The sequence below is a fragment of the Bubalus bubalis genome, chromosome 5 (genome assembly GCF_019923935.1).
Source record: "Bubalus bubalis isolate 160015118507 breed Murrah chromosome 5, NDDB_SH_1, whole genome shotgun sequence".
In the NCBI taxonomy this organism is placed as follows: domain Eukaryota; kingdom Metazoa; phylum Chordata; class Mammalia; order Artiodactyla; family Bovidae; genus Bubalus; species Bubalus bubalis.
The window spans coordinates 26,609,600-26,679,266 of record NC_059161.1 but is presented as its reverse complement, the minus strand read 5'-3'; the positions used below and the strand labels follow the sequence as shown (position 1 = coordinate 26,679,266).

General features: G+C 44.4%; 5 protein-coding genes and 4 long non-coding RNA genes across 9 annotated transcripts in view; 4 read left to right on the top strand and 5 right to left on the bottom strand.

Annotated features, from left to right (window-relative positions):
* Positions 1–2,707, bottom strand: part of LOC102397384 (PRAME family member 8-like) — a 3,915-nt gene extending 1,208 nt beyond the window's left edge. The window contains exons 1-3 of the mRNA XM_025287151.2: positions 2,622–2,707; positions 1,580–1,899; positions 585–1,160 (exon numbers count right to left, since the gene is read on the bottom strand). Of these exons, the coding sequence (XP_025142936.1) occupies positions 585–1,160; positions 1,580–1,866 (863 nt within the window). The 5' untranslated portion in view covers positions 1,867–1,899; positions 2,622–2,707. The remainder of the gene's footprint in view (positions 1–584; positions 1,161–1,579; positions 1,900–2,621) is intronic.
* A 15,327-nt stretch (positions 2,708–18,034) lies between these two features.
* On the bottom strand, positions 18,035–22,278 carry LOC123333667 (PRAME family member 12-like). The gene is made up of 4 exons (XM_044942830.2): positions 22,153–22,278; positions 21,336–21,655; positions 20,293–20,865; positions 18,035–19,449 (listed from the first exon to the last, which is right to left on the bottom strand). Exons 2-4 carry the CDS (start codon positions 21,620–21,622, stop codon positions 18,876–18,878), a joined length of 1,434 nt encoding a protein of 477 aa, XP_044798765.1. The 5' UTR covers positions 21,623–21,655; positions 22,153–22,278; the 3' UTR covers positions 18,035–18,875.
* LOC123333670 lies at positions 19,442–20,309 on the top strand. The gene is made up of 2 exons (XR_006551110.1): positions 19,442–19,820; positions 20,266–20,309. It is a non-coding gene; the product is annotated as an uncharacterized LOC123333670 (long non-coding RNA).
* A 691-nt stretch (positions 22,279–22,969) lies between the features above and the next one.
* Positions 22,970–27,293, bottom strand: LOC123333666 (PRAME family member 12-like). Its single transcript, XM_044942829.1, has 4 exons — positions 27,168–27,293; positions 26,351–26,670; positions 25,308–25,880; positions 22,970–24,464 (listed from the first exon to the last, which is right to left on the bottom strand). Exons 2-4 carry the CDS (start codon positions 26,635–26,637, stop codon positions 23,891–23,893), a joined length of 1,434 nt encoding a protein of 477 aa, XP_044798764.1. The 5' UTR covers positions 26,638–26,670; positions 27,168–27,293; the 3' UTR covers positions 22,970–23,890.
* Positions 24,707–25,324, top strand: LOC123333671. Its single transcript, XR_006551111.1, has 2 exons — positions 24,707–24,835; positions 25,281–25,324. It is a non-coding gene; the product is annotated as an uncharacterized LOC123333671 (long non-coding RNA).
* A 691-nt stretch (positions 27,294–27,984) lies between the features above and the next one.
* LOC123333665 (PRAME family member 12-like) lies at positions 27,985–32,309 on the bottom strand. Its single transcript, XM_044942828.1, has 4 exons — positions 32,184–32,309; positions 31,367–31,686; positions 30,323–30,895; positions 27,985–29,479 (listed from the first exon to the last, which is right to left on the bottom strand). The coding sequence occupies exons 2-4, from the start codon at positions 31,651–31,653 to the stop codon at positions 28,906–28,908; spliced, it is 1,434 nt and encodes a 477-aa protein (XP_044798763.1). The 5' UTR covers positions 31,654–31,686; positions 32,184–32,309; the 3' UTR covers positions 27,985–28,905.
* Positions 29,472–30,339, top strand: LOC123333669. The gene is made up of 2 exons (XR_006551109.1): positions 29,472–29,850; positions 30,296–30,339. It is a non-coding gene; the product is annotated as an uncharacterized LOC123333669 (long non-coding RNA).
* A 160-nt stretch (positions 32,310–32,469) lies between the features above and the next one.
* LOC123333668 lies at positions 32,470–34,439 on the top strand. The gene is made up of 2 exons (XR_006551108.1): positions 32,470–32,563; positions 33,818–34,439. It is a non-coding gene; the product is annotated as an uncharacterized LOC123333668 (long non-coding RNA).
* A 17,609-nt stretch (positions 34,440–52,048) lies between these two features.
* LOC102396745 (melanoma antigen preferentially expressed in tumors-like) lies at positions 52,049–58,916 on the bottom strand. The gene is made up of 4 exons (XM_006074462.3): positions 58,841–58,916; positions 57,779–58,098; positions 56,232–56,804; positions 52,049–52,955 (listed from the first exon to the last, which is right to left on the bottom strand). The coding sequence occupies exons 2-4, from the start codon at positions 58,063–58,065 to the stop codon at positions 52,382–52,384; spliced, it is 1,434 nt and encodes a 477-aa protein (XP_006074524.3). The 5' UTR covers positions 58,066–58,098; positions 58,841–58,916; the 3' UTR covers positions 52,049–52,381.
* Positions 58,917–69,667: the final 10,751 nt, after the last annotated feature.

Sequence of the window (69,667 nt, the reverse complement as noted above, 5' to 3'; positions counted from 1 at the left end):
AGGTTTTCTTTTTTTTTTTTAATTTAAATTTATTTATTTTAAATAGAGGCTAATTACTTTACAATATTGTATTGGTTTTGCCATACATCAACCTGAATCCGCCTGTGAGAGCACAAAGTTTTTCTTTCTGTCTCTGTCTCTCTCTGTCCTTCACGTTCTTTTCCTTTTTTTCCTGGTCATATCACATGTGCGGCTTGTGCAATCTTACTTTTCCCACCAGGGATCAAACCTGGACATTCAGCCCTGAAAGAGCAGAATTCTAACCATTGGACTGGCAGGTAATTCCCCAGACCATCTCTTTAAAATGGCTCTGATTATAGGTGGCTTCCCTTCTCTGATCTCCTTCCACTTACCTATTTTCCTAAATCATGTTACATAGATTTCCCTTCTTAAGAAAGAATCTACCCTCACTAGGTCCAAGCCACACCATACACAGCTTTCTAGTACGGTGTCTGTGTTTGTTTTTCTCCCTTGATTTCAGTGGTGAAGTGATACCACAGCTCAGGATAGAGCAGCTAGGGGCCCTGTGTGCTTCACATGCCAGTGATGTGTTCACTGTTATCCAGCCAATGTTCCACACTCACCTGAGCATCTGGTCCAGGCAGCCTTCAAGGAAGGAGGGAGAGTCTAGATAGAGATCCTGGAGATGGTGCAGCTTGAGAAACTGAGAGGTAAATTGGACAACTTGCTCCTGCTGCTCCTGCTTCTCAAGAGCAGACACGTGACTGCGGGAGAGAAGGAGTCTCTGCATGTTGCTCATCTGACCCAGGAGAGGAGCAAACTTGGCCAGGGTGGACAGATGCCAAATCCAATTCACTTGCACCTCCTGGATGCAGTCCAGCTGCACCATATTCAGGACCTTCATGATATTTTCCACAGGCATTGCAAAGATGGTCAGCTTCTTACAGCAGAGGTGAATGGAAGTTTTTCTCTGCTCCATCCACCTGAGGAGGTAGGTAAGGAAGTTATCCAGGGTCATTTTCTTCAGGCAAAGCTCTATGTATATCTTCAGGGGAGGCAAGGGCTGATGGGTCCTTGAGCTCTGCTCAGCCACTGGTGCCATTCTGAAGCTTGAGAACCCATGGGTGCTGGCTCCAGACCACATACTCCAGAAGCTCTGGCCAGTATTCCGCAAATCTAGCACCCGCAGTTTGCACCTCCTATAAGGACAGGAGATTAACAGGGATGCGTTAAAATCCACATAGAATGCAACCACAGTCTCAGAATTTGACAAATGACTGCCCACCGGTGCTTTTATTTCACATATCTCATCACCTGCTGCCTTGCCCTCTTCTGCCTCTCTTTCATCCAGCTCCCTTTCTCCTCTTTTCTAGTTCTCCACTTCTAGTGGGATTAAGCATCATAGGAAGGAGATAGGGCATGCCCTTTCAATCCCCCTTGCATTGTAGGCACATTTACACATCAGTAAAATATTTTCCATAGTGAGCCAAGGCCTCTGAGCTTCTTCACTGCCATCCTCAGAACCCTCTGGCCCATCCATTGGCCATCTACTTAGCCCACCCCAGATGTCTCTTCCAGGATGCCCAGAACCCTATCAAGCTATCTGGATCTGACTCACCTGGAACGAACCTTCTGGGAAAGCAGGACATCAAGTGCTTCCAGCACTGCTTGTAGGGGCCCCACATGAGGCAGGTCAATGAGGCCCCCCAGAGGCAGGCAGACAAAGGGCCAGGCTTGCACCATGGCCTTTAGGGTCTTGATGTGTCTCCCATGGAAGGCGTCCATGAAGAGGGGTGGGAAGAGCTCTGTAGGCAAAAACTCCAGAGCAGAACAGACCAAGGCATCTTCCCTGATCAGGTGCATTCCAGCCAGGTCCAAGAGTCTGGGTGGGGTTGGGACACTCATCCTGGCTCTGCTTCAAAAAGAATCCTGTGGAAACTGCCAACAAATAAAGTATCCGTGTCAAGCCAAAGAGGAACACATCTAAGACAACCCCTCAACCCTTCAGAGAAATCTACTCAGGACTGAGGTCTCAGCTCTGGCAGGGGTGGGAGTGCCTCAGTTAGACCATAAGACATTCAGGCCTCAACGGGCACCAAGTTATAACTCTTTCTCTATTCGATTCAGAACAAGCTTCTCACAAGACCAATAAGGAGGAAAGGCAACCACTAGCCATTTCAATTCAATCCAGTGTTTTGCTTAATTCATGTCCCAGCTAGAAGTGTGAAGCCAGGAGCCTGAAAGCTCACTCCAGTCTTTATGAGTGGAATATGTCAGACCATCACTTGTAGCCCTAAGTCTATGGGAAGAGGAAGGTCATGTGTACCCACACAGCCTCCGTCCTCAGTTACCCTTAACACAAATGCCATTTGTGTAAAAAATATGTATTTGAAATTTCATGAAACAAAACTCCAAACAGATAGTTTAAATATCTGCTGGGTAAAGACATTTAAAAATGATACCAGCTAAAGTACTAATCAAAATGTTTTGAGATTCAGGCAAAACTACACTGAGAGGCAAAACTAAAACCTGAAATGGGTTCATCATAAAGAAATGATTTTTTGAAAACTCTCCCTGCCACCCAGAACTACAAGTCACTCTTCAAGATTAGCTAACCATGGGGAAGGAATGGTTATTCTTATATGACGGAGGTAACTTACTGGTCTGATGTCACTGGCAGGGTGCTCAGACCTCAGACGCTGTGAAGAACTCAGCTGGTGTTTCCAGAGCCGGAAGATTCTGCCTCTCTTTTCCAGTGCTTCAGATATTTATACACATTTCTTGTCCCATAATTCCTCTGTCCCACTGCTAATCCAATCAGAAAGGGACATCTGATTTAACTATAGAAGACCTGTTGGATTGATCCTGATTGGATTATCATATTTCTCTAGAGTAGTTGATCGAAATATATACACAGTCAGGAAACAAAAAGAATGATAGTGTGGCTGGGTGATAAAGAACCTATTCACAGAGTCACTTCCCTAAAACTGACTGAATTCTACCAATATGGACAGTTATATTTTTGAGGGTCAGACAGGAAAAGGATTATTGGTCCCCACCACTGGACAAGAAAAAAGTTTACAGAATCATTTTTTGGGGGGAACTTCGGTCAAATCAACATTAGCAATATGTCCATGATTAAAGCAGTCTCATGAAAACAGTAGTGTGTTATGAAAGAAAACAAAATACACTCATCCCTATATCAGCTTTTCACTGAGGAGTTATGTAGGAAACACAGGAGGTTGTGTGCCCATTCAGGAAGCCAGGGAGGAGCTTTGGGGATGTGGTGGTTTTTTCAGCCTTAAGTCAAGCCTTCTCTGAAGGTGGACAGGCTGGAATTTCAGTGAGAATATGAGGGGTTCTGGACAGTTTGGAGCTGGGCATTCCTAAAGGGAAAACGTGAATGATACCAGCAATGTAAAATAGAGGTTTATTTTTTATTTCTTTGTGGTTTGTTTGTTTGTTTGTTTGTTTTAACAGGGAAATTTAAAAACATTGTTCTGGGTGATATTAAGATAGCAAAATAGGGCTTCCCTGTGGCTCAGTGGTGAAGAATCTGACCGCCAATGCAGGAGACACAGGTTTGATCCCTGGTTGGGGAAGATATCATATGACACAGGGCAACAAAGTCCACGCGCCACAACTGTTAAGCCTGTGCTCCACAAAAGAGAAGCTACTGCAATGAGAAGCCCATGCACAGCAACTAGAAAATAGCCCCCTTTCGATACAGGTAGAGAAAAGCCCCCACAGCAGTGATGACCCAGGGCAATAAAAATAAATAAATAAATAAAATATACTGAAGAAATACAGTAAGAGAGTGGCTCAGAGGAGACACTGTCATCATAGACGGCATTTTTTCCCAAAAAGTTGAGATCAGAACAACCAACTGCAAGAAAAGATTAAATCTAAGATGTGAGAAGAGGAAGGGGTGTGAATACTGGAATCAGATATTTCCCAGACTCAGAGGCAGTGAAGGTGGGCACTCTGGGTTCTTTGGGAACTTGGAGCCAGAGAAGAAATAAACCTTGTTCAGCTCCAAATAACCCTGTCATCCAGGGGCAAGTGCTACCAGCTGAGGTTTGTTTACTTATTTATTTATTTATTTTTCTCACTGAGGACAATTTTCAGATGGCAAATTCCCCAGCCATTTTTCAGGAGTGCATGCGTTTGTGTGCTAAGTCACTTCAGTCATGATCAACTCTTTGCAACCCCACAGACTATAGCCCACCAGGCTCTTCTATCCATGGATTTCTCCAGGCAAGAATACTGGATGGAGAAGGAAATGGCAGCCCACTCCTGTGTTCTTGCCTTGGAGAATCCCAGGGATGGGGGAGCCTGGTGGGCTGCCGTCTATGGGGTTGCACAGAGTCGGACACGACTGAAGTGACTTAGCAGCAAATACACAGATAGGTACTCACATGAATGCATGTAAAACTGATGAAATCTGAATTCGTTCTGTAAATTATGTCAATGTCAGTTTCCTGACTGTGATATTGTACTATTGTTATGCAACAGTTATGTTATGCTTTTGGGGAAAACTGAGTGAAAGAACCATGGAATCACTGTATTTTGCACAACTGCATGTGAATCTATAGTTGTCTCAAAAAGGTTTAAAAAATAAAAAATGCTAAGGGAAAAAAAAAAAAAGAATACTGGAGTAGAAGCCAAACAAACCATAATTTCATTAGCATTTTTCCTAGTGCATTTAGATCATTACCATTTTACTCATAACTAGCCATGTTCAGCACAGATTCTGATCAAAGTGACACCATTACGCACAGAAATACTGCTTTTCTTGTCATAAATGCCAACACCTTTTCTGCACTAAATATGGAAACACTTATTGGTGTTTAATGTTCTACCACATTCATGTATGATTCCCACTTTGGGCTGCATCATACAAGGATTTCTTTGAAGTCTATGGCCACACACAAAGGGAGCCCCTTTGTCCACCTTTAAAAATTTTCCATGCCTCTCACTCACCTAGTTATTTGATGCCAAAATTATTCTTATACACCTGTGGCCACCAAGGTGAAGACACTCTACAGGTAGTTCTCAGTCTTAGTCACTTTCGGGAAGATGGCTTCCACCATATTTCTCTCATGTATATAAATGGCCTTTACATAAAATAAGATTAAACTGGATTCTACTCAAGTGACATTTAAATCCCAGGCCATCAATCCCTTTTATTAATAACTTGCAATTAGATTGAGATTAGTAACAACAATAAGCAAGAACATCTCTGTTATTGAACAGAAACTGGGTGAACAATCATGCAGGCACTTTTTATTCATTCCTTCAGATAACCTTAAGAGGAAATCTGAACTTCACTCATATTTTCCCTATGTGTAAGCTGTTGATTCAAGGTCACTGCCAAGTAGAAGAAACTGCCCATTTCTGTGAAGAGAATAAGTAGTTGACAGGATCGGAAGAACATTCCCCCACTACCCTCCACCACCAAGTTGCCAGGAAACCTAAATGTTGGGAATGATAATCAGAGAGATTTCATGTGATGTTCATGGAAATTTGGAAATCGAGAAGTCTAAGCTGGGAATGTTTCTATGGGATCACCGCTTCTGTGAGATCCAAAAGGAGCACTGTTCTAAAGGCTCACCTTTCATCCCCTTGTAGTCAGTATCTCCAGTCAAGTAATAAATCAAAAGAAATTTAAATCTGCTTAATAATGCTAGTGAGTATGTGATGAAAAAGATAGCCTCTTACGCTGTTGGTGGGATGTAAATTGGTACAGCCATTATGGAAAACAATATGTAGGTTCCTCCAAAACTAAAAATGAAGTTGCTATATGATCTAGCATCCCACTTCTACACAAATATCCAGAAAAAATCTATTATTCAAAAAGATACACACACCCTTATGTTCATAGTATTATTTACAATAGCCAAGAATGGAAACAGACTAGATATTTATCTACAGAAGAATGAAAATAAAGATGAGTTTTATATACATATATAGGTAAAGAATATGTAACTCATTGGTAAAGAATCTGCCTGCAAGCAGGAGACCCTGGTTGGATTCCTGGGTCAGGAAGATTCGCTGGAGAAGTGATAGGCTACATGCTCCCAGTATTCTTGGGCTTCTCTTCTGGCTCAACGGGTAAAGAATCCGCCTGCAATGCTGGAGCCTGGGTTCGATCGTGGTTTGAGAAGATCACCTGGAGAAGGGAAAGGCTACCCACTCCAGTATTCTGGCCTAGAGAATTCCATGGACATAGCCCATGGGATCCCAAAGAGTCAGACACGACTGAGTGATTTTCACTTTCACTGGAGCACACCAGGCTTCCTGTCCATCACCAACTCCCGGAGCTTGCTCAAACTCATGTCCATTGAGTCGGTGATGCCATCCAACCATCTCATCCTCTATTGTCCCCTTTTCCTCCTGCCTTCAATCTTTCCCAGCATCAGGGTCTTTTCCAAGGAAGTCAGTTCTTCAAGTCAGATGGTCAAAGTATTGGAGCTTCAGCTTCAGCAGCAGTCTTTCCAATGAATACTCAGGACTGATTGCCTTTAGGATTGACTTGTTGGATCTGCTTGCAGTCCAAGGGACTCTCAAGAGTCTTCTCCAATACCACAGTTCAAAAGCATCAGTTCTTCGGTGCTCAGCTTTCTTTATAGTCCAACTTTCACATCATACACAGCTAGTGGAAAAGCCATAGCTTTGACTAAACAGACCTTTGTTGGCAAAGTAATGTCTCTGCTTTTTAATATGCTGTATAGGTTGGTCACAGCTTTTCTTCCATGGAGCAAGCGTCTTTTCACTTCATGGCTGCAGTCACCATCTGCAGTGATTTTGGAGCCCAAGAAAATAAAGTCTTTCACTGTTGCCATTGTTTCCCCATCTATTTGCCAAGCAGTGGTGGAACCGGATGCCATGATCTTCGTTTTTTGAATGCTGAGTTTTAAGCCAGCTTTTTCACTCTCCTCTTTCACTTTCATCAAGAGATCTTTAGTTTTTATTTACTTTCTACCATAAGGGTGGTGTAATCTGAGTATCAGAGGTTATTGATATTTCTCCTGGCAATCTTGATTCCAGCTTGTGCTTCATCCAGCCCGGTATTTCTCATGACGTACTCTGCATAGAAACAAAATGAGCAGGGTGACAATATACATCCTTGATGTACTCTTTCCTGATTTGGAACCAGTCTATTGTTCCATGTCCAGTTCTAACTGTTGCTTCTTAACCTGCATGCAGATTTCTCAGGAGGCAGGTCAGGTAGTCTGCTATTCCCATCTCTTTCAGAATTTTCCACAGTTTGTTGTGATTCACACAGTCAAAGGCTTTGGCATAGTCAATAAAGCAGAAGTAGTTTTTCTGGGACTCTCTCACTTTTTCTATGATCCAACAGATGTTGGCAATTTGAGTTTAGGTTCCTCTGCCTTTTCTAAATCCAGCTTGAACATCCGGAAGTTCACGGTTCACATACTGTTGAAGCCCGGCTTGGAGAATTTTGAGAATTACTTTGCTAGTGTGTGAGATGAATGAATTGTGCAGCAGTTTGAACATTCTTTGGCATTGCCTTTCTTTGGGATTGGAATGAAAACTGACCTTTTTGAAAGGTTGTTGTTGAATCACGTGAATACACCGGGATTCTTGGCCCCCGGAGGAGAAGAATTCAATCCGGGGCCAGAGACGAGGCTTGATCGCTCAGAGCTTTTATGTAATAAAGTTTTATTAAAGTATAAAGGAGATAGAGAAAGCTTCTGACATAGGCATCAGAAGGGGGCAGAAAGAGTACCCCCCTGCTAGTCTTCAACTGGATGTTATATAGTCACTAGCAGTCTGTTAATGAAAGAAAGGAATGTCTTAAAATTCAGAATGGCACCAAATGGTTTATCCTGGGCCATAAAATGATTAACTTGAATCTTAAAGAAGGGCAGACCACCATACAAATAGTTTCACTTACATAGATTAGGGGAACAATATCTGAGTATAACATACTGGTTTGTCAAGTAGGTTCTGGGCCAAGAGGCGGAACCGACTTGGAGACAGAGTTTGGGGTAAAGGCGTAGTACATTAGCATGGCTTAAGACAAACATTTCCATAAGAAAAAGGCATTGGTTATCTCTAGGCTCAAGAATAGCTAACTTCAGGCAAAACCAGGTGTCATTATGGCAACACAGTATTTTAAGAGAAACCTCCCTTTAAATTTGTATAGAGAAAGAAAAAAATATTGCTAGTTTGTTTCCTCCTGCCGCTTAAGAGAGATAAAAATGTCTGACACTTGCAGGCTATTTCCTCCATTTGGAGACCCCTCTCTCCTTGGGGACCCCTAGATTTCCTATCAACCTGCCTAGGAAATGACTCTATCATTTTCCAGTCCTGTGGCCACTGCTGAGTTTTCCAAATTTGCTGGCATATTGAATGCAGCACTTCACAGCATCATCTTTTAGGATTTGAAATAGGTCAACTGGAATTCCATCACCTCCACTAGCTTTGTTCATCGTGATGCTTCCTAAGGCCCACTTGAGTTTCATTCAAGGGTATCTGTTTCTAGGTGAGTGATCATACCATTGTGGTTATCTGCGTCCTGAAGATATTTTTTGTATAGTTCTTCTGTGTATTCTTGCCACCTCTTCTTAATATCTTCTGCTTCTGTTAGTTCCAAACCATTTCTGTCCTTTATTGTGCCCATATTTACATGAAATGTTTCCTTAGTATCTCTAATTTTCTTGAAGAGATCTCTAGTTTTTTCCATTCTATTGTTTTCCTCTATTTCTTTGCTCTGATCAGAGGAAGACTTTCTTATCTCTCCTTGATATTCTTTGTGAACTCTGAATTCAGATGCTTATATCTTTCCTTTTTTCCTTTGTCTTTCACTTCTCTTCTTTTCTCAGCTATTTTTAAGGCCACCTCAGACAACCATTTTGCTTTTTTGCATTTCTTTTTCTTGGGGGTGGTCTTGATCCCTGCCTCCTGTCACAAGACTCCATCCATAGTTCTTCAGGGACTCTATCAGATCTAATCCCTTGAATCTATTTGTCACTTCCACTGTATAATCATAAGGGATTTGATTTAGGTCATACCTGAATGGTCTAGTGGTTTTCCCTACTTTCTTCAATTTAAGTCTGAATTTGGCAATAAGAAGTTCATGATCTGAGCCATAATCAGCTCCCAGTCTTGTTTCCACTGACTGTATAGAGCTTCTCCATCTTCAGCCACAAAGAATATAATCAATCTGATTTCAGTATTGACCATCTGGTGATGTCCATGTGTAGAGTCGTCTCTTGTATGGTTGGAAGAGGGTGTTTGCTATGACCAGTGTGTTCTCTTGGCAAAACCATATTAACCTTTCCCTTGCTTCATTTTGTACTCCAAGGCCAAACTTGCTGTTACTCCAGGTATCTCTGGACTTCCTACTTTTGCATTCTAGTCCTTATGATGAAAAGGACATCTTTTTTTGGTGTTAGCTCTAGAAGGTTGTAGGTCTTCATATAACTTTTCAACTTCAACTTCTTTGACATTAGTGGTTGGGGCATAGACTTTAATTACTGTGATGTTAGATGGTTTGCCTTGGAAACTAATAGAGATTATTCCGTCATTTTTGAGATTGCACTCAAGTACTGGATTTCAGACCCTTTTGTGGACTATGAGGACTACTCCATTTCTTGTAAGGGATTCTTGCCCACAGTAGTAGCTGTAATGGTCATCTGCATTAAATTCCCCCATTCCAGTACATTTTAGTTCACTGATTCCTAAAATGTCGATGTCCACTCTTGTCATCTCCTGTTCCAATTTACCTTGATTCATGGACCTAACATTCCATGTTCCTATGCAATATTGTTCTTTACAGCATTGAACTTTACTCCCATCACCAGTCACATCGACAACTGGGCATTGTTTTTGCTTTGGCTCTGTCTTCCTTTCTGGAGTTATTTCTCCACTCTTCTCCAGTAGCATTTTGGGCACCTACTGACCTGGAGAGTTCATCTTTCAGTGTCATTTCTTTTTGTCTTTTCATACTGTTAATGGGGTTCTCAATGCAGGAATACTGAACTGGTTTGCCATTCCCTTTTCCAGTGGACCTCATTTTATCAAAACTCTCCACTATGACCCATCTGCCTTGGGTGGCCCCACACAGCATGGCTCATAATTTCATTGGGTTAGAGAAGGCTGGGGTCCTTGTGATCAATTTGACTAGTTTTCTGTGATTGTGGTTTTCATTCTGTCTGCCCTCTGATGGATAAAGATAAGAGGCTTATGGAAGCTTTCTGATGGGAGAGACAGACAGGAGTCTGTTAGGTCATATTAGACTTGATATGGTTACAACATTAAGTAAAAAGAAATATCAAGTACCAAATAGCACTTGCAACAACATCCTATTGATGTAAAATTATATACATAATCATTCAAGAGCTAGTGGTAAATTCCTATACCTGGCATAGCAGGATTGTGGAGGTGCAAAGGCAATTTCAACCCCAACATCATCAAAACCAGGCACACAAACCAATGTAGGTCTCAGGTCTAGAACAACAAAGACATGCATTTTCCCTTCTGATTTTGTGAGGGTCATTGTGGGTCATATTAGAGTTCTTTGCTGAACACTTTTGTCATATCAGAGGCTATAGGGTTCCCAAATATATCCCACACACAATGTTTTAACAAAGAAAGTTTGTTGTCAGAGACAAAGAAAAAAAAAGTTTTATACTACAATTTCCTCTGCACTGTCCCTTGGTGGAAAAATATTTAAAGAAAAATTTAGCAACACTGGTCCCAATTTCCTAAATGGCATCACTTGGCATTAATTAAAAAGCAGCTCGCTGATGTGGGGTCCCATGCCCTCCAGATCTCCCTGCTTTGCTGTCATCCTTTACTCACCCAACCTGATCCTGGGGAATGTGGGGTTCCTTTCTCATGGAGGAAAATGCCAGACAATTTGACCTGAGGCTGGGGTGTTGTAACAGGAAGAGAATAATACTGTTCTACCCATAACTTCAGTGGGCAATGGAGGGGACGACCCTCTGGTGTGAGTTGGGATCTTGGGTTTCACAAACCACATTTACCCAAGATTCTTTTCCAGTAGCTATGGGAGTTCAAATCAAGGATTTTTTAAAACAACAACAACAACAACAACAACAAGGCAGATTCAGGAGCCACCCAGGGCACCTACAGTATCACAAGAACCTCAAAAACAATTTATTCTTCCAATAAAGAACCAGAGACCCAGGGTATGAAATGAGCTGCCATAAAGTTACTGGAAACTCCCAGGGAGCTCCAAAGTGTTTGTAAGTCAACAGAGTTTACCCTTCTCTGAGCATCCCTATGTCTATGATCAACTAAAGGTCCCAGAAATTTTTCAGGAAAAAAAAAAAAAAGTCATTGGATGGGGAAATCTGATCTGGATTTTCTTTCTCCTCTGCTCCATGGAGTTAGTGCCAATCAAAGAAGTCCCAAGTATGAAGCCATAGCCAATGGAAAGAATCGTCAAATTGACCACCAGAGGACAGGCTTGTCCCAGCCAATAGGCTGAACTCCAGGCAGAGACACCCAAGGTGACCTTTAAAGTGCTGGCTTCTGTAATCAAAGCATCACACCTTGGCAGAGGGAATGACTGACCTGTGAGATTCTGCCTCAGGTTCTGATAGTCACTGTGGCCTTGGTTATGGTCTTGATTATGTCTGCAGCCTTTAGGTCAAAAACAACAGCCCTGCCATCTATGGAGAATTTATTCTGCACCATGCACTTGGCTCAGTGCTTTTTTATGAGTTAGGGATTATATGGTACTCATTCAATACAGTGAGAGATAGACTCAGTGGAGAGCAGTAACTTCTTCCAAGGCACACAGCCTACTGATGGTGGAACTTGAAGTTCCGTTTGTCGGTGCTTCTGAATATCAAACAGTTCTGTCCCAGCGCCCTCCAGTGTGTTGACTGACCACTGTGAGCTTTGTAATAAAATACTGGAGTCATAATTTCCTCTCTTATAAAAGGGAGAAGGAACAAGCAGGAAGTTCAGGTATTTACCATGTTGCTTTCTCTTCAGAATCTGTTATTCCAAAAACTAGGCAGAGAAAATAAAAGTATAGTAGCTCTACTTACTGCAGTGGTTCCCAATGACTGGTCCCCTGAGCAGCAGTATCAGCATCACTTGAGAACTTTAAAAAAAGTGATTGTCAGCTTCTCCCCAGATCTACTCATTCAGAAACTCAGAAGGACCAACATCAGAGTTTAATGAAAACCTTCCCCATCCCCTACCACATCTGGGGGATGTGCAGACAGTCATAGGCTCTGACAACCACGTATCTCACCTCCACCCCCAACCACTGTCCCTCCACCTTGTTAACTGCCTTGAAAGGAATATATGGATTTAAAGCTAAGCAATAGAATGTGTACTGAGTCCAGAGAACCCCTTCATTCAGTGTTTCTAACATTGACCAGGAGGCAGTGATCAAAACCATCCCCAAGGAAAAGAAATGCAAAAAGGCAAAATAGTTGTCTGAGGAAGCTGAGAAAAGAAAAAAAGCAAAAGGCAAAGAGGAAAGGAAAAGATAAACCCATCTGAATGCAGAGTTCCAACGAATAGCAAGGAGAGAAAAGAAAGCCTTCTTAAGTGAACAATGCAAAGAAATAGAGGAAAACAAGAGAATGGGAAAGACTAGAAATCTCTATAAGAAAATTAGAGAAACATTTCATACAAAGATGGGCACAGTGAAGGAAAGAAATGGTATGACTCTAACAGAAGCAGAAAATATTAAGAGGTGGCAAGAATACACAGAGGAACAAAAAGGTCTTAGTGACCCATAACCATGATGGCGCGATGGCTCACCTAGAGCCAGACATCCTGGAGTGTGAATTCAAGTGGCCTTTAGGAAGCGTTACTAAAGCAAAGCTACTGGAAGTGATGGAATTCAAGCTGAGCTATTTAAAATCCAAAAAGATGATGCTATTAAAGTGCTGCACTCAATATGCCAGAAAATTTGGAAAACCCAGCAGCAGCCACAGGATTGGAAAATGTCAGTTTTTTCCAATCCCAAAGAAAGGCAATGCCAAAGAATGTTCAAACTATTGCACAATCACACTCATTTCACATGTTAGCAAGCTAGTTATCAAAATCCTTCAAGCTAGGCTTCAACAGTACATACACCAAGAACTTGCAGTTGTACAAGCTGGATTTAGAAAAGGCAGAGGAACCAGACATAAAATTGCCAACAAATGGTGGATCATAGGAAAATCGAGGGAATTAAAAAAAAAAAAATCTCCTTATGCTTCATTGACTTTGATTGTGTGGATCACAGCAAACTGTGTGGAAAATTCTTAAAGAAATGGGAATACCGGACCACCTACCCTGCCTTCTCAGATATCTGAATGCAGGTCAAGAAGCAACATTTAGAACTGGACATGAAACAACAGAGTGGTTCAAAATTGGGAAAGGAGTACGTCAAGGCTATATATTGACATCCTATTTATTTAATCTACACACAGAGTACGTCATGGGAAATTTCAGGCTTGTTGAAGGTCAAGATGGAATCAAGATTGCTAGGAGAAATAACAATAACTTCAGATATGCAGATCATACCACCTTAATGGCAGAAAGTGTATAGGAACTGAAGAGCCTCTAGATGAAGGTGAAAGAAGAGAGTGGCAAGGCTGGCATAAAACACACTTAAAAAACTGCGATTGTGGCATTATGTCCCATCACTTCATGGCAAATAGATGGGGGAAAAATGGAACTAGTGACATATTTTATTTTCTTGGGCTCCAAAATCATTGTGAATGGTGACTGCAGTCATGAAATTAAAAGAGGCTTGTTCCTTGGAAGAAAAGCTATGAAGAACCTAGACAGCATATCAAAAAGCACACCTTGCTGACAAAGTTCCATATAGTCAAGCTATGGTTTTCCAGTAGTTATGTACAGATGTGAGAGTTGGACCATAAAAGAAGGCTGAGTGCCAAAGAATTGATGCTTTGGAACTGTAGTGTTGGAGAAGACCCTTGAGAGTCCCTTTGATGGCAAGGAGATCAAATCAGTCAATCCAAAGGAAATCAGTCCTGAATATTCATTGGAATGACTGATGCTGAAATGGAAGCTCCAATATTTTGACCACCTGATGGGAAGAGCTAACTCATGGGAAAAGACCCTGATGTTGGGAAGGATCGAGGGCAGGAGGAGAAGGGGGTGACAGAGGATGAGATGGTTGGATGGCATCACCAACTCAATGGACATGAGTTTGAGCACACTCTGGGAAATAGTGAAGGACAGGGAAGGCTGGTGTGCTGCAGTCCATGGGGTCACAAGAGTCAGTCACAACTGATTGATTGAACAACTCAGTTCCACTTCCAATCTTCTCTTAAGCTTTTCCTTGGGGACAAGTATTTCACTTGCCATTTCAGTAAACAAAGGGTGTTGCAGCCAAAAGGCCATTATCCACTGCAGTTCCCCTTCCCTCAAGATAGTCTGCCCTGAGGGTAATTCAAGAAGGAGAAAACAGGCTGGTTTCCTGAAGTAGTTAAGATGCATATCATATGGATGACTTCAATAAATCCAGACTCTTTCCATACATAAAAAAGCATGAGAAGGAACTTCCCTGGAAGTTCAGTGGCTAAAAATCTCACTGTTAGTGCAAGGGATACAGGTTGGATCCTTGGTGCAGGAAGATCCCACATGCTGTGTAGCAACTAAACCCATGCCCCACAAACATTGAGCACTCCACTAGAGACTGGGACCCGTGATTACTGAAGCCCACATGCACTGGAGCCCGTGCTCTGCAATGAGAGAAGCCACCAAAATGAGAAACCAATGCACTTCAACTAGAGAGTAACCCTGCTCACCAGAATAAGAGAAAGGCTGTGATCAGCAAGGAAGACACAGCAGAGCCAAAAAAAAAAAAAAGGTAAAATAAAATTATAAGAATAAATAACAATTTTAAAAAGCATGAAAATCATTAATTTGAAATGTATCATTTTTATAATATGCAGTAATCTTTTGATATTTTCTGAATTTTTTTTTCAGCAAATGACCTTATGTACTCTGGCTCCCCTTATAACTTTTGAATAGTTCTTCAGATCTGTCTGAGAAGCCACCTTTCTGGCTAAAATCTTCTGTAAATTCACCAAATAAAATATTTGTCTTGTTTTAGGTTGTGTATTTCTTATCATTTTACATGCTCTTCCAAGACATTTTCCCAATCCACAGTGTCCTGTTCCCACTCACCTGAGTTCCAGGGGTTACATGGAAACTGTCAGCTAAAACATTAGTCACCACCTGAAAGCAAAGAGTTATTTTATTTGGTGGAAATGTTTAGGACCCAAGCCAGGGAGACAGCATCTCAGAAACTCTGAGAAAACTGCTCCAAGGGGGCAGGAAGGACAGTCAGGCTATATACAAGTTTGTAACAAAGGGAGCAGGCAGTCTGAACATCAAAGATTACTGTGAGGTAAGAAAAGTCAGGTATCAAGTTAAATTTAGTTTTGTATGTATGGGAAGATGCAAGCCTCTGGGCTCACTAAATTCATTCCTTTCATGTGCACCTCAGCTCTCTGGGGCCAAATCCTGTCTCCTTGTTCACCTTAGACGGTGGCAGACATGACAGATGGCTGCTTCTTTCATTCTCAGCTCCTCAGCAATCACCGCAGGGAATGGCGACATCTGCTGGATTGGAGGATTACATCACTGTGCAAGTATTTGTACTCAAGTGGCATTTAGGGGACAGCATAATTTTTTTTTTAATATTTATTATTTTGATTATTTGACTGCACTGGGTCTTAATCATGCACGTAGGATCTTTGATCTCCCTTGTGCCCCTGAGGGATCATTTAGTTGTGGCAGGTAAACGCTTAGTTGCAGGATATGGGATATAGTTCCTTGACCAGTGATTGAACTTGGGCCTCCTGCATTGGGAGCATGAAGTTGTACCCACTGGCCCACCAGGGAAGCTCCAGGATAGCAAGAGTTATTAAAAATTCTAAAGTATACAGTCCTGATTAGGAAATTGATTTCTATCCTCTGGCCTGATCTACCAGCGTGTGACCTAGGAGATCTAAGGCTCAGAATGTCTATCACTGAAGATGAATCCAGTCTCTCTTATTTCCTCCCACACCCAGTCTCCCTGCACTGGCTACTGGAACAGCCTAGGTGAACCCTGATTCATTGGTGACCCCCTGAAATATGTGAGTCTAATTTCTGTCCCTGGGTTTTGCTTTCCTCCCTGTTGTGAGCAATAGAGGGATAAAGACATATGCTATTCACGAGGAAGGAGAAGATGGGTTGGGGAGGGGAAAGCGTCATGGAGTTCTTTCATGATAAGGAGATCTTTCTAAATAACTCTAGAGCCAATCCCTCAACAAGCAATATCTCACTGGATCCTACTAAAAATCTCATAAACTGTGTGTGCATCGTTCTATTCACTGTGGGGGAAACAAAGATCTGCCTAAGAGCTATATTTCATCCCTATATCCCCTTCCTCCACAGAATAAACAATTGCAGCCTCTGAATGCTTCTCAGTGAAACTTTATTTGGCTTCATTCTGTTTAGATGCACTGCGAGGATTAAATTTCACAGTCAACTTCACTGTGAGATGAGATGCCCAGATCTCAGGTCAAACATTCATTCTGAGGGAATCTGCAAGGGAATTCCAAGAGAAGATTAGCATTGGAATCAGTAGACTGAGTTAAGAGATCGGCCCTCACCAGTGTGGGAGGGTATTGTCTTATCCTCTGGAGGCCTGAATGGAACAAGGGCAATTGCTCTCCCTCTCTTTCTTCTTGGCCATGAATACTGGAGTTTCTGGTTCCTGAACCTTGAAACTCCAGGACATATACAAGTGGTGCCCTAAATCTCTGGCCTTTAGCCTTAACTTAGAGCTACACCATCATTTCCCCTGATTTTCAACCTTAATGTCTGAATTATACCATAATCTATCCTAGTTCTCTAAGCAACAGACAGCAGACAGTGAGACTGTTCAGCCTCTGTAATCAGAGGCTGTAATCAGCCTCTCTTCACCTGTCTATATAACTGGTGAATCTTGAACAACCCATGGTTCAACTGCTAATGGTCATTTAGACAAGGATATTTTTAACAGTGAATTTAGTCTGCATCATATGTAGTTGATTGAATCTGAGGACGATAAGCTGAGGATAGGGAGAGCTGACTGCGAGATATATGTAATACATAACATATATTTGTTGTATATTTGAACATTCTGATATCCAGACAAGCTATCTTTGACCTTTCTGTTATGGAAGGACTGGAATTGTAATGGGAATTATCAATTTATTCCAATATGACCAATCACCCAAAATGATATATATATATGGAATGTGGTATGGAAATAATAAATGCACGTTAAATGTTTTTGCTCTTTTAGCAATTTACTAAAAGGAATTTGGATGCCTGGCCACAACTAGATTATATCCATGAGGACCACTACTCACCCATGACAAGCATGGAATGGTGGGAACCAGATTCAACCTTATTGGCAGTGTGGAAAACATCTTGCAGAACTGAGGAGTTTGCCTTTGGCAGTGAAACATACAGAAACGCAAGCGACTGCAATGTATACATCCACTGGTACAAGCATGAAGAATACCCATGCCCCAGGTTATAGCCTGAGTCATCAGTGAGAGCCCTGCCAAGAGCTCTTCATTCCAGTAGGTCATTGGATACACTTTGTGTTCCCCTTTGTGTTATTAATGCGCTGAACAGCCAAAGAAATAAGCACAGAAGTGAGAATTGCCCCACAAGGCTTACATGGTGGCTCAGACAGTACAAAATCTGCCCACAGTGCAGGAGTCCAAGGTTTGATCCCTGAGTCAGGAAGATACCCTGGAGAAGGGAATGGCTACCCACTGCAGTATTCTTGCCTGGAGAATCCCATGCATAGAAGAGCCTGGCGGGCTACAGTCCATGGGATTCCAGAGAGTCAAACATGGCTAGGTGACTAACCACACACATATACAAACACACACACAAACACAGGAGATGCCCCAGACAGAATAAAGAAATTATAGGAATGGTAAGGTTTTGAATCATGGACAACAATGTGCCTAATTTTATCAGTAGCTGAAGATAACGGAGTCATAAATTGAACACAGAATAATACATCATGGAGGACAACAGTTGATTTTCCATGATTGTCTCTTTATTTATTTCTGTTAATTATTTTTTATTGGACAATGTCACATTATGTTCTTCTTTTACAACAAAATAAATGTCACATCTATACATTTATCCAGTCTCATTTTAAATTTCTTTCCTGTTTAACTCACCAAGAGGATTTATTTATTCCTGACAATTTCTTTTTTTTTTTTAATTTTTTTGAATTGTATTTTTATGTTTTTAGCACCAAAAACATTTTGTATTGGGGTATAGCCTATTAACAATGTTGTGATAGTTTCAGATGAACAGTGAAAGGACTCAGCCATATACATACATGTATCCCTCAAACCCCCTTCAATCCAGGCTGGCACATAACATTGATCAGAGCTCCATGTACTATACAATAGTTCCTATTGGTTATCACTCTATATAGCTGTATGTACATGACCTTCCTAAAGTCCCCTGCCGTCCCTTCCCCTAGGCAACCATGAGTTCGTTTTCCAAGTCTGTGAGTCTCTTTTGCAAGTAAGTTTATTTGTAGATTCCATACATAAGGGGTGTCTTATGATATTTCCTAACCATTGCTTTATAACAATCTCCCCAGGGATAAATCCAACACATGGGTCTCCAGCGTGTAACCACCCAGGTCATATCACATTCTAGAGGCACACATCCATGAAAGTCCCATCCTCTACCAGAATCTACATTATGCCTGTAGTCCTGTACCAACACCACTATCACCTCTTCTTTTCCAAATCGCATTAAGCTGTCTAAATCCCTGGGTCTGTGTTGCCTTCACGACGTCCCCAAGTTCTAGATCTCAGTGGCAAGGTGCACAGAAGAAAGCTTCTGATAGAGGCCACCCCCTAGGCAGGGGCAGGACAGCTGTATACAATGGGCTCCATGTGATGGCATACGTCCTCCCCACAGCGAGGACAGGGGCTGAGGCTTATCCAGATGATCCTGGGACGTCCCAAGTCTCTCAGAATCTCCAACAGCTGAGCCCGAAGCCGGGCAAGTCTCGCTTCCAGGAGAACGCCCCGGGCGCTGTAACTCTCCTGAGGGGCGGGATAGCGCTCTTGCCTTAAACAGGGCAGCACAGCGGTGTGTCGCAGCAGCTTCTCCACGACGGCCGTGGACAGGAGGTTCCCACACAGGCTGACGGCCCTGAGCTGGGAGCAGCGGCTCAGGGCAGGCAGGAAGGCCTGCAGCTGGGAGTCCGTGATCCCACACGCATCGAAGTCCAGTTCCTGGAGGGTGGCTGCGACTTTCTCCAGCAGAACGTGGAGGAGCTCAGGCCGAAAGTCAGTCATGGCGACACCGCTGAGATCCAGGCTCTTGAGCTGACTGATGTCTGGGCTCTGGGACACGTGGGTCAAGTCCGATTCTGTGAGCCAGCACTTGGTTATTGACAGGCTGTCCAAGGGGGACTTCAGGCACCTGGGGAGAAACCAAGCAATTAGTTCTTGGGAACCGAGTGCCAGGTTGCATACAGCTGATAGACAAAAGGTTGCTACAAAGACGGATATTAGTCTGACCATCCACTGAGGGTCAACACACCGATTCGCCCCGTCTCATTCTAGTCTGAGGGCTGTCAGCCTCACTGTGGCACCGAATCCCCGCACAGTATCTCAAAGACACTCTCTCCTCATCTATCGAGCGGAGTACCACGTAGTCCACTTCCTGCTGAGGATGAGTGAGGATCATGGCATCGCAAGGACATGCTGTGAGGAGAGCCATAGAGCACCTCCATCAAGTGTGGACATCGCTGAATGTTAACGTGGGGAGAGGAGATCGAAAAATGGTTTCGGGTAAGGCTTCCTTCAGCCCCAGGTGGAGCCCCAGATCCTATATCTCTGGCCAGGCCAGGCTCTAGGGAGACGTGCCTCAGGAACCGACTTTAGAGCAACAACACCATCCCCTACAGACAGGGCATTTCCGACAGGGTTCACTGAGGGCACCGACCTGGGGAGCACAGAGCTTCTCTTCAGGGATGCTCTGCTCTGATGTCGTTTCCCCTCGTCAGTGTCCTGTTCGCTTCCCTATTTTTACCATGATCACATAGATGCCTCCACGTTAGGAGGAAATTACCGACTCTGGGAAGTGAACACCCCCAGATAATACTCTCTACCCCCTCACAGGCGCCACTCGATCAGTTTCACCCCCTCCCTTGACTTGCGGGGTTGTGGGACACCACACCTCAGGACAGAGCACCGTGAGAGACGGTCCTTTGGACGTTCTCATGTTGTGTTTAAGGTTACCTAGCCAGTGGTCCACACTCACCTGAGCATCTGGTCCAGGCAGCCTTCAAGGAAGGAAGGAGACTCCAGATGGAGATCCCGGAGGTGGCCCAGCCTCCGGAACTGGGAGGTGATTTGCACAACGTGATCGTGCTCCTGCTTCTTGAAGGCGGACACGTGGACGTGGGAGAGACGGAGTCTCTGCAAGTTACTCATCTCACCCAGGAAAGGAGCCAGTGTGGCCAGGGTGGACAGACTCCAGGTGCAACTCACGTGCACCTCCTGGATACAGTCCAGCTGCACCATGCTCAGGACCTTCACGATATTGTCCATTGGCATTGAGACGATCTTCAGCTTCTTGCAACACAGGCGGATGGAAGACTTTCTCTGCTCCGCCCACCGAAGGAAGTAGGTGAGGAAGTTGTCCAGGGTCCTCTTCTTCAGGCACAGGTCTAGAAAAACCTTCAGTGGAGTCGAGGGCTGCCTCGTCGTTGACCTGGGCTCAGCCACTGCTGCCATCCGTGAGCCTGAGCACCCATAACTGCTGGCTCCAGACCACATGCTCCAGAAGTTCTGGCCCGTGTTTCGTAAATCTAGCACCCGCAGTTTGCACCTCCTGGGAGAAGAAGGAAGAAGGAGATTGGTAATGATGTAGTAAGATGCACACCGTCAAAAACAAACAAACAAACAAACCAACAGAAACCGAAAAAACAAAACAACAGCCTCCCATTTGGAAAGCAGACTGCCCGCCTGTGCTGTAACTTAATCTTCCTGACGTCACCAGCTGCCTCGCCCTCTTCCTTCTCTGCCTCACTTTCCTCCATCCCCCTTTGCCCTCTTTTCCTGCCTGATTGTCCACCCTAGTAAGTCTAAGCATGATTGGGTAGAGGTGGGGGATATTCTAGAAGGCTCCCCTTCACTTAAGGCACCCTTACGCTACCAGAAGGTATTCCTCATAGCCAACCAAGGCTTCTTCGTTGCTATCTTGAGAACCCTCTGATCCATCCCGTTCCATCTACGTTCTCTCAGCCCAGCCGTCTTCCTTGGGACTGCCAGGATTTGACCAGGTTCCCATGACCGACTCACCTGGATCGAACCTTCTGGGCAAGCAGAACATCAAGTGCTTCCAGCACGGCTTGTAGGGGCCCCACATGAGGCAGGTCAATCAGGGCCCCCAGAGGCAGGCGGACAAAGGGCCAGGTTTGCACCGTGGCTTTTAGGGTCTCCGTCCGATATCCGTCAAAGGCTTCCAGGAAGAGGGGCGGGAAGAGCTCCGTGGGCAGACTCTCCAGAGTAGAAACGTCCAAGTCATCGGCCCTCAGCAAGTGCCTTCCCGCCAGGTCAAGGAGTCTGGGTGGGGTCGGGGCACTCATCCTGGCTCTGCTCCAAGACAACTCCTGTGGAAGCTGCCAGGGATCAAGGGATCCGTTTTAGACAATGCAGGAGCACACCTTACACAACGGTCTCCCTTCCCTTCCATGCAAGCCCCTCAGGGCCAAGGTCACTGCGCTAGCAGGGGTGCAAGTGAGGCTCGTAGCCGTGGAACACTAGACAGGGCCCAGTGGGGGACAAAGTGCTATCTCTCTGCCTGCTTGGAACACGCGTCTCACTCGTACCGAGGAGCCAAACACCAATGCCGATTGTGTGCTCGATATGCATTTTAAACTTCCTGCAAAGAAGGCAAATGCCAAACCGATGGATTTCATGAATGACGTCTGCTCCGTAAAGACGTTTAAAATGATTCCAGCTACATCACTGATGAAAATGTGATGAGATGCAGGTAAAACTACCTTGAGAGGCCAAATCAAACCCTGAAACGCGTTCTTGGGAAAGAAATGATTTTACTGAAAACTCTCCTTGCCATCCAGAGGCACACGCTACCCTTCAACATCAGCTTGCTTACCTTAAGGAAGGAGAGGACGTCCTTATCCGAGGGTAGTAACTTACTGCTCTGCTGTGGCTTGCAGGGCGCTCAGACGTCGACACTGCGGAGAACCCAGCTGTGACTCCAGAGCCAGAAAAGGACTTTCTACTCCCATCATCCCTCTGGCCCACTGCTAAGCCAATCAGAAACGGGCACCTGTTTATAGTCTATAGAGCTCTCATTGGATTGATCCCGCTTGGATCTTCATTTCTAGCAGTCGATTCAGGGAGCAGATATTGATGGGGTGGCTGGGTAATCCAGGATCCTTTATGCATTCACCATTCACTTCGCAAACACTGGCTGAGTTCTACCATGAGAATTGAGATAGAGACGGTCGTGCTTCCCCTGTGGCTCAGCTGGTAAAGCATCTGCCTGCCATGCGGGAGACCTGGGTCCCATCCCTGGGTTGGGAAGATCCCCCGGACAAGGGAATGGCAACCCACTACAGTGTCCGTGCCCGGGGAATTCCATGCACAGAGGAGCCTGGTGGGCTAGAGTCCGTGGGGTTCCAAAGAGTCGGACATGACTGAGTGACTAAGCCAGGACACGCCCACACGCCAGCATGCCCTCACTTGCCCTAGTGCATGCCCCCGCCCTCACACACACACACACACACACACACACACACACACACACACACACAAAGGAGATGTTCCACACAGAATGAAGAAACTCTGAGAATAGTCAGGTTTTGTACCATGGACAACACGGTGCCGTTTTTTTCTTTTTTAGTAAGTGACTTGAGATCATCGAGGCCTGAACTGAACACAGAATAATATGTCAGGGAGGACAGCAGTAGATTTTCCACGGGTGTTTCTTTATTTCATTTGATTACTTTTTATTGGTGTAGATTTGCTTTTGAAGGTCCTATACATTTCTTGCTATACCGCATAATCAATAAGTGATATCCGTGCATGTATCCACTCTCATTTTAGATTTCCTTCCTCTTTGGTAACCTGGAGCATCTTCTTATTCTTGACAAGTTCTCTGCTTCAAAAATGTGTTTGTTTAACACCGAAAGCATTCTGTGTTGGGATGTAGCCACTTAACAGGCTTGCCATAGTTTCAGGTGAACGGCCAAGGGATTCAGTATAGATAACCCACGTATCCATTCTCCCCAGATCAGCCCTCCAATCCAGGCCGGCACAAAACTTTGAGCAGAGCTCCATGAGCGATACGATAGGTTCCCGGTGGTTATCCAGTCTAAACACAGTGGTGTGTACGTGACTTCCCTCAAGGCACAACCATTCCTCCCACGCACCCACGCCCCGCTCCCCGCACAGACACACACACAAACCAGGAGTTCATATCCTAAGTCGTGAGTCCTTCCGTTTCTGCAAGTAAGTTCATTTGGGTCATCTCCTTTTGGATTCCACATATGAGGGGTGTCATACGTGATTTCCTGACCATTTCTCGACAACTTTCTCCCCAGGAGTAACTCTAACACGTGGGTCTCCCAACGTGGACCCACGCGGGTTCATATCAGAGTCTAAAAGCACATGTACGTGAACGTCCCATCCCCTCCCAGACTCTATCATTCCCCCCTGCCATCTTGCGCCACCGCCGGCCCTCTGCCGCCCTACTAACACGGTTCCTTCTCCCATTCGCGTTGAACAGATGTCTGCAACCCCGGGTCTGTGTTGCCTTCACGACGTCCCCAAGTTCTAGATCTCAGTGGCAAGGTGCACAGAAGAAAGCTTCTGATAGAGGCCACCCCCTAGGCAGGGGCAGGACAGCTGTATACAATGGGCTCCATGTGATGGCATACGTCCTCCCCACAGCGAGGACAGGGGCTGAGGCTTATCCAGATGATCCTGGGACGTCCCAAGTCTCTCAGAATCTCCAACAGCTGAGCCCGAAGCCGGGCAAGTCTCGCTTCCAGGAGAACGCCCCGGGCGCTGTAACTCTCCTGAGGGGCGGGATAGCGCTCTTGCCTTAAACAGGGCAGCACAGCGGTGTGTCGCAGCAGCTTCTCCACGACGGCCGTGGACAGGAGGTTCCCACACAGGCTGACGGCCCTGAGCTGGGAGCAGCGGCTCAGGGCAGGCAGGAAGGCCTGCAGCTGGGAGTCCGTGATCCCACACGCATCGAAGTCCAGTTCCTGGAGGGTGGCTGCGACTTTCTCCAGCAGAACGTGGAGGAGCTCAGGCCGAAAGTCAGTCATGGCGACACCGCTGAGATCCAGGCTCTTGAGCTGACTGATGTCTGGGCTCTGGGACACGTGGGTCAAGTCCGATTCTGTGAGCCAGCACTTGGTTATTGACAGGCTGTCCAAGGGGGACTTCAGGCACCTGGGGAGAAACCAAGCAATTAGTTCTTGGGAACCGAGTGCCAGGTTGCATACAGCTGATAGACAAAAGGTTGCTACAAAGACGGATATTAGTCTGACCATCCACTGAGGGTCAACACACCGATTCGCCCCGTCTCATTCTAGTCTGAGGGCTGTCAGCCTCACTGTGGCACCGAATCCCCGCACAGTATCTCAAAGACACTCTCTCCTCATCTATCGAGCGGAGTACCACGTAGCCCACTTCCTGCTGAGGATGAGTGAGGATCATGGCATCGCAAGGACATGCTGTGAGGAGAGCCATAGAGCACCTCCATCAAGTGTGGACATCGCTGAATGTTAACGTGGGGAGAGGAGATCGAAAAATGGTTTCGGGTAAGGCTTCCTTCAGCCCCAGGTGGAGCCCCAGATCCTATATCTCTGGCCAGGCCAGGCTCTAGGGAGACGTGCCTCAGGAACCGACTTTAGAGCAACAACACCATCCCCTACAGACAGGGCATTTCCGACAGGGTTCACTGAGGGCACCGACCTGGGGAGCACAGAGCTTCTCTTCAGGGATGCTCTGCTCTGATGTCGTTTCCCCTCGTCAGTGTCCTGTTCGCTTCCCTATTTTTACCATGATCACATAGATGCCTCCACGTTAGGAGGAAATTACCGACTCTGGGAAGTGAACACCCCCAGATAATACTCTCTACCCCCTCACAGGCGCCACTCGATCAGTTTCACCCCCTCCCTTGACTTGCGGGGTTGTGGGACACCACACCTCAGGACAGAGCACCGTGAGAGACGGTCCTTTGGACGTTCTCATGTTGTGTTTAAGGTTACCTAGCCAGTGGTCCACACTCACCTGAGCATCTGGTCCAGGCAGCCTTCAAGGAAGGAAGGAGACTCCAGATGGAGATCCCGGAGGTGGCCCAGCCTCCGGAACTGGGAGGTGATTTGCACAACGTGATCGTGCTCCTGCTTCTTGAAGGCGGACACGTGGACGTGGGAGAGACGGAGTCTCTGCAAGTTACTCATCTCACCCAGGAAAGGAGCCAGTGTGGCCAGGGTGGACAGACTCCAGGTGCAACTCACGTGCACCTCCTGGATACAGTCCAGCTGCACCATGCTCAGGACCTTCACGATATTGTCCATTGGCATTGAGACGATCTTCAGCTTCTTGCAACACAGGCGGATGGAAGACTTTCTCTGCTCCGCCCACCGAAGGAAGTAGGTGAGGAAGTTGTCCAGGGTCCTCTTCTTCAGGCACAGGTCTAGAAAAACCTTCAGTGGAGTCGAGGGCTGCCTCGTCGTTGACCTGGGCTCAGCCACTGCTGCCATCCGTGAGCCTGAGCACCCATAACTGCTGGCTCCAGACCACATGCTCCAGAAGTTCTGGCCCGTGTTTCGTAAATCTAGCACCCGCAGTTTGCACCTCCTGGGAGAAGAAGGAAGAAGGAGATTGGTAATGATGTAGTAAGATGCACACCGTCAAAAACAAACAAACAAACAAACCAACAGAAACCGAAAAAACAAAACAACAGCCTCCCATTTGGAAAGCAGACTGCCCGCCTGTGCTGTAACTTAATCTTCCTGACGTCACCAGCTGCCTCGCCCTCTTCCTTCTCTGCCTCACTTTCCTCCATCCCCCTTTGCCCTCTTTTCCTGCCTGATTGTCCACCCTAGTAAGTCTAAGCATGATTGGGTAGAGGTGGGGGATATTCTAGAAGGCTCCCCTTCACTTAAGGCACCCTTACGCTACCAGAAGGTATTCCTCATAGCCAACCAAGGCTTCTTCGTTGCTATCTTGAGAACCCTCTGATCCATCCCGTTCCATCTACGTTCTCTCAGCCCAGCCGTCTTCCTTGGGACTGCCAGGATTTGACCAGGTTCCCATGACCGACTCACCTGGATCGAACCTTCTGGGCAAGCAGAACATCAAGTGCTTCCAGCACGGCTTGTAGGGGCCCCACATGAGGCAGGTCAATCAGGGCCCCCAGAGGCAGGCGGACAAAGGGCCAGGTTTGCACCGTGGCTTTTAGGGTCTCCGTCCGATATCCGTCAAAGGCTTCCAGGAAGAGGGGCGGGAAGAGCTCCGTGGGCAGACTCTCCAGAGTAGAAACGTCCAAGTCATCGGCCCTCAGCAAGTGCCTTCCCGCCAGGTCAAGGAGTCTGGGTGGGGTCGGGGCACTCATCCTGGCTCTGCTCCAAGACAACTCCTGTGGAAGCTGCCAGGGATCAAGGGATCCGTTTTAGACAATGCAGGAGCACACCTTACACAACGGTCTCCCTTCCCTTCCATGCAAGCCCCTCAGGGCCAAGGTCACTGCGCTAGCAGGGGTGCAAGTGAGGCTCGTAGCCGTGGAACACTAGACAGGGCCCAGTGGGGGACAAAGTGCTATCTCTCTGCCTGCTTGGAACACGCGTCTCACTCGTACCGAGGAGCCAAACACCAATGCCGATTGTGTGCTCGATATGCATTTTAAACTTCCTGCAAAGAAGGCAAATGCCAAACCGATGGATTTCATGAATGACGTCTGCTCCGTAAAGACGTTTAAAATGATTCCAGCTACATCACTGATGAAAATGTGATGAGATGCAGGTAAAACTACCTTGAGAGGCCAAATCAAACCCTGAAACGCGTTCTTGGGAAAGAAATGATTTTACTGAAAACTCTCCTTGCCATCCAGAGGCACACGCTACCCTTCAACATCAGCTTGCTTACCTTAAGGAAGGAGAGGACGTCCTTATCCGAGGGTAGTAACTTACTGCTCTGCTGTGGCTTGCAGGGCGCTCAGACGTCGACACTGCGGAGAACCCAGCTGTGACTCCAGAGCCAGAAAAGGACTTTCTACTCCCATCATCCCTCTGGCCCACTGCTAAGCCAATCAGAAACGGGCACCTGTTTATAGTCTATAGAGCTCTCATTGGATTGATCCCGCTTGGATCTTCATTTCTAGCAGTCGATTCAGGGAGCAGATATTGATGGGGTGGCTGGGTAATCCAGGATCCTTTATGCATTCACCATTCACTTCGCAAACACTGGCTGAGTTCTACCATGAGAATTGAGATAGAGACGGTCGTGCTTCCCCTGTGGCTCAGCTGGTAAAGCATCTGCCTGCCATGCGGGAGACCTGGGTCCCATCCCTGGGTTGGGAAGATCCCCCGGACAAGGGAATGGCAACCCACTACAGTGTCCGTGCCCGGGGAATTCCATGCACAGAGGAGCCTGGTGGGCTAGAGTCCGTGGGGTTCCAAAGAGTCGGACATGACTGAGTGACTAAGCCAGGACACGCCCACACGCCAGCATGCCCTCACTTGCCCTAGTGCATGCCCCCGCCCTCACACACACACACACACACACACACACACACACACACACACACACAAAGGAGATGTTCCACACAGAATGAAGAAACTCTGAGAATAGTCAGGTTTTGTACCATGGACAACACGGTGCCGTTTTTTTCTTTTTTAGTAAGTGACTTGAGATCATCGAGGCCTGAACTGAACACAGAATAATATGTCAGGGAGGACAGCAGTAGATTTTCCACGGGTGTTTCTTTATTTCATTTGATTACTTTTTATTGGTGTAGATTTGCTTTTGAAGGTCCTATACATTTCTTGCTATACCGCATAATCAATAAGTGATATCCGTGCATGTATCCACTCTCATTTTAGATTTCCTTCCTCTTTGGTAACCTGGAGCATCTTCTTATTCTTGACAAGTTCTCTGCTTCAAAAATGTGTTTGTTTAACACCGAAAGCATTCTGTGTTGGGATGTAGCCACTTAACAGGCTTGCCATAGTTTCAGGTGAACGGCCAAGGGATTCAGTATAGATAACCCACGTATCCATTCTCCCCAGATCAGCCCTCCAATCCAGGCCGGCACAAAACTTTGAGCAGAGCTCCATGAGCGATACGATAGGTTCCCGGTGGTTATCCAGTCTAAACACAGTGGTGTGTACGTGACTTCCCTCAAGGCACAACCATTCCTCCCACGCACCCACGCCCCGCTCCCCGCACAGACACACACACAAACCAGGAGTTCATATCCTAAGTCGTGAGTCCTTCCGTTTCTGCAAGTAAGTTCATTTGGGTCATCTCCTTTTGGATTCCACATATGAGGGGTGTCATACGTGATTTCCTGACCATTTCTCGACAACTTTCTCCCCAGGAGTAACTCTAACACGTGGGTCTCCCAACGTGGACCCACGCGGGTTCATATCAGAGTCTAAAAGCACATGTACGTGAACGTCCCATCCCCTCCCAGACTCTATCATTCCCCCCTGCCATCTTGCGCCACCGCCGGCCCTCTGCCGCCCTACTAACACGGTTCCTTCTCCCATTCGCGTTGAACAGATGTCTGCAACCCCGGGTCTGTGTTGCCTTCACGACGTCCCCAAGTTCTAGATCTCAGTGGCAAGGTGCACAGAAGAAAGCTTCTGATAGAGGCCACCCCCTAGGCAGGGGCAGGACAGCTGTATACAATGGGCTCCATGTGATGGCATACGTCCTCCCCACAGCGAGGACAGGGGCTGAGGCTTATCCAGATGATCCTGGGACGTCCCAAGTCTCTCAGAATCTCCAACAGCTGAGCCCGAAGCCGGGCAAGTCTCGCTTCCAGGAGAACGCCCCGGGCGCTGTAACTCTCCTGAGGGGCGGGATAGCGCTCTTGCCTTAAACAGGGCAGCACAGCGGTGTGTCGCAGCAGCTTCTCCACGACGGCCGTGGACAGGAGGTTCCCACACAGGCTGACGGCCCTGAGCTGGGAGCAGCGGCTCAGGGCAGGCAGGAAGGCCTGCAGCTGGGAGTCCGTGATCCCACACGCATCGAAGTCCAGTTCCTGGAGGGTGGCTGCGACTTTCTCCAGCAGAACGTGGAGGAGCTCAGGCCGAAAGTCAGTCATGGCGACACCGCTGAGATCCAGGCTCTTGAGCTGACTGATGTCTGGGCTCTGGGACACGTGGGTCAAGTCCGATTCTGTGAGCCAGCACTTGGTTATTGACAGGCTGTCCAAGGGGGACTTCAGGCACCTGGGGAGAAACCAAGCAATTAGTTCTTGGGAACCGAGTGCCAGGTTGCATACAGCTGATAGACAAAAGGTTGCTACAAAGACGGATATTAGTCTGACCATCCACTGAGGGTCAACACACCGATTCGCCCCGTCTCATTCTAGTCTGAGGGCTGTCAGCCTCACTGTGGCACCGAATCCCCGCACAGTATCTCAAAGACACTCTCTCCTCATCTATCGAGCGGAGTACCACGTAGTCCACTTCCTGCTGAGGATGAGTGAGGATCATGGCATCGCAAGGACATGCTGTGAGGAGAGCCATAGAGCACCTCCATCAAGTGTGGACATCGCTGAATGTTAACGTGGGGAGAGGAGATCGAAAAATGGTTTCGGGTAAGGCTTCCTTCAGCCCCAGGTGGAGCCCCAGATCCTATATCTCTGGCCAGGCCAGGCTCTAGGGAGACGTGCCTCAGGAACCGACTTTAGAGCAACAACACCATCCCCTACAGACAGGGCATTTCCGACAGGGTTCACTGAGGGCACCGACCTGGGGAGCACAGAGCTTCTCTTCAGGGATGCTCTGCTCTGATGTCGTTTCCCCTCGTCAGTGTCCTGTTCGCTTCCCTATTTTTACCATGATCACATAGATGCCTCCACGTTAGGAGGAAATTACCGACTCTGGGAAGTGAACACCCCCAGATAATACTCTCTACCCCCTCACAGGCGCCACTCGATCAGTTTCACCCCCTCCCTTGACTTGCGGGGTTGTGGGACACCACACCTCAGGACAGAGCACCGTGAGAGACGGTCCTTTGGACGTTCTCATGTTGTGTTTAAGGTTACCTAGCCAGTGGTCCACACTCACCTGAGCATCTGGTCCAGGCAGCCTTCAAGGAAGGAAGGAGACTCCAGATGGAGATCCCGGAGGTGGCCCAGCCTCCGGAACTGGGAGGTGATTTGCACAACGTGATCGTGCTCCTGCTTCTTGAAGGCGGACACGTGGACGTGGGAGAGACGGAGTCTCTGCAAGTTACTCATCTCACCCAGGAAAGGAGCCAGTGTGGCCAGGGTGGACAGACTCCAGGTGCAACTCACGTGCACCTCCTGGATACAGTCCAGCTGCACCATGCTCAGGACCTTCACGATATTGTCCATTGGCATTGAGACGATCTTCAGCTTCTTGCAACACAGGCGGATGGAAGACTTTCTCTGCTCCGCCCACCGAAGGAAGTAGGTGAGGAAGTTGTCCAGGGTCCTCTTCTTCAGGCACAGGTCTAGAAAAACCTTCAGTGGAGTCGAGGGCTGCCTCGTCGTTGACCTGGGCTCAGCCACTGCTGCCATCCGTGAGCCTGAGCACCCATAACTGCTGGCTCCAGACCACATGCTCCAGAAGTTCTGGCCCGTGTTTCGTAAATCTAGCACCCGCAGTTTGCACCTCCTGGGAGAAGAAGGAAGAAGGAGATTGGTAATGATGTAGTAAGATGCACACCGTCAAAAACAAACAAACAAACAAACCAACAGAAACCGAAAAAAACAAAACAACAGCCTCCCATTTGGAAAGCAGACTGCCCGCCTGTGCTGTAACTTAATCTTCCTGACGTCACCAGCTGCCTCGCCCTCTTCCTTCTCTGCCTCACTTTCCTCCATCCCCCTTTGCCCTCTTTTCCTGCCTGATTGTCCACCCTAGTAAGTCTAAGCATGATTGGGTAGAGGTGGGGGATATTCTAGAAGGCTCCCCTTCACTTAAGGCACCCTTACGCTACCAGAAGGTATTCCTCATAGCCAACCAAGGCTTCTTCGTTGCTATCTTGAGAACCCTCTGATCCATCCCGTTCCATCTACGTTCTCTCAGCCCAGCCGTCTTCCTTGGGACTGCCAGGATTTGACCAGGTTCCCATGACCGACTCACCTGGATCGAACCTTCTGGGCAAGCAGAACATCAAGTGCTTCCAGCACGGCTTGTAGGGGCCCCACATGAGGCAGGTCAATCAGGGCCCCCAGAGGCAGGCGGACAAAGGGCCAGGTTTGCACCGTGGCTTTTAGGGTCTCCGTCCGATATCCGTCAAAGGCTTCCAGGAAGAGGGGCGGGAAGAGCTCCGTGGGCAGACTCTCCAGAGTAGAAACGTCCAAGTCATCGGCCCTCAGCAAGTGCCTTCCCGCCAGGTCAAGGAGTCTGGGTGGGGTCGGGGCACTCATCCTGGCTCTGCTCCAAGACAACTCCTGTGGAAGCTGCCAGGGATCAAGGGATCCGTTTTAGACAATGCAGGAGCACACCTTACACAACGGTCTCCCTTCCCTTCCATGCAAGCCCCTCAGGGCCAAGGTCACTGCGCTAGCAGGGGTGCAAGTGAGGCTCGTAGCCGTGGAACACTAGACAGGGCCCAGTGGGGGACAAAGTGCTATCTCTCTGCCTGCTTGGAACACGCGTCTCACTCGTACCGAGGAGCCAAACACCAATGCCGATTGTGTGCTCGATATGCATTTTAAACTTCCTGCAAAGAAGGCAAATGCCAAACCGATGGATTTCATGAATGACGTCTGCTCCGTAAAGACGTTTAAAATGATTCCAGCTACATCACTGATGAAAATGTGATGAGATGCAGGTAAAACTACCTTGAGAGGCCAAATCAAACCCTGAAACGCGTTCTTGGGAAAGAAATGATTTTACTGAAAACTCTCCTTGCCATCCAGAGGCACACGCTACCCTTCAACATCAGCTTGCTTACCTTAAGGAAGGAGAGGACGTCCTTATCCGAGGGTAGTAACTTACTGCTCTGCTGTGGCTTGCAGGGCGCTCAGACGTCGACACTGCGGAGAACCCAGCTGTGACTCCAGAGCCAGAAAAGGACTTTCTACTCCCATCATCCCTCTGGCCCACTGCTAAGCCAATCAGAAACGGGCACCTGTTTATAGTCTATAGAGCTCTCATTGGATTGATCCCGCTTGGATCTTCATTTCTAGCAGTCGATTCAGGGAGCAGATATTGATGGGGTGGCTGGGTAATCCAGGATCCTTTATGCATTCACCATTCACTTCGCAAACACTGGCTGAGTTCTACCATGAGAATTGAGATAGAGACGGTCGTGCTTCCCCTGTGGCTCAGCTGGTAAAGCATCTGCCTGCCATGCGGGAGACCTGGGTCCCATCCCTGGGTTGGGAAGATCCCCCGGACAAGGGAATGGCAACCCACTACAGTGTCCGTGCCCGGGGAATTCCATGCACAGAGGAGCCTGGTGGGCTAGAGTCCGTGGGGTTCCAAAGAGTCGGACATGACTGAGTGACTAAGCCAGGACACGCCCACACGCCAGCATGCCCTCACTTGCCCTAGTGCATGCCCCCGCCCTCACACACACACACACACACACACACACACACACACACACACAAAGGAGATGTTCCACACAGAATGAAGAAACTCTGAGAATAGTCAGGTTTTGTACCATGGACAACACGGTGCCGTTTTTTTCTTTTTTAGTAAGTGACTTGAGATCATCGAGGCCTGAACTGAACACAGAATAATATGTCAGGGAGGACAGCAGTAGATTTTCCACGGGTGTTTCTTTATTTCATTTGATTACTTTTTATTGGTGTAGATTTGCTTTTGAAGGTCCTATACATTTCTTGCTATACCGCATAATCAATAAGTGATATCCGTGCATGTATCCACTCTCATTTTAGATTTCCTTCCTCTTTGGTAACCTGGAGCATCTTCTTATTCTTGACAAGTTCTCTGCTTCAAAAATGTGTTTGTTTAACACCGAAAGCATTCTGTGTTGGGATGTAGCCACTTAACAGGCTTGCCATAGTTTCAGGTGAACGGCCAAGGGATTCAGTATAGATAACCCACGTATCCATTCTCCCCAGATCAGCCCTCCAATCCAGGCCGGCACAAAACTTTGAGCAGAGCTCCATGAGCGATACGATAGGTTCCCGGTGGTTATCCAGTCTAAACACAGTGGTGTGTACGTGACTTCCCTCAAGGCACAACCATTCCTCCCACGCACCCACGCCCCGCTCCCCGCACAGACACACACACAAACCAGGAGTTCATATCCTAAGTCGTGAGTCCTTCCGTTTCTGCAAGTAAGTTCATTTGGGTCATCTCCTTTTGGATTCCACATATGAGGGGTGTCATACGTGATTTCCTGACCATTTCTCGACAACTTTCTCCCCAGGAGTAACTCTAACACGTGGGTCTCCCAACGTGGACCCACGCGGGTTCATATCAGAGTCTAAAAGCACATGTACGTGAACGTCCCATCCCCTCCCAGACTCTATCATTCCCCCCTGCCATCTTGCGCCACCGCCGGCCCTCTGCCGCCCTACTAACACGGTTCCTTCTCCCATTCGCGTTGAACAGATGTCTGCAACCCCGGGTCTGTGTTGCCTTCACGACGTCCCCAAGTTCTAGATCTCAGTGGCAAGGTGCACAGAAGAAAGCTTCTGATAGAGGCCACCCCCTAGGCAGGGGCAGGACAGCTGTATACAATGGGCTCCATGTGATGGCATACGTCCTCCCCACAGCGAGGACAGGGGCTGAGGCTTATCCAGATGATCCTGGGACGTCCCAAGTCTCTCAGAATCTCCAACAGCTGAGCCCGAAGCCGGGCAAGTCTCGCTTCCAGGAGAACGCCCCGGGCGCTGTAACTCTCCTGAGGGGCGGGATAGCGCTCTTGCCTTAAACAGGGCAGCACAGCGGTGTGTCGCAGCAGCTTCTCCACGACGGCCGTGGACAGGAGGTTCCCACACAGGCTGACGGCCCTGAGCTGGGAGCAGCGGCTCAGGGCAGGCAGGAAGGCCTGCAGCTGGGAGTCCGTGATCCCACACGCATCGAAGTCCAGTTCCTGGAGGGTGGCTGCGACTTTCTCCAGCAGAACGTGGAGGAGCTCAGGCCGAAAGTCAGTCATGGCGACACCGCTGAGATCCAGGCTCTTGAGCTGACTGATGTCTGGGCTCTGGGACACGTGGGTCAAGTCCGATTCTGTGAGCCAGCACTTGGTTATTGACAGGCTGTCCAAGGGGGACTTCAGGCACCTGGGGAGAAACCAAGCAATTAGTTCTTGAGAACTGGGGTGCCAATTGTATACAGTTGATAGACAAATGGTTTCTACAGGGCTAAGCTTTGTCTGATCATCTATTTTGAGGATCAATACACTAATGTGCCAGTCTCATTCTAGTCTGAGCCTTGTCAACCTCACTGTTGTAATGAGCCACTTCATAGTACCAGAAAGACTCTCTGTCCTCATCTATCAAGAAGATTGCAACATTTCCCACTTCCCTCTGAAAATAAATGAAGATCATGGAATCACTAGAACATTCTATGAAGAGATGCACAAAGTGTCTCCAGCAAATGTGGACATCACTGAATATATTAGTGTGGGGAGATGAGATCTCAAAATGGTTTAAGGTAAGGCTTTGTTCAGGCCAACGTGGAGTTCCAGATCCTATCTGGCCAGGTGAGACTGTACGGAGACATACATAAGGAACCAACTTAAACAGGATCCCAGTGATGCCAGTCTAAAGGGCTCACTGACATTTCTGCATGGTATGCAAGCTTTCTATCAGTGTTTATGATCCTTTTCTCTCAGCTCAATTAACATATTCTCCAGAACCATTCTTCTATATATGAATTAACTTATCCAGAGCACAATAGAACCTTTTACACAGAGAGAATTTAAAACAGATTCACTCTGTGCACAAACCTTGGAAGCATGGAGATTTTCTTCAGGAATGCTCTGATGTAGTTTCCTAACTTCAATGTCATTTCTAATTATCCTATTTTTACCATTTTGACATAGCCACCTTCAAGGTAGGAGGAAGTTGCAAACTCTGGGATGCAAGCATCCCAGTCATTACTCCATACCTTCCAAGCAGGGTGTCTCACAAGAGCCAGTAGACCACTTTAACCTCCTACCTTGACTTGTGTGGTTCGGGATCACCACACTCTAGGAAAGAGCAACAGAGGAGACTGTGCTTTTGACATCTAATGTTATGTTCAATGTAACCCAGCCAGTGGTGCACACTCACCTGAGCATCTGGTCCAGGCAGCCTTCAAGGAAGGAGGGAGACTCCAGATGGAGATCCCGGAGGTGGCCCAGCCTCAGAAACTGAGAGGTAATTTGCACAATGTGGTGCTCTTCCTGCTTCTTGAAGGCAGACATGTGGATGGGGAAGAGAACAAGTCTCTGCAAATTACACATCTCACCCACGAAAGGAGCAAATGTGGCCAGGGTGGACAGATTCCAGGTGCAACTCACGTGCACCTCCTGGATACAGTCCAGCTGCACCATGCTCAAGACCTTCACAATATTGTCCATTGGCATTGAGATGATCTTCAGCTTCTTACAACACAGGTGGATGGAAGATTTTCTCTACTCCACCCACCCAAGGAAGTAGGTGAGGAAGTTGTCCAGGGTCTTTTCCTTCAGGCAAAGGTCTATAAAAACCTTCAGTGGAGCCAAGTGCAACTTTGTTGTTGACCTGGGCTCAGTCCCTGGTGCCATTCATGAACCTGAGCACCCATAACTGCTGGCTCTGGACCACATGCTCCAAAAGTTCTGGCTTGTGTTTTGTAAATCTAGCACCCACAGTTTGCACCTCCTGGGAGAAGGAGATTGATGAGGATGCATTAAAAGGTACCCAGGGTACAAAAAAAAAAAAAAAAAGCCTCACAAATTGACAGAAGACTGTCCACCTGTGTTGTCACATTCCTGACGTCACCAACTGCCTTGCCTTCTTCCCTCTCTGCCTTACTTTCCTCCATCTCCCTTTCCCCTCTTATCCTTTCTGATTCTTCACTTCTAGTAACTCTAACCATGACTGGGAAGAGTTGCGGAATATTCTTTCGGGATCCTCTTCTTTAAAGGCACTCTTATGCTTTCAGAAAACATTTCCCTTAGTGAGCCAAGGCTTCTTCATTGCTATCTTCAGAACCCTCTGAAGATGTCGTTACTTCACCCCAGGTGTCTCCCCTGAGACACCCAGGATTTTACCAGATTACCCGGAATCAGACTCACCTGGATCGAACCTTCTGGGCAAGCAGAACATCAAGTCCTTCCAGCATGGCTTGTAGGGGCCCCACATGAGGCAGGTCAATCAGGGCCCCAGAGGCAGGTGGACAAAGGGCCAGGTTTGCACCATGGCTTTCAGGGTCTCAACAAGTCTTCCATGGAAGGCTTCCAGGAAGAGTGGTGGGGAGAGCTCCGTGGGCAGACTCTCCAGAGTAGAAAAGTCCAAGTCATTGGCCCTCAATGACTTGAGGTGGCTTCCCGCCAGATCAACGAGTCTGGGTGGGGTCTGGACACTCATCCTGACTCTGCTCCAAAATGACTCCTGTTGAAGCTGCCAGGGAGCAAGGGATCCATTTTAGACAATGCAGAAGCACACATTAGAATGTCTCCCTACTCTTCCAAGGAATCCACTCAGGGCCAAGGTCATCTATCTAGCAGTAGAACAAGAGAGGCACTTAGCCATATTACACTAGGCAGAGCTCAGTGGAGACAAAGTGATGACTCTTTCTGTATTTTGAATATACATTTTACCAGTACTGAGGAGGCAAAGGCAACCACTAGCCAATTTGGGTCCATCTACTGCTTTTCTTATTCATTTGCACCTAGAAATGAATGCATATTAAAGTGCATGAAAACTGACTCCATATTTATTTGGGGGAAATATTCTGACCATCACTTAGAGCTCTTACTCTATGGGAAGAGGAGAGTCATGTGGATCCACACAGCCTCCACTGTCAGTTATTCCTAAGATGAATGCCATTTGTATACTAATATGTATTTTAAATTCCATGAAATAAAATTCCAAACTGATATAGTTCACCAAAAATATCTGCTTGGTATAGACATTTAACGTGATACCAGCTAAATCACAACTCACAGTGTTTGAGATTCAGGCAAAACTACCCTGAGAGGCAAAACCAAAACCTGAAATGTGTTCATAGGAGAGAAATGATTCTTTTTGAAAACCCTGCCTACCATCCAGAGACGCATGCCTCCCTTCAACATTAGCTAGCCATAAGTAAGAAAAGGACAACCTTATCTGAGGGTGGTAACTTACTGCTCTGCTGTGGCTGGTGGAGCATTCAGACCTCTCAGACCCTGTGGAGAACCTAGCTGGTGTCAGAACCAGAAAAGTCTACACCTCTTCTCCAGTGCATGAGGCTTTTAAGGACCGTTCTATTCCCATTATCTCTCTGTCCCACTACTAACCCAATCAGAGACGGACATCTGATTAGATTATAGAGCTCCCACTGTATTGGTCTTGATTGGATCTTCATTTTTTCTGTAGGTTAGTTCATTGCATCTTATATACATTCAGGAAGGAGAAAATGATCAGGTATCTGGGTAATCAAGGACCTATTCACTTCCTAAACATTGACTGAATTTTACCAATATGAACAGTTAAACTCTTGGGAGTCAGACAAGAAAGGATTGTTGGTTGCTAACATTGAATACAAAAAGAAACAAAAGTTCAAAGTATCATTATTGGGGGAATTTTGGTGAAGTCAAAATTAGCAAAATATCCCTGAATTAAAATAGCTTCTTTTGTGTATGGTGTTAGAAAGTGTTCTAGTTTCATTCTTTTACAAGTGGTTGACCAGTTTCCCCAGCACCACTTGTTAAAGAGATTGTCTTTTCTCCACTGTATATTCTTGCCTCCTTTGTCAAAAATAAGGTGTCCATAGGTGTGTGGGTTTATCTCTGGGCTTTCTATTTTGTTCCATTGATCTATATTTGTCTTTGCGCCAGTACCATACTGTCTTGGCAAAACCAATACAATATTGTAAATTAAAATAAATAAATAATAAAATAAAATAAAATGGCTTCATGAAAATGGCGATGTTGTTCCCAAAGAAAACAAAATGCACTCATCCATGTATCAGCTTGTCACTCAGGTGTTATGTAGGAAACACAGGAGACCGTCAGCGTGTTCAGGCAGCAAGGGAAGAGCTGTCCAGGATATGGTTGGTTTTCCAGCCTTAAGCCACATCTTCTCTGAAGGTGGACAGGTCATGACACTTCTCAGGGCCTGAACAGGTTGGAGTTGGGCATTTCTAAAGGGACCATGTGAATGATAAACAACAATGCAAAATTAAAGCTTCTCTTACTTTTTGGAAACAGAGAAATTTAAAGATGTTATTCAAGGTGATATTAAGATTGTAAAAGAAGGCTCCCCTAGTGACTCAGAGTAAAAAATCCCCCTGCAGATTCAGGAGACACTGGCTTGATTTTTGATCTAGGAAGATACTACATGCTCCAGGGCAACTAAGCCCAGGAGTCACAACTACTGAGCCTGTGCTCTACAACAAGAGAAGCCTAAATGAGAAGCCTGGGCACCACAAGGAAGAGTAGTTACCACTCACCACAACTAAAGAAAGGCCTGCATAGCAATGAAGAACAAAGCAACCAAAAATCAGGAAAATAAAATTTTTTTTAAAAAAGGAGAATGGCTCAGAGGAGTCACTCTCAACTTCAGTTCAATTTAGTTCAGTCGCTCAGTCATGTCCGACAATTTGTGACCCCATGGACTGCAGCATGCCAGGCCTCCCTGTCCATCACCAACTCCCTGAGCTTTCTCAACTCATGTCCATTGAGTTGGTGATGCCATCTAACCATCTCATGTTCCGTCATCCCCTTCTCCTCCCGTCTTCAATCTTTCCCAGCATCAGGGTCTTTTCAAATGAGTCAGCTCTTCACATCAGGTGGCCAAAGTATTGGAATTTCAGCTTCGACATCAGTCCTTCCAATGAATATTCAGGACTGATTTCCTTTAGGATTGACTGGTTGGATCTCCTTGCAGTCTAAGGGACTCTCAAGAGTCTCTCCAATACCACAGTTCAAAAGCATCAATTCTTCAGCAATGAGCCTTCCATAAGGTCCAACTCTCACATCAATACATGACTATGGGAAAAACCATAGCTTTGACTATGTGCATCTTTGTTGGTAAAGTGGTGTCTCTGCTTTTTAATATGCTGTCTAGATTTGTCATAGCATTCCTTCCAAGGAGCAAACACCTTTTAATTTTATGGCTGCAGTCACCATCTGTAAGGATTTGGAAGTCCAAGAAAATAAAATCTGTCACCACTTCCACTTTTTCCCATTCTGTTTGTCATGAAGTGATGGGATTGGATTCCATGAACTAGTTTTTTTAATGTTGAGATGCAAGTCACCTTTTTCACTCTTCTCTTTCACCACCATCTGGAGTTTCTTTAGTTCCTCTTCACTTTCTGTATATCATCTCCATATCTCAGTTTCTTGATACTTGTCCTGACAATCTTGATTCTAGCTTGTGACTCATCCAGTCCAGCTTTTCCTGTGATGTACTCTGCATAGAAGGTAAATTAGCAGGGTGACCATATATGGTTTTGTCTTAACTCTTTCCCAGTTTGGAACCAGTCAATTTTTCCATTTCTAGTTCTTGACCCCCATACAGGTTTCTCAAGAGACAGGGTTTCAGGTACTTTCATCCCTTTAAGATTTTTCCACAATTTTTTGTGATCCACACAGTCAAAGGTTTTAGTGTGGTCAAGAAAAAGTAAATGTTCTTTTGGAACGCCCTTGCTTTCGACCTGATCCAAAGAATGTTGGCAATTTGATCTCTGGTTCTTCTGCCTGTTTTAAACCCAGCTTAAATATCTGCAACTTCTTGGCTCAGTACTGCTGAAGGCTAGATTGAAAGATTTTGAGCATAACGTTGCTAGTATGTGAAGTGAGTACAATGTGCGGTAGTACTCACACCATGCGGAGTGAGTACAACTCACAATGCCAGCACCCACGGCATTGCCTTATTTGGGATTGGAATGAACTGATCTTTTCCAGCCCTATGGTCACTGTTGAGCTTTTTTAAGTTTGCTGACATATTGAGTGCAGCACTTTAACAGCATCATATTTTAGGATTTTAAATAGCTCCAACTGAGCTATTTAAAATCCATTCACCTCAAACCACTAGCTTTGTCCATAGTAATGCTTTCTAAGGCCCACTTGATTTCACACTCTAGGATGTCTGGCTCAAGGTGAGTGATCATACCATCATGATTATCCAGGTCATTAAGACTTTTTAATGTATACTTCTTCCATGTATTCTTGCCATCTCTTTTTAATGTCTTCAGCTTCTCTTAGGTCCATACTGTTTCTGTCATTTCTTGTGGCCATCTTTGAATGAAATGTTTTCTTGATATCTCCAATTTTCTTGAAGAGATATCTAGTCTCTCCCATTCTATTGTTTTCCTCTATTTCTTTGCATTTCCCTTTAAGGAAGTCTTCTTATCTCTCCTTGCTCTTCTCTATAACTCTGTATTCAGTTGAGTATATCTTTCCCTTTCTCCCTTACCCTTCACTTCTCTTCGTTCTTCAGCTATTTATAAAGGCTCTTCAGACAATCACTTTGCTTTCTTGCATTTCTTTTTCTTGGGGATGATTTTAGTTCCCTCCTGTACAATGTTATAACCTCTGTCCATAGTTCTTCAGGCACTCTGTCTACCAGATCTAATCCTTTGAATCTATTCTTCACCTCCACTGTATAATCATAAGGAATTTGATTTAGGTCATACCTGAATGGTCTAGTGGCTTTTCCTACTTTCTTCAATTTAATCTTGAATTTAATAACATGGAGTTCATGATCTGAGCCACTGTCAGCTCCAGGCCTTGTTTTTTACTGACTGTATAGAGCTACTCAATCTCTGACTGCAAATAGCATAATCAGTCTGATTTTGGTATTGATTCTCTGATAATTTCCATGTGTAGAGTCATGTCTTGGAATGTTGGATAAGGGTATTTGCTATGACCAGCTTGTTCTTTTAAAACTATATTAGCATTTGTCTTTCATTTTGCACTTCAAGGTCAAACTTGCCTATCGTTCCAGGTGTCTCTTGACTTCCTACTTTTCATTTTAATCCCCTGTGATGAAGAGGACAACTTTTTTGATGTTAGTTTCAGAAGGTATTGTATGTCTTCATAGAACTGATCAACATCAGCTTTTTGGCATTGTGGTTGGGGCACAGACTTGAATTACTGTGCTATTGAATGATTTGCCTAAGAATCATTTCAAGTTTATTCTGTTGTTTTTGAGTTGCACCCAAGTACTGCATTTCAGATTCTCTTGTTGACTATGAGGGTTACTCTGCTTCTTTTAAGGGATTCCTGCCCATGGTAGTAGATACAATGGTCATCTGAATTAAATTCTCCCATTCCCATCCATTTCAGTTCACTGATTCCTAGAATGTCCATGTTCAATCTTGCCATCTCCTGCTTGACCACATCCAATTTACCTTAATTCATGGACCTAACATTCAAGGTTCCTATGCAATTTTTTTTTTCAGCATTGGACTTTACTTTCACTACCAGACTTATCCACAGTGGAGGGTCATTTCTACTTTTGCCCTGCTGCTTCATTCCTTCTGGATGAATTAGTGATGTCCCTCTACTCTTCACCAGCAGCATATCGGACACCATCTCACCTGGGGGGCCCATCTTACAGTGTCATATCTTTTTACCTTTTCATACTATCCATGGTGTTCTCTAGGCAAGAATACTGCAGTGGTTTGCCATTTCCTTTTCCAGTGGTCCATGTTTTCACAGAATTCTTCACCATGACCCACCTGTCTTGAGTTACTGAAGCCCCTTTGCCATGACAAGGCTATGATCTATGAAGGGTCAGGAAACTAAGATCCCTCATGCCCCACAGCATGGCTTAAAACACACACACACACACACACACAAAACCTTTATTATTATAGCTCAGTAAACAGAATGAACCTCATTTAAGCTATGATCCTTTCATGGGAACTATAGAGACCCCCACGTGATGGTGTTCTTATACTGGGTTTACTTCACAGCTTAGGATCCCTGACCTTAGGGAACTCAAATCTTTTATAAGGAAGCATTCTTGCCTGGCTTTTTCCCAATTTTTTTTTCTTCTTAAGCTTTATTTTTTAGAGGAGCTTTGACTGTAAAATGTTATCAACTAAAACACAAATTAAAATATTTCAGATTCAAGTAAAACTACAATGAGAGGCAAAACCAAAACCTGAAATATATTAATTGGAAAGAAACAATCTTTTGAAAACCCTCCCTACCATCCAGAGATACATGCCTCCCTTCAAGATTAGCTAACCATAAGTAAGAAAAAGGGTGTTCTCATCTGAAGGTGATAACTTACTGCTCTGATGTGGCTGGTGGGATGCTCAGACCTCAGACTCTGTGGAGAACCCAGCCGGTGTCTCTAGAGCTAGAAAAGTCTGATCCTCTTCTCCAGAGCTTGAAACTTCTAATAGGCCTTTCTATTCCCATCATCCCTCCATCCCACTGCTAAGCCAATCAGTAAGGGGCACCTGATTAGATTACTGAGGTCCCACTGGATCTTCATTTTTCTCTAGGTTAGTTGATTGGATCAGATATACATTCAGGCGGCAAAGAATGATGGGATGACTGGGTAATCAAGGACTGATTCAAGGATTCACTTCACAAATACTAATACCAATTCTACCAATACAGACTATATTCTTAGGAGTCAAATGAGAAAGTGATTATTGGTTCTGCCATTGGACAAGAAAAAGCGAAAGTTGAAAATATCATTGTTTGGGATCTTTGGTCAAATCAAAATTATCAAAAAATCCCTGAATTAAAACAGCTTCATAAACACAATGATGTTATTCCCAAAGGAGAAAAAGAAATACCCATTCCTATATCAACTTGTCACTCAGGTGTTATGTAGAAAACATAGGAGGTTATGAACCTATACAGGCAGCAAGGGAAGACCTTTGGGGATGTGATTGGCTTTCCACCCTTAAGCCAAGCGTTCTCTCAAGGTTGACAGGTCAAAATCACTCTGAAAAATAAAAGTGTGTGTGTACAGTTTGAAGCTGGGAATTCCTAAGGGATGCACTAATGATGACAATAATTTAAAATAAAGGTTTTTTTCTTTCTGTTCTTTTTTTTTTTTTTTTTTTTTTTGGAAAGAGAGAAATTAGAAATGTTATTCCTGGTGATATTGAGAAAGTAAAGGAGTGAGTCAGACTGATTCTGGAAACACTGTCACCTTAGATGGCGCTTTTTTCCCCAGAATCTTGGCATCACCACAACACACTGCATGAAAAAAGTAAGCCTAAAAATGTGAGGAGAGAGAGAGGATGGTTCTATCAGACCTTTCCAAAACTGAGAGGCACTGAGGGTCAGCACTGCAGGCTCTTTGGGAACTTGGAGCCAGAGAAGAAATAAACTTGGGGCAGCCCCAAATAACCTTGCCATCCAGAGGCAGCTGCTGCCAGGTGAGATTTGTTTATTTATTTATTTATCTCACTGATGACATTTTACAGATAGCAAATTTCCCTAGTCATTTTTCAGGGGTGATAGAAGCCACATCTTATTTTCACTGCCCCATTTCCAAGTGTATTTAGATCACTACTGCTTCCTCAAAATGTTCAACACAGATTCTGATCAAGGTGACACCATTAGGCACAGAAATAAAATTCTGTTTTTCTCTTCATAAACACCAACACCTTTCCTGCACTAAATACAGAAGCCCTTATTGGTGTTGAATGTTCTACCACGTTCAGGGTGACTTCCACTTTGAGCTGCATCACACAAAGATTCATTTGAAGTTTAAGGTCACAAATAAAGGGAGACACTTTCTCCGTCTTCAAGAATTATCCGTGCCTCTCTTCTACCACATTTATTTGGTGCACAAGCTATTCTTGTATACCACTGGCCACCAAAGTGAAGACTCGCTGAAGGGTGTTCTCCCTCTTGGTCACTTTGGGAAGATTCCTTTCACCATATTCTCCCATGGATATAAATAACCTTTGCATGCATGTGTTAGGGAAATTAAATAATTAGCCTTGTTTGGCCTTCAGAGACAGAGCAGAGCAAGCCTCTGACCTTGCCTCTAACCTGCCTGGACACTGCCCTGAATGTGACTGCCTCCTGTGACTGCAAGTCTTCTAGCACTATAGAAAAGATGTTGTTGTTATTCAGTTGCTCAGTTGTGTATCGCCCTTTGCAATCGCTTAGACTGCAGCACACCAGGCTTCCCTGTCCTTCACCATCTCCCAGAGCTTGCGCAAACTCATGTCTGTTGGTTGGAGAATGTACTGCGCTGGATGAGAGGCTAGGTCCTCCTCTCTGCCTACTTTAGCGTACATGAATCTAACTTAAAATTGTCTGAAGAGAAGTTAAAATTAGAAAAAGAATTATGCAATTTCTAAGGACCATTGTCCATGTTCAGATCAGATCAGTCGCTCAGTCATGTCCAACTCTTTGCGACCCCATGAATCGCAGCACACAAGGCCTCCCTGTCCATCACCAACTCCCGGAGTTCACCCAGACTCACGTCCATTGAGTCAGTGATGCCATCCAGCCATCTCTTCCTCTGTCATCCCCTTCTCCTCCTGCCCCCAATCCCTCCCAGCATCAGAGGCTTTTCCAATGAGCCAACTCTTCGCATGAGGTGGCCAAAGTACTGGAGTTTCAGCTTTAGCATCATTCCTTCCAAAGAAATCCCAGGGCTGATCTCCTTCAGAATGGACTGGTTGGATCTCCTTGCAGTCCAAGGGACTCTCAAGAGTCTTCTCCAACACCACAGTTCAAAAGCATCAATTCTTTGGCACTCAGCCTTCTTCACAGTCCAACTCTCACATCCATACATGACCACAGGAAAAACCATAGCCTTGACTAGACGAACCTTTGTTGGCAAAGTAATGTCTCTGCTTTTCAATATGCTATCTAGGTTGGTCATAACTTTCCTTCCAAGGAGTAAGCGTATTTTAATTTCATGGCTGCAGTCACCATCTGTAGTGATTTTGGAGCCCAGAAAAATAAAGTCTGACACTGTTTCCCCATCTATTTCCCATGAAGTGATGGGACCAGATGCCATGCTCTTCATTTTCTGAATGTTGAGCTTTAAGCCAACTTTTTCACTCTCCACCTTCACTTTCATCAAGAGGCTTTTGAGTTCCTCTTCACTTTCTGCCATGAGGGTGGTGTCATCTGCATATCTGAGGTTATTGATATTTCTCCCGGCAATCTTGATTCCAGCTTGTGTTTCTTCCAGTCCAGCGTTTTTCATGATGTACTCTGCATAGAAGTTAAATAAGCAGGGTGACAATATACAGCCTTGACGTACTCCTTTTCCTATTTGGAACCAGTCTGTTGTTCCATGTCCAGTTCTAACTGTTGCTTCCTGACCTGCATACAAATTTCTCAAGAGGCTGATCAGGTGTCCATGTTACAATGGCAAAATTACACTTCAGGTGATCAAGTGTTCATTTTTTGAAGTTGACTCTCCCTTGAGCTGGCCCACAACCCTAACTCCCCTTTCTCTCTCCTTTCTTTGTCCAATTGCCACCTTATCCCCCCATCTCTCCCTGTCTCTCTCTCCATCAGCTAATCCCCTTCTAACTTCCCCTATCTCTCTGGGGAGTTGGGGAGCTTAGTTTCCCCAACTCCTTCCCCCACTCTAGCAAGTTTCTATCTGCCCCTATTATCACAGTCAATTTGAGCATTATTGGGTCTGTATTTTAGCTGTAAAACTATGACTACAGAAAGGAAAGATAACTTTTTTTGACACAGGATGGCCATGATATTCTTTAGACTCTGAAGAAAACTGGTTTAAATGATTTTTATTTCCTTTGAAACTGCAAAATCAGTTCTTCTAGTATATGCAATTTAAAACAGCTAGCTCATTAAAAAGGCCTGCCTAGAAAAAAAAAGTTGAAGTTAAACTTTGCCTGGGCTTTCTAGATGGGGCTAAAGGGAGAGAATCTTTCTGCCAATGCAAGAGACACAAGAGATACAATAGATGTGGGTTTAATCCCTGGGTTGGGAAGATCCTTTGGAGGAGGGCATGGAGGCCCACTCCAGGACTCTTGCCAGAGGATCCCATGGACAAAGGAGCCTAGTGGGCTGCAGTCCTTGGGGTCACAAAGATCTGGAGATAAATGAAGCGACTTAGCACAGCATGCAACCTTTGCCATGTCCTTGAAATACTTTGCCTGAGATGTCAGCCTTGGGCAAATTAGAATTTCGAGACAAGGGGAGTTGGGGGAAGAGTCAAAGAGACATTTTAAATATCAAGCAGAAAGCTATTAGATCTCTGGCTGTCTCTCTAGATTTATCTATGTCTCAGTGTGTGTCTTTGTTTTTGGATAATATTGCTGAGTTTAACTTGTAAATGAGTTCTAATTCAATTGGCTTAAAGAAAAGTAAGCACTTACAAATCAAACAGTTACAAGAGAAACTAACCTAAATGAATTTCAGGTTCCCATGTACTGGGAAATATTCAAAATAAAATATCAGGTATTAATGTTTGCTAATCTAATCATGTCTTGAGTTATCAGCAATGTGCCTTTTATTGTGCCTAGATTTAATTTAAGCTAAATTTGCCAACAAGGAAAGTAACTCAAGTAAAGAAACTTTTAAAACAGAAAAATGTATAAATGAGATGAGAGCTTTTAGATAAACTTTATTAAGAATAATTATAGTTAAACTGTTATAGTCAGATCTCTGTAGGTAGCAGTGGAAGGCAGTTCTTGGCAGATTCATAGGGCTTCCTGGAAAAGGAGAGATCTAACCAGTGCGTGTTTTCCAGGGATATGAAGCAGAGGAAGGACATTAAAGGGTAAGGAAGGCCCTGTCAGAAGAAACTGAACAAGAACACCAAAGGATGTAAACTTCTAGCCCAAAAAGATCATGAACTTTCATGTTTTCTGAAATAATTTTGCAAAGTGTGTTAGGGGACCCCATAACACTAGGCTATGATCCAGGTAGCCTGGATTCTCTGCTCTAAACTATTTTATGGCCTTCCAGTGAAACTAGAGCTGGTTGGTTCAGTCTCTCAGATTTGTTATTTTTTTATCATCTATAAAATGGGGGTAATATTTGTCTTACTTATCTTGCAACATTTGGTGAAGATCAAATGAAAGAATGAATGTGAAAATATTTTCAAAAGTATGAATCATCATACATCAAAAAAAGAAGAAGAAGAATTATACTTTAAGGATGTCTAAAAGAGTCTCTCCAGACTGGGGTAACTTGAATTTCTAGGGTTGTGCTAAACTAAGTGATGAAAATTTATTGAATAGCTAGGTCATTTCCAAATAAAATAAGATTTTAAAACATTAATCACTAAGCACTAACTCACTCTTACAGAGAAACTAAAGAGATTTTGGACTATTAATAATTATGCTTGGTGCCATCCTGAGATGTTCTGTATAACAAAGCAAATGTTTTTAGAAATTATCACTGGTGTTTATGTTCACCAGTCTACAGAATGCTAATATGAAGGACAGTTTATGGTTACTTAAGGCAAGTAGCATGTGTGTTTTTAGTAAAAAAAAGTGTAAAAAATGAAATTACATTTTATTAAGGAAAAAGAAAGGAGGCCTGACTTAAAGGTGGCTGTTTCTAATTGAACAAAGTGTTTAAAATACAAAGAAAAAGAGGTCTATGAAAAGTGGACCCCAAGAAAAGAATTTTGTGTTTTCTTGAGATGTTGAACTGCCCTTGATAACGGATTTTAAATTTCTTTACCTCTAAAGTGATCTGTTCTATGTTTACCTTTGAAAGCTTCTGTTACTTTGGCTAAGTGAATAACTGTTGTTTCACAGTGACCTTTTATTATCCTATCTGAATGAGTGTTATAAACCCTTTTGATATTTTTTGGCAGACCTTCCTAAAATTAAATTCTAATGAAGTTCTTTTGACCTCTAGCTGACTTTCAGGTGCTTCAGAAGGCCCATGAGACATCCTAAAGAGAGATATTAAACTGCATGTGTTTATTTGACATGTTAAATTACATGCAAAGTATTGTTGGAGGACTGATAAGTTTTCTTAGATTATACTGTATGATTGATGTTGCTAATATCAGTATCCTAAAAATTAGGTGGAAATCTTAAAGATTTGATATGTCCTGATAAAATATTGTCAATTATAGTTCTCATTATCATATTAAAGAGTTAGGTGTCACAGCAATGACCAGGTTGCTTTGTCAATTCCAATACAATCACATTTTTTTTTTTTTTTTACAATCACATTTTAAACATGCCTTCTATGATTTCACTCTGATGCCTTTGGAAGAATACTGCTACTTCTCAAAAATTTATGGAAAAGATGTTTTAACACTAACCAGATAAACAAATTTTGTTATTAACTGTAAGCTGATACACACAGGAATTTGGTTTTCTCTCTCTGTTAAGAGAACAAAGTTTTCTTAGAATGTGGCTGTTGATAACAGATTGTGAATTTCTTTGCCTTTATGTGATTTATATTTGTTTTAAAAATCTTTTGTTATTTTAGTAAAGTAAATAAGTATTATTTCACAATGATCTGTGAAGACTATGGTATGTGTAGATAAAGCTCATTCTGCTTAAACAAAATTAACACCTCACTGTCAAACTATTGCTATCCTGATGTCCTTAAAACATGGACATACCACTGAAGACTAGCTTGAAGGATTTTGAGCATAACCTTACTAACATGTGAAATGAGTGCAATTGTACAGTAGTTTGAACATTCTTTGGCATTACCCTTCTTTGGGATTGGAATAAAAACTGACCTTTTCCAGTCCTCTGAACACTGCTAAGTTTTCCAAATTTGCTGATATATTGAGTGCATCATTTTAACAGCATCATCTTTTAGGATTTGAAATAACTCAGCTGAAATTCCATCACCTCCACTAATTTTGTCCTGGTAATTTTTCCTAAGGATTCTTCACTCAAGGATGTATGGCTCTAAGTGAGTGTTCACAACAGTGTGGTTATCTGGGCCATTAAGACCCTTTTTATATAGTTCTTCTGTATATTCTTACCACCTCTTATTCCTCGATTCTGTTTTTATTACATCCCATTTCTGTCCTTGATCTTGCCCATCCTTGCATGAAATGTTCCCTTGATCTCTCCAATTTTCTTGAAGAGATCTCTAGTGTATCCCATTCTATTGTTTTTCTCTATTTCTTTGCATTGTTCTCTTAAGGCCTTGCCTCTTCTTGTTTTTCTCTGGAATGCTGCATTTAGTTGGGTATATATTTCCCTTTACAAATCTTCTACCTTTTAACAGAGGGACAAGAAGAAGAGCTGATGTAGGGCCGAAAATGAGGGCAACAGAGGGAAATTGCAGATAAGGTGGAGATCGGGTACTTTGGCTGTCACAGGGCTGTGTCCTTTCAAGTCTGGGGACTTGTGTCTAGACCTCTGAGGGTCACTGCAGGCCTGGATTTGTGCTTGTGAGTTCCTAAAAAACTAGAACTTTCTTACACTGACCTGCATTAGACTACATTGACTGACCCACCCCAACTCCAAAGGTACAGAGTGGCCAATGGCAGTTTGGAGAGAGAGTAAATAGCATCCATTCTGTTTTGTTGTTTTTAATTTTATTTTGAATTGGGGTAGAGTTGATTTGGGGCTTCACTTATGGCTCAGATGGTAAAGAATCTGCCTGCAATGCAGGAGACCCAGGTTTGATCTTTGGGTCAGGAAGATCTCCTGGAGAAGGAAATGAGAATCCGTTCCATTGCCAATCCAATCTGAGTATTCTTGTCTTGCCTGGAAAATTCCATGGAAAGAGGAGCCTAGCAGGCTACAGTCCATGGGGTCACAAACAGTCGGACACTATTGAGTGATTAACAATGTGTGACTAACAACTGAGTGACTAACACACACATAGCAGATTTACAAACAATGTTGTGACAGTTTCAGGTAAACAGTGAAGGAACTCAGCCATACATGTACATGTATACATTTTCCCCCATACTTCTCTCCCACCCAGGCTGCCACCTTACATTGAGCAGAACTCCATGTGCTATACGGAAGCTCCTTGCTGGTTCTCCATTTTAAATACTGCAGTGTGTACATATCCATCCCAAACTCTCTAACTACCCCTTTCTCCTATCCTTCCCCCAGGGAAACCACTCTCTAAGTCTGTGAGTCTCTTTCTGATTTGAAAGTAAGTTCATTTTTATCATTTCTTTTTAGATTCCACATATAAGGGATGTCATACCATATTTATCCTTCTCCGTCTGACTTATTTCACTTGGTAATTAATGTCCATTCTGGATGCAAAGATGAGATGCAGTTTGGGTGGTAAGTGGAGGATCCCCCATCTTGGCTGAGGCCAAGGAAAGGGATGAATGTTCTTTGGAAATTTGCAATTTAGTCTTCTCATACATCACAGCCTTCAGACTTTGAGAATTGTGCTTTACAGAAGGAAATGAGAAACTATGAGGCCTAGTACCGTGTTGTTGTCATCCAAGTGATACCAGGTTGTCTGCTTTGATCCATAGAAATGTCATGGGAGATGAAAGTCAAAACACATCACTTTGGTTGCCTGACACAGATCAAGGAGGAACATAGGGACCTGCAGTGGCTTCAGTGGCCCTGGCCTGGCCTCCCCTTTGTGGGAAAACTTCTTTACTGTCCAGAGCTGAGGACAGTAGGAACCAGTGAAGATGCTGATGGGTAGAGTGACTGCCCCACTCCAGTACTTTTGCCTAGAAAATTCCATGGACGGAGGAGCCTGGTAGGCTGCAGTCCATGGGGTCGCTAAGAGTCAGACACAACTGAGCGACTTCTTTCACTTTTCACTTTCATGCATTGGAGAAGGAAATGGCAACCCACTTCAGTGTTCTTGCCTGGAGAATCCCAAGGACGGGAAGCCTGGTGGGCTGCCGTCTATGGGGTCGCACAGAGTCGGACACAGCTGAAGCGATTTAGCAGCAGCAGCAGCAGCAGAGTGACTGCATGTTGTGGGATCATGTGTTAATGAGCCCTCAGTGTACTTTCTTCTCAGTTTTACTTTGAACCAAAAATTACTCTAAAAAAGAAAATCTAGTTTTACAAATATAACTGTAACCCTTCCTGCTCTAAAATTTTATTATACTAAATATTTTCTAAAGTAGAAGAAAAACTAATGCTCATTGATTGTCAAAATCAGTTTCTAAGTCCTATGTTTTTGAGATGCCTAACCAAGTTAAACATTTTGAAGAATCCACATTAAAATAAAACTAAAATTTTAAAAATTAATTAAAACTCCAAACAAAACAGTTATATCCTTTATAACTTTTTGAAGAGCATTTATATCTTAGGTATTTAAATGAATATTATTTAGTCACACAATTATTTAGTAAACTAGCATTTACAGAAAAGTGACTTCCCAGGTGACTCAGTTTGTAAAGAACCAGTGTATGATGCAGGAGACACAGGAGACTGGGGTTTGACCTGGGTCTGGACAATCCCCTGGAGGAGGAAATGGCAACCCACTCCTATATTCTTGCCTCATGGAGGGACCAAGGCAATCACAAGGACTGCTCATGTCCAGGGTCATGGCCTGAGTCAGTAGTGAGGCTCCTCCTGGGGTCTGCACTCGAGTGGCTCACTGTACACAGCATGTTCCTCTCAGTGTGTATAAACCCCCTGAACAGCCCCAGAAGTGAGCAAGAAGGTCAGAGATGCCCCATATAGAATAAGGAACTGGTGGGAGTGTTAAGGTTTTAGATCATAGACAACTTAGTGGCTTTAAAAAAAAAATCAGTGTTTGGAAATTCCCATGGTATGAACTGAAAAATTAAGACAATATATCATGCACAGCAGCAGCAGTAGCCTTACAGTGAGGGTCTCTTTATTTCTGACAATTTATTTATAACTATCTACCCAGGGATAGCTTCAACATGTGAGTCTCAACCTCAAATCCACCTAAAGAAATTTAGGTTCCTATTTCTGACTCTACAGGACACATGTCCACAAATATTCCATTACCACAGAGACTACATTTCCCCCTGCAATCTTGCTCCCTGAAAGATCACATTTCCTTTTCACATTCACATTGAGAAGATGTCTGACACCAAGGGTCTGTTTTCCCTTCACAATGTACTTTGTCCTAGATTTCAGTTCCCAAGTACTCAGAAGAAAGATTTTCACTGATGCACCCAACTAGGTAAGGGTTTTATTGCTGTATATGATGGGCTCAGGTTGACAGAATGTGTTATCTCCACAGTGTGGACAGGGGGTGAAGCAAATCCAGATGGTCCTGGGACGTCCCAAGTCCTTCAGAATCTCCAGCAGTCCAGTCCGACACTGGGCAAGTCTACTTGGTTGGAGGATTCCCTGAGAGCTGAAACTCTCCTGAGGGGCAGTGTACAGCTCTCCACTTAAACTGGGCAGTCCAGAGGTGTGTTGCAGCATCTTCTCCATTGTGGCCATGGAGAAGAAGTTTCCACGCAGACTAAAGGATGTGAGGTGGATGCAGAGGCTCAGGGCTGACAGAGGGAATTCCAGGTGGAAGTCCTTGATCCCACATTGCTCTAGGTACAGCTCCTGGAGAGTGGCTGAAACTTTCTCCAGCAGAGCTGGGAGGAGCTCAGGACTAGAGTAGGTCATCATAACACCACTCAGATTCAGGCCCTTTAGCTGACTAACTTTCGGGCTCTGGGACAGATGGGTCAGGTCTGAATCTGTAAGGAGGCAGCGAGTTATCGCAAGGGTGTCCAAGGGGGTCATCAGGCACCTGGGGAGAAAGAGAGGAATTAGGTCTTAGAAACTGAGGTGGAATTTGACTGCAAGTTGAGAGACAAGTGATCTGCCCAAGCCCAAGTTTGGTCAAATCATCCAATAAGGATTAATACCCAGAATGACCAATCTCATTGCAGTCAGTCATTTCACCTTCTCTTTGTGACTGGGTCAAGTACATAGAATCTTTTTTTTTCCCTTATTAGCAGATATTTTTATTCATGAAAAAGATCAAGCTATCAATTTTTTTTAGGTTGACATTTTAAGGAATTTTCTTTTATTTTTTAATTTATTTTAATTGGAGGCTAATTACTTTACAATAGTGTGATGGGTTTTGCCATACATTCACAAGAATCAGCCATAGGTGTACATGTGTTCCCATCCTGACCCTCCCTCCCACCTCCCTCCCCATCCCATCCCTTAAAGTATATAGAATCTTAAAAGCTCTCTCTCCTCACTACTCAAGCAGAGTAAAACTTACTTTGCTTCCTTATGAGGATGAATGAAGACAATGGAATGCACTAGGACAAGCTCAGAGGAGAGCCTGACATCTTACTTCAATCAATAGTGGACATCACCAAATGTTAATAGTAAGAGATACACTTAAAATGCTTCCTAGGCCGGCTTCATCCCATCAGGCTTTGGCCCTGGACACCCATCTCAGGCAGGTGAGGCTTCTGGGTGACATGTGTAGAGGACCAACCTGGGCAATATCCCATGACATCCACTGAGGTTGACAGTCTTCAGGGGCTCACCTACATCCCTGCTTTATCTACAAACTATCTACCAAATTTTATGATCCCTTTGACCCCTGCTCTATTACTATCAACTTCAGGATCATGTATTTTCCATATATTAATTGCATTATCTGGATCCACAAACAAGCTTTTACACATAGCGTATTTGATTCCCTGCCCCCTCCGTGGTATCAGGTTTTTTTTTTATATATAAATTCATTTATTTTAATTGGGGGCTAATTAGTTTACAACATTATATTGGTTTTGCCATACATAGACATGAATCGGCCACAGGTGTACATATGTTCCCCATCCTGAACCCCTCTCCCACCTCCCTCCCCATCCCATCCCTCTGGGTCATCCCAGTGCACCAGCCCCGAACATCTTATATCATGCATCAAACCTGGACTAGCGATTCGTTTCACATATGATATTATACATGTTTCAATGCCATTCTCCCGAATCATCCCACCCTAGCCCTCTCCCACAGAATCCAAAAGACTGTTCAATACATCTGTGTCTCTTTTGCTGTCTGGCATACAGGGTTATCATTACCATCTTTCTAAATTCCATATATATGCGTTAGTATACTGTATTGGTGTTTCTCTTTCTGGCTTACTTCACTCTGTATAATAGGGTCCAGTTTCATCCACCTCATTAGACCTGATTCAAATGCATTCTTTTTAATGGCTGAGTAATACTCCATTGTGTATACGTACCACAGCTTTCTTATCCATTCATCTGTTGATGGACATCTAGGTTGCTTCCATGTCCTGGCTATTATAAACAGTGCTGTGATGAACATTGGGATACACATGTCTCTTTCAATTCTGGTTTCCTCAGTGTGTATGCCCAGTAGTGGGATTTCTGGGTTGTATGGAAGTTCTATTTCCAGTTTTTTAAGGAATCTCCACACTGTTCTCCATAGTGGCTGTACTAGTTTGCATTCCCACCAACAGTGTAAGAGGGTTCCCTTTTCTCCACACCCTCTCCAGCATCTATTGCTTGTAGACTTTTGGATAGCAGCCATTCTGACTGGTGTGAAATGGTACCTCATTATGGTTTTGATTTGCATTTCTCTGATAATGAGTGATGTTGAGCATCTTTTCATGTGTTTGTTATCCATCTGTATGTCTTCTCTGGAGAAATGTCTGTTTATTTCTTTGGCCCATTTTTTGATTGGGTCATTTATTTTTCTGGAATTGAGCTGCAGGAGTTGCTTGTATATTTTTGAGATTAATTCTTTGTCAGTTGCTTCATTTGCTATTATTTTCTCCCATGCTGAAGGCTGTCTTTTCACCTTGCTTAGAGTTTCCTTTGTTGTGCAGAAGCTTTTAATTAGGTCCCATTTGTTTATGTTTGCTTTTATTTCCAATTTTCTGGGAGGTGGGTCATAGAGAATCCTGCTGTGATTTATGTCAGAGAGTGTTTTTCCTATGTTCTTCTCTACGAGTTTTATAGTTTCTTGTCTTATGTTTAGATCTTTAATCTATTTTGAGTTTATTTTTGTGTATGGTGTTAGAAAGTGTTCTAGTTTCATTCTTTTACAAGTGGTTGACCAGTTTTCCCAGCACCACTTGTTAAAGAGATTGTCTTTAATCCATTGTATATTCTTGCCTCCTTTGTCAAAGATAAGGTGTCCATAGGTGCGTGGATTTATCTCTGGGCTTTCTATTTTGTTCCATTGATCTATATTTCTGTCTTTGTGCCAGTACCATACTGTCTTGATGACTGTGGCTTTGTAGTAGAGCCTGAAGTCAGGCAGGTTGATTCCTCCAGTTCCATTCTTATTTCTCAAGGTTGCTTTGGCTATTCAAGGTTTTTTGTATTTCTATACAAATTGTGAAATTATTTGTTCTAGCTCTGTGAAAAATACCATTGCTAGCTTGATAGGGATTGCATTGAATCTATAGATTTCTTTGGGTAGTATACTCACTTTCACTATATTGATTCTTCCAATCCATGAACATGGTATTTTTCTCCATTAGTGTCCTCTTTGACTTCTTTCACCAGTGTTTTATAGTTTTCTATATATAGGTCTTTTGTTTCTTTAGGTAGATATATTCCTAAGCATTTTATTCTTTTCATTGCAATGGTGAATGGAATTGTTTCCTTAATTTCTCTATTTTCTCATTATTAGTGTATAGGAATGCAAGGGATTTCTGTGTGTTGATAGGGTATTTGAAATAGGCTTATAGTGGTCACAGAACTGGAGGGCACACAGCTTCAGTTTATAAATGCAGGCCTGGTTGAGTTGTCCATCTTTGATGCCACATTCCCTTACCCATTTTCCTAAGTCATCTAGGAAAGATAACGCTAACTAAAAAGGAAATCAAATACCCACCCCACTATATTCTAACCCCTAGTCTATAGCTTCCTAACAGGCTGTCCCTTTCCAGAACTTCTGTCCCAGTTTGGACCCCTACCTTGATTTGATGGTTGTGTGATAGCACATTTTGGGATAGAACAGCAAAGAAGATAGTGCATTTGATATCCTAGTGTTGTTTGCTGTTACCTGGCCAGCCATGCACACTCACCTGAGCATCTGGTCCAGGCAGCCTTCAAGGTAGAAGGGGGATTCCAGATGAAGATCCTGGAGGTGGTGCAGCCTCAGGAACTGAGATGTAATTTTGACAATGTGCTGCTTGTCCTGCTCCCTGGGAGCTGGCGGGTGAATGTGGGAGATGAGGAGTCTCTGCACTTTGCTTATCTGGCCCAGGAGAGGAGCAAACATGGCCAGGGTGGGCAAATACCAGGTGCAATTCACATGTACCTCCTGGATACAGTCCAGTCGCACCATGCTCAGCACCTTCATAATATTTTCCATGGGAAATGAAAGAATGCTTAGTTTCTTACAGCACAGGTGTATGGAAGCTTTTCTCTCCTCCACCCACTTTAGGAGGTAGGTGAGGAATCCATCCATGCTCCTTTCCTTGAGGTGAAGTTCTATGAACACCTCGAAGGGAATCAAGGGCTTCTCGGCCCTCAAACTGTCCACAACCCCTGGTGCCATTGATGAGCTTGAAGACACATGGATCTTGGATCCAGACCACATTCTCCAGAAGTCCTGGCCAGAATTCCTTAAATCCAGCACCTGCAATTTGCACCTCCTGTGGGGAAACAGCAGATTGGCAAGGATGATTTAAGATCCACACAAAATTTAGGCAACACTCTGACTTCCCACCTGAACTTTTACTTCATATTCCTGATATCACCTGCTGCCTTGCCCCCTTCTTCTGTCTCTGCCTCACCTTCCTTCATCTCCTTTTCCTCTTTCATTTCTCCTAGCTTTATACTTCTAGTGCCCTTATGCATCCCTGGGAGGAGGCTGGGACATACTTTAAGATTCCCTTGCGTCTTGGACACTGATGCACTGCTGAAAGACATGTGCTTAGTCCCTTCAGTCATGTCTAACTCTTTTGTGACTCCTTGGGTTGTAACCCAGGTTCCTTTGTTCATGGACTTTTCCAGGCAAGAATACTGGAGTGGGTTGCTATGCCCTCTTCCAGGGGATCTTCCTGACACAGGGATTGAACCCATGTCTCCTATGTCTCCTGCATTAGCAAGCAAGTTCTTTACCACTAGTGCTACCTGGTATTTCTCAAAGTGAGCTCAGCAATGGCCACATCTCTGTATCTCTTCATTGGCATCATCAGAGGCCACTGGCCCATCGATTTGCTATCTACTCTCCTGACTTCCCTGATAACTCAGTTGTTACAGAGTCTACCTGAAATGCAGGAGACCCTGGTTCTATTCCTGGGTCGGGAAGATCCACTGGTGAAGAGACAGGCTACCCATTCCAGTATTCTTGGACTTCCCTTGTGGATCAGCTGGTACAGAATTTGCCTGCAGTGCAGGAGACCTGGGTTTGATCCCTAGGTTGGGAAGGTCCCCTGGAGAAGGAAAAGGCTACCCACTCCAGTATTCTGGCCTGGAGAATTCCATGGACTACAGTCCACGGGGTTGCACGGAGTCAGATGTGAGTGAGTCACTCAGTTGTGCGACTTTCACTCACTTCACTCCTGACTTTGGCTGTCTCTTCAGGACTGCCCATATCTTACCAGGTTACCTGCATCCGACTCACCTGGGCTGATCCTTCTGTGCAAGCAGGACATCAAGGCCATCCAGGACTGCTTGTAAGGTTCCCAAATGAGGTGTCTGCACCAGGCCTCCCAGAGGCAAGCGGACAAAGGGCCAGGCTTGCACCAAGGCCTTTAAGGTCTTTCTGTGTCTTCCACAGAATGCTTCCATGAAGAGCGGGGGGAAGAGCTCGATGGGCAGATACTCCAGAGCAGAAATTGCCAAGGCCTCATTGGCTAGTAGGCTCTTTCCTGTGAGGTTCAGGAGTCTCAGGGGGTTCTGGACACTCATCCTGAATCTGCTCCTAAAGGAATCCTGTGAGAACTTGCAGGGAACAAGGCATCTTTCTCAGGTAAGCATGAACACCCCTTCATCTTTCTCTCCACCCTTCAGAGGAACTTACAGTCAAAGTCACTGCTCTGGCAGTGGTGGAAGAGCCTCAGTTTTTGTACAATTTCACTCTGGGCTCAGTGGGCAGAAAACCATAGCTCTGCCCCTACAGGCACCAGAACAAGCATCTCAGAAAGACCAAGGAGGAAGAAACACAACCCACTAATCCATCCATTTCCATCCACTACTTTGCTCATGGGAAACTTATACCATGAGTTGAATGTTAAGCTCCATCTTTTTAAGGGGAAGAAAACTTTAAATCATCACTTATAGCCTAAAACTATGGGATTAATAGCTTCATGTACCCAACACAGCCTTTACCCTCAGTTCCCACAGTTAACATGCTGGGATGAAACAGATACTCCTTATATGAATGCTACTTGCACAAACTATTTTCAATGTTGAGAAATAAAATTTCAAAAATTTAGATGTTTTCTTTGAAAAATAAAAGCTTGTTGATTAAGATATTTTTAAATGACATAAACCAAAGCACAAATTCAGATGTTTGGGATTAAGGCAAAATTACACGTAGAGGCAAAACCAAAGCCTTACGTTTACACATCTGGAAAGAAAGAAAAAGGAAAATCTCCTTGACATCCATAGCTGCACACCACCAGTGGAAACCTGCTGACCATAGGTAAGATGAGGGTGTCCTTTGCTGAGGTCTGTAACTTACCAGCTCTGCTGTGGTTGGCAGTGTGCTCAGATGGATCCCAGGCAGTGACTCCAGAGAAAGAAACTTCTGCACCTCTTCTTTGATGCCTGGGGTTTTTATAAGCCTTTCTGATCACATCATTTCCCTGTCCAACTGCTACCATCCAATCAGAAAGTGATGCCTGATTAGATTTGGGACTGTCCTCCAGGAAAATCCTGATCAGATCTTCACATATAACCAGATGAATTGATTTAGTCAGATATTCATTCAGGAGGGAATATATGGGGGGGAGAGGAATCAAAGACTCAATCATGGATTCACTCCTGGAACATTGATTTTCACTAGTAGGTCACTTCTGGGGGCTTCCCAAGTATCTGAGTGGTAAAGAATCTGCCTGCCAAGCAGGAGACTCAGGTTCTGCCGAGGTTGGGAAGATCCCTGGGGAAGGAAATGGCAACTCACTCTAGCATTCTTGCCTGGGAAATCCCATGGACAGAGGAGCCTGGTGGGCTATAGTCCATGAGGTCGCAAAAGAGTTGGACACAACTTAGCACTAAACAATAACAACAAATGGGGTCTGTTATAGCCATGGGTGTGAGACAGGAAAGCCATTATTTGTTCCTGCCATTGGAAAGCTAAAATGAAGTTTGAAAGCATCATTATATTGTTTGGGAATGCTTTGACAGATCGATATACACAAAATGTCCCACTATTAGAGCAGCTTCAAAAACATGGTAGTGTCATTCCCAAAGGAAACAACATAAATTCCTCTGTGTCAAGTTGTCACTTTGGCTTTACATCAGAAATAGCAGATCATAAGCCCATTAAAAGGAGCAAGGGAAATGCAATTGGGCATATGCTTGGTTCTCTGGGCTTAAGCCAAGGCTTCTCTGAAAGAGCTGGCTCTAAATCACAATAAAGAGTAAGGGTGGGGACTGGGTAGTGAGTCAGGGGGCTGGGCGTGGGGGGGGTGGTGTTCCTAAAGGGTCCCTGTGAATGACACAGTGTAAAATATCATTTGTCTTTTTTTTTTGTTGTTTTTTGTTTTTCCTCTTGGAGAACAAAAAGAATAAAAAGATTTTTGGTGGGGTTTAGCAATTAAAACCCTTTTACAAATCACTGCCTTATCGTGACAAAAAGGCTTGCATAATTCAGTGAAACTATAAGCCATGCCATGCAGGGGCACCCAAGACAGATGGGGCATAGTGGAGAATTCTGACTAAACATGATCCACTGGAGGAGGGAATGGCAAACCATCCCAGTATACTTGCCGTGAGAACCTCATGAACTGTATAAAAAGACAAAAATATACGACACTGAAACATGAGCTCCCCAGGTCAGAGGTGTCCAATATGCTACTGGGAAAGAGCAGAGGACAACTACTAACAGCTTCAGAAAGAATGAAGCAGCTGGGCCAAAGTGGAAATGATGCTCAGCTGTGGGTATTTGGTGAAAAACGTAAAATTTGATGCTCTAAATAACAGTATTGCATAGGAACCTGGAATGTTAAGTCCAGGAATCAAGGTCGAGATGGAGATGACCATCTTAGGAATCAGTGAACTAAAATGGGTGGGACTGGGTGAATTTAATTCAGATGACCATTATAGCTACTACTGTGGGCAAGAATCCCATAGAAGAAATGGAGTAGCCCTCACAATCAACAAGAGTCCAAAATGCAGTACTTGGGTGCAGCCTCAAAAACAACAGTGTTCTTGATTCATTTTCAAGGCAAACCATTCAACATCACAGTAACCCAACCACTGGTGCCAAAGAAGGTGAAGTTGTCCAGTTCTATGAAGACCTACAAGACCTTCTAGAACTAATAACAAGAAAAGATGTCCTTTTCATGATAAGGGATTGGAATGCAAAAATAGGAAGTCAAGAGATGCCTGGAATAAAAGGCAAGTTTGGCCTTGGAGTACAAAATGAAGCAACGCAAAGGTTAACAGAATTCTGCCCAGAGAATCTACGAGTCATAGTGAACCCCCTTTTTCAACAACACAAGAGACAACTTTACACATGGACATCACCAAATGATCAATACCAAATTCAGATTGATTACATTCTTTGTAGCCAAAGATGGAGAAGCTGAAATCAGTCAGCAAAAAATAAGACCCAGAAATGACTGTGGCTCAGATCATCAGCTCCCTATAGCAAACTTCAGGCTTAAAATAAAGAAAGTGGGGAAAACCACTAGGACAGTCAGGTGCTGACTTGAATCAAATTCACTACGAATATAGAGTGGAAGTGATGTATAGATTCAAAGGATTAGATCTAGTAAACAGAACGCCTGAAAAACTATGGACAGAGGTTCTTGAAGAACACTGAATAGGAAGCAGTGGTGGAAACCATCCCAAAGAAAAAGAAATGCAAGAAGGCAGGCTGGTTGTCTGAGGAGACTTTATAAATAACTGAAGAAAGAAAAGAAGCAAAAAGTAAAGGAGAAAGGGAAAGGTACACCCAACTAAATGCTGAGTTCCAAAGAATACCAAGGAAAGACAAGAAAGCCTTCTTCAACGAACAAATACAAAGAAAGAGAGGAAAACAACAGAAGGGGAAAGACTAGAGATCTCTTCAAGAAAGTTGGAAACATCAAAGGAACTTTTCATCCAAAGATCATCACAATAAAGGACAGAAATGATAAAGACATAATAGAAGCAGAAGAGATCAAGAAGAGATGGCAAGAATACATAGAAGAACTGTACAAGAAAGATCTTAATGACCCAGAAAATAACAATGGTGTGGTCACTCACTCAGAGCCAGACATTGTGTAGTAAAGTTAAGTGAGACTTAGGAAGCATTTCTGCCAATAAAGCTAGTGGAGGTGATGTAATTCAAGCAGAGTGATTTTAAAGCCTAAAAAATTATGCTATTAAAGTGTTGCACTTAATATGTCAGTAAATTTGGAAAACCAGCAGGGGTCACAGGACTGAAAAAGGTCAATCTTCATCCCAATTCCCAAGAAGGGCAGTACTAAAGAATGTTCAAACTACCAGACAATTGCACTCATCTCCTATGCTAGTAAAGGTTAGGCTCAAAGTCCTCCAAGCCATGCTTCAGCATTACATGAACTGAGAACTTCCAGACATTCAAGCTGGTTTTAGAAAAGGCTGAGGAACCAGAGATCAAATTGCCAGCATTCCCTGGATCATGAAGAAAGCAAGGGAATTCCAGGAAAAACAAAACAAAACAAAACAAACATCTACCTCTATTTCATTGACTATGCTAAAGCCTTTGACTCTGTGGATCACAACAAACTGTGGAAAACTCTTAAAGAGATGGAAATACCAGACCACCTTACCTGTCTCCTGAGAAACCTGTATGCAGGTCAAGAAGCAACAGTTTGAACCTTATATGGAACTGACTGGTTACAATTGAGAAAGGAGTACTATAAGGCTGTTTATTGTCACCCTATTTATTTAACTTATATGCAGAGCACATGATTTGAAATGTCAGGCTGGGTGAGTTACAAGCTGAAATCAAGGCTACTGGAAGATATATCAACCACCTCAAATATGCAGATGATACCACTCTACAGTAGAATGTGAAAAGGGACTAAAAAGCCTCTTGATGAGGGTGAAAGAGGCGAGTGAAAAAGTCAGCTTAAAACTCAATATTAAAAAAACTAAGATCATGGCATCTGGTCCCATCACTTCATGGCAAGTAGAATGGGGATTTAAAAGGTGGAAGCAGTGACAAATTTCCTCTTCTTAGGTTCTAAAAATCACTGCAGATGGTGACTGCAGCCATGAAATTAGAAGACGATTGCTTCTTGGCAGACAAGCTATGACAAACCTAGACAGTGTATTAAAAAGCAAAGACCTCCCTCACTTTGCTGACAAAGGTCCCTATAGTCAAGGCTCTGGTCTTTCTAGTACAGTTCAGTTCAGTTCACTCGCTCAGTCGTGTCTGACTCTTTGCGACCCCATGAATTGCAGCATGCCAGGCCTCCCTGTCCATCACCAACTCCCGGAGTTCACTCAGACTCAAGCCCATTGAGTCGGTGATGTCATCCAGCCATCTCATCCTCTGTCGTCCCCTTTTCCTCCTGCCCCCAATCCCTCCCAGCATCAGAGTATTTTCCAATGAGTCAACTCTTTGCATGAGGTGCAAAGTACTGGAGTTTCAGCTTTAGCATCATTCCTTCCAAAGAACACCCAGGGCTGATCTCCTTTAGAATGGACTGGTTGGATCTCCTTGCAGTCCAAGGGTCTTTCTAGTAGTCATGTACAGATGTGAGAGCTGGACCATAAAGAAAGCAAAGTGATGAAGAATTGATGCTTTCAAACTGTGGTGCTGGAGAAAACTCTTGAGAGTCCCTTTGACAGCAAAGAAATCAAACCAGTCTTAAAGAAATCAACCCTGGATACTCATTGCAAGGACTGATGCTGAAGCTGAAGCTCTAATACTTTGGCCACCTAATACAAACAGCTGACTCATTGGAAAAGACCCTGATGCTGGGAAAGATTGAAGGCAGAAGGAGAAGAAGGAAACAGCAGATGAAATGGTTGGATGGCATCACAGATTCAATGGACATGAGTTTGACCAAACTCCAGGCGATGGTGAGGGACAGGGAAGCCTGGCATGCTGTAGTCCATGGGGTCGCAAAGAGTCAGATATTACTAGTGACTGAAGACCACAACAAATAAATTAAAAAGGAAACAGGATCATCTTTGAGGGTGTCTCCTTCCAGAAAGATGGGATCAACACAGTAAATTGGCATGAAAGAATGTGAACAGAAGGAGAGCTGGGAAGCCATACATGTCTAAGACTGAGAGGCACTGGTGGTGGGCACTGTGAGTTCTTCAGGAACTTGGACCCAGTGGAGAAGGTGAACATAGATAACTTGCATCTAACCCTTCCCTCATCATGGTTGCTGCTACCAGTATACATTTTTTTAGGTTCTTCCCAGGTGTCACAAGTGGTAAAGAACCCACCTGCTAGTGTAGGAGATGAAAGAGATGGGTTTGATCCCTGGGATGGGAAAATCCTCTGGAGGAGGGAATGACAATCCACTCCAGTATTGTTGCCTGGAAAACCCAATGGACAGGGGAGCCTGGCAGGCTACAGAGTCACTAAGAGTCAGACGTGACTGGTGGCATTTAGCACACATGTTAGCACACACAGTAGATACAACCGATGGCAGTTTGCTCCAGCCTTTTTCCTGGGGGCTTGGCAGTGAAACTATAATCCTACTGGCCCCTTTCCAATATGTTTTGATAATTCTATTTCCTCAAAATTAGAAAAGTTAAAAACAATTCTGGCCAAAGTAATGCCATTAACTACAAAATAAAATTCTGTTCTTCTCCTCACAGTATGCACTGTTCACAAATATCAACACCTTTCCCTACAAAATTCAGAGGCTCTCTCTCCATATATGTGTATTAAGGATCTGCCATGCTCAGGGATGATTCCCACCCTGGACTGCATCCCAAAGAAATTAGAAAAAATTTTTGCAGTTTCAGAATGCAGAGAAAGACCCTCCCTCTACCCCCAAGAGATCTCCATGTCTGTCTTTCCTCCATTCACTGAGATGTCCAAGTAATTCAGTTATAAAACAGCCCCAAAAAGCTAGGAGTTTTATTTTACTACTTACTTACTTTATTTATTTATTTTTGGCTGTGCTGGATCTTTGTTGCTGCACAGGCTTTCTCTAGTTGCAGCAAGCAGGAATTCTCTTCATTGCTGTGTTCTGGCCTCTCACTACAGCGGCTTCTCTTGTTTCAGAGTATAGGCTCTAGGGTGAGAAGTTTTCAGTGTTGTGGTACACAGGCTTAGTTATCTGGCAGCATGTGGAATCTTCCCAGTCCAGGGATCAAACCTGTGTCCCCTGCCTTGACAGACAGATACTTGTCCACTGAAGCATCAGAGAAATCCAGGACTAGGAGTGCTGAAGAGTGTTCTCCCCCTTGGTATCCTTCAGGAGGATTCCTTTCACCATATTTCTACCACAGATATAAATGGCTTTTGCATAAAGTAAGGTTAAATTGGATTATACTCATTAGACATTTTAACTCCCAGACCACCAAAAGCCTTTATTAATGACCTTCCATAGAGTGAATTAGTAACAAAGATAATTATAAACATCTCTGTTTACTGAACACCAACTGGGTGAGCAAAAGTGCCAGCACTTTTTACCCACTACCTCAAGTAAGCCTCACAGGAAATGTAAAGCTAGCTGCTCTTTTCCCATTTTTAAGCAGGTAGATTCAGGACTGGGCTTGGGAGAGGAAATTGCCAACTTCTACATGGTAGAGTCCCTCAGGTAAAAGGTTCAGAAGGCCCCCCAGGTTGTCAGACAACCTAAGTGTTCGGGTGGACTGACTGACAGACTTAATATGATGTCAGTGGAAAATAGGAAATATCAGAGTCCAAGCTGAGGATATTTGTATGGAATTCTGGCTTCTGTGATAGCCAAGAAAGTAGGAGCACTCCAAGTATTGGAGTATTCTAGAAATTATAAAAGCCCAGCCCTCTCCCTTCCCCCTGAGTAGAATGTAACATCCTCTGTCCATCTCCACACAGAGCCTGCTTGCTCAGGAGACACTCTGTGTCAAGGAGAAGGGAGCCCATGTGTACAGAGGTGCTGTTCTTCCCTCCCCTGCCCCCAGTTCTGGGCCAGTAGGACTCCCAGGGTCTGGTAAGGAGCCTGGGTTTGGCAATTCTGCCCTGTCCTGGTTTCCTCTCTTCATGATCGTGTTTGCTGCCCTACTCAGGGCAGCCCCTTGAGCCCATCAGGGGATTGTCCTGTTCTGATGCTCCAGTCACAGGATCCCAAGTGAGATTTCAAAACAGCCTCTGGCTCCCTGCTCTGGCATTTAGGATGTTTCTTTCTGTGCATCCAGTTTCCTCTCCCAGAATGAGCTGGCTCAGAGCTCTCTTTCTTCAGCCCACCACCATCTCCTCTCCTAGGATCCGGAGCGTGGCTACAATGTTGGGGCACCCTTCCACTGGGACCAGTAGGAATCAAGGGATTCTTCTCAAATTCCTCTGGATTATTTGAAGTTTATGACTAACCTCAAGGTGCAGAGTTCACCACCGCTCCTCTGGATCTATTCAGCACCCAGGAATGCAGGAGGCAACTCCACCCGGGTTACAGAGGAGGACCCTGACTCCTCTGCTCTTCCTAGAGGTGACAACTCTTGGGAGACCCTTGGGGCCAGACCCCTGCAGAGGTCCTCCCCTCTGTGGCTCTCCTGTTCCAGTGCTGGAGCTGACAAAGTTTTCCAGGTCCAATAAGTCTTTTACTCTCCCAACTCAGATCTCTTCTTGCCCTGAAATGTCTTGCCCTTTGTGCTTTTTTAAAAGTCCAGGTGTCTGGATCAGCCTTCCTTTCTCCTTCCAGTTCTCAACAGGCTCTGGTTCCACTTTTACCATCTTTGCGTAAGCAAGGAGTTGTTGCTCTTTCTTTCTCCTCAGTAAAGGCTTGATGACATCATTACCCTGGGTCCAGGCAATTAATCTTGAGGGATAGGCATACAGATACATGGTGGTTGGGGAGGATGTCTGGGACTCTCTCCTGGTGGTATTGGAAAACAGGGATTGGAAGCAGCTGAACAAGAGACCATGTCTTCTGACTCTCACAGGGCTGTGTCCCTTAAAGTCTGGGGACTTCTTTCTGAGGCCATTGGGGGCACTGAGGACCAGAGTTTGGAAGTGTGAATTCCCAAGAGACTGGATTTGCTTGCCCTGGCCTGCATTAGGCTCCAGTGTCTGCCTCTACCCCCAGCCCAAGGGCACAGAGTCACCAATGGACAATCTGGATAGAGAGAGTGAAGAGCATCCAGAATGGATGCAAAGACAAGGAAAAAGTTGTGTGGGATATGATGCAGGGTTCCTATCTTGGTTGAGGCCAAGGCAAAGGATAAATATTCTTTGGAAATTTTGATTGCAGTCTAGTCTCCTCACTCATCACAGCCTCCAAACTTTGAGAAGTGGGCTTTTCAAAAGGAAATGAGAAAGAAGGAGGTCTGGCACTGAGTCCTTGTCATCCAAGTGACCTCAGATTGCCTACTTTGACCCATAGAAAGGTCATGGTAGATGAAATCTCATGTGCCACTGGCTGCCTGGCACAAATGAAGAAGGAGCACAGGGAGCTGCAGGGGCTTCAGGGGCACTGGCCTCCCCTTTGTGGGAAAACTCCTCTAATGTCCAGTTCTGAGGACAGCAGGAGCCCAGCGTGAGGGACTCTGTGCCACCTGCATGAAGTCTCCAGTATACGACACCCCTAACACTCAACATCTGATATTGCCCCTCACTCCTCTCTACCTGATTCATTTCAAAATCCTTGGGTTTTTTTTTCTTTTTTTTTTAATTTAATTTTATTTTTAAACTTTACATAATTGTATTAGTTTTGCCAAATATCAAAATGAATCCGCCACAGGTATACATGTGTTTATTTTTTTTATAACTGAAATTTTGTACCCTTCAACTTCTTCTCTCCATTCTCCCTGGCCCAGTGCCTGGCAACTACCATCCTATTTCTGTTTCTGTGAAATCATTTTTTTGCTTGTTTCATTTTGTTTTTATTTTTGGATTCTATTTTTTTTCAAGACCTTAATTTTTATTTTTTATTTATTAAAAAATTGTTTATTATTATTTTTTACTTTACTAAATACAAATGATTCCATAAAAAATTTGTCTTTTTCTCTCTGGTTTACTTCAGTTAGCATAATGTCCTGCAAGTTCATCCACGTTTTCACAAATGGCAGGATTTCCTTCTTTTCATGGCCTAGCAATACACTGTTACATACATATACATATACTTTTATTTACTCATTCATCCACCAAAGGACATTTAGATTGTTTCCATATCTTGACTATTGTGAATAATGCTGCAGTGAATATGGGTGTTCGGATATCTCAAGGATCTAAGACACACATGGTGACTATAGTTAATAATACAATATTGTATAGTTGAAATTTGCTGTAAGCAGATTTTAAGCATTCTCACAACCCCCACACACACAACAGTTAACTATAAAGTGACAAATGTCTTTTTTTAAGGTTTTCCCATTTATTTAATTCTTATTTTATATATTATTTATTTATTTGGCTCCCTTGGGTCTTAGTTGCAGCATGCAGGATCTTCACTGCAGCCTGTGGGACTCTCTAGTTTTGGCATGTAGGCTCCAGAGCTTGTGGGCTTCAGTATCTGTGGCTCAGAGGATTAGTTGCCCTGGGGCACATGGTATCTTAGTTCCCCAACCAGGAGTCGAACCTGGGTCCCCTGCATTGCAAGGTAGATTCTTCACTAGACCACCAAGGAAGTCCCAGATAGATCTTGATAATCATTTCACAATGTTTTTGTCTATCCCATCATCACCACTGTGTATTTTAAATATCTACAATTACATTTATCATTTATTACACAATTAGAAAAGTATATAAATGTATTTACTTAGTGTCTAGGGTGTGCCAACTAATACTCTGGGTGTCAGGGAAATATTCTATCAATGTGACATGATACTACTCTCATGTTACCTCTATGAATAGTACTTACATTCTATTGGTTTAGACAAAAAATATATAAACTGAAAAGCAAAATTAAGAAAATTCTGAAAGAGATGGGAATACCAGACCACCTGACCTGCCTCTTGAGAAATTTGTATGCAGGTCAGGAAGCAACAGTTAGAACTGGACATGGAACAACAGACTGGTTGCAAATAGGAAAAGGAGTACGTCAAGGCTGTATATTGTCACCTGCTTATATAACTTAAATGCAGAGTACATCATGAGAAATGCTGGGCTGGAAGAAGCACAAGCTGGAATCAAGATTGCCGGGAGAAATATCAATAACCTCAGATATGCAAATGACACCACCCTTATGGCAGAAAGTGAAGAGGAACTCAAAAGCCTCTTGATGATAAAGAGGAGAGTGAAAAAGTTAGCTTAAAGCTCAACATTCAGAAAAAGAAGATCATGGCATCTGGTTCCATCACTTCATGGGAAATAGATGGGAAAACAGTGGAAACAGTGTCAGACTTTATTTTTGGGGGCTCCAAAATCACTGCAGATGGTGACTGCCGCCATGAAATTAAAAGATGCTTACTCCTTGGAAGAAAAGTTATGACCAACCTAGATGGCATATTGAAAAGCAGAGACATTACTTTGCCAACTAAGGTCTGTCTAGTCAAGGCTATGGATTTTCCAGTGGTCATGTATGGATGTGAGAGTTGGACTGTGAAGAAGGCTGAGCGCTGAAGAATTGATGCTTTTGAACTGTGGTGTTGGAGAAGACTCTTGAGTGTCCCTTGGTCTGCAAGGAGATCCAACCAGTCCATTCTGAAGGAGATCAGCCCTGGGATTTCTTTGGAAGGAATGATGCTAAAGCTGAAACTCCAGTACTTTGGCCACCTCATGCAAAGAGTTGACTCATTGGAAAAGACCCTGATGCTGGGAGGGATTAGGGGGCAGGAGGAGAAGGGGATGACAGAGGATGAGATGGCTGGATGGCATCACTGACTTGATGGACCTGAGTTTGAGTGAACTCCGGGAGTTGGTGATGGACAGGGAGGCCTGGTGTGCTGCGATTCATGGGGTCGCAAAGAGTCGGATATGACTGAGCGACTGAACTGAACTGAACCTATACTATAGTAGTGAAGGAGGGTGACGGTATTAAAACGCCACCCCCAAAATGTGCCATGTTGGTATGCATTTTTTTCTTTTTTTGAGCTGTAGGCAATCCAGACACTACCAATTGAAACAAAGAAAACTTTCTTTCTCTGAACTATCTGAAAGAAATTAGAAAGGGAGCCTGAGAGAGCTATTACCAAGAGACAACTTCATCTGAATGACATCTGTATGGCAGATTGCTATTGTGGTTATTTAGTCACTAAGTTGTGTCTG

Coding starts and splice junctions, on each gene's coding strand:
- LOC123333667 (XM_044942830.2), bottom strand. CDS start 21,622: ATGAGTGCCCCGACCCCACCCAGACTCCTTGACCTGGCGGGAAGGCAC. Junction 20,866..21,335: donor GCCCAGAAGGTTCGATCCAG/GTGAGTCGGTCA, acceptor TTCTTCTCCCAG/GAGGTGCAAACTGCGGGTGC. Junction 19,450..20,292: donor TGCCTGGACCAGATGCTCAG/GTGAGTGTGGAC, acceptor GTTTCTCCCCAG/GTGCCTGAAGTCCCCCTTGG.
- LOC123333665 (XM_044942828.1), bottom strand. CDS start 31,653: ATGAGTGCCCCGACCCCACCCAGACTCCTTGACCTGGCGGGAAGGCAC. Junction 30,896..31,366: donor GCCCAGAAGGTTCGATCCAG/GTGAGTCGGTCA, acceptor TTCTTCTCCCAG/GAGGTGCAAACTGCGGGTGC. Junction 29,480..30,322: donor TGCCTGGACCAGATGCTCAG/GTGAGTGTGGAC, acceptor GTTTCTCCCCAG/GTGCCTGAAGTCCCCCTTGG.
- LOC123333666 (XM_044942829.1), bottom strand. CDS start 26,637: ATGAGTGCCCCGACCCCACCCAGACTCCTTGACCTGGCGGGAAGGCAC. Junction 25,881..26,350: donor GCCCAGAAGGTTCGATCCAG/GTGAGTCGGTCA, acceptor TTCTTCTCCCAG/GAGGTGCAAACTGCGGGTGC. Junction 24,465..25,307: donor TGCCTGGACCAGATGCTCAG/GTGAGTGTGGAC, acceptor GTTTCTCCCCAG/GTGCCTGAAGTCCCCCTTGG.
- LOC102396745 (XM_006074462.3), bottom strand. CDS start 58,065: ATGAGTGTCCAGAACCCCCTGAGACTCCTGAACCTCACAGGAAAGAGC. Junction 56,805..57,778: donor GCACAGAAGGATCAGCCCAG/GTGAGTCGGATG, acceptor GTTTCCCCACAG/GAGGTGCAAATTGCAGGTGC. Junction 52,956..56,231: donor TGCCTGGACCAGATGCTCAG/GTGAGTGTGCAT, acceptor CTTTCTCCCCAG/GTGCCTGATGACCCCCTTGG.